Below are 72,089 nucleotides of genomic sequence, written 5' to 3' on the forward strand. Positions count from 1 at the left end.
TCATAGTATCTAGATTGGTGACTGATGGTCAGTCTAACATGTCCAATCCGGATAGGGGTGCAAACCTATTGTGCATCTTAAGGGGAAAAAAGGCTGGATGGAATTGTCTTTGTGGTGGTCTATAGAAATGGCTTAGAGGTAGTAGAGTTACAACGGTGGAGATGCCAGAACGAATGTTATTTCTGTTGAGCAAGAATCTTACTGTGCCTGGATTCTTAAAATTAAGGACTATACAGTCACCTTCGATGTCTTTAAATAAGGCCCCCACCCATGACACCCTACGAGCCGATAAAATCTCTCTGGAGATGTCATGACCAACACCTTTGTGCTTAGTTAGCCAATCAATGCATTTATTATGCAATTGAACCCACGATTCCCCCTGTCCCTCCCTCAATGGTGGTATGCCTGCTAAAACCAGAACGAAGGGACAGGCATCAGGGGGTAAGTGCAAAGCAGGCCCCTGATGTTTAATTGGCCTGCTGTCCCCAGGCTGACCCACGCCCCTGTTGTCAACAGAGGTGGACCCCACCGCTACAGTTGTCTGGATGGAGCCACTATTCTGATTGTCAGTACTAAGTCTGACAGTAAGTGGTACTGATGTATTTATCGGTGTGGGCTGGGGTTTGGGTGATAAATTAGCTACTGCCTTGTTATTCCCGGCATTATTACCACTGGGTTGGATGGTGGGTGGTGCAATGGGCGGTTGGGGTCCAGAAATACTAGGCCCCCCGGTCGATTTCAGACTACAACATAAAGCATCCGACCTCCCACATGATAAAATACTACTGACTGACTCAAGCTCTTTCAATAAGCGGTCACCCCTGATTTGGTCCAAGGTGACAGTCCCCTTTCTTTTTGCCTCTTCGTTTTTTACTAGATTTTCTAATCTGTCCATTCTTTTAAAAACATTATTAAATTGTTTTATCATTTGCTTCTCTAAACGATTAAAAATAGTGTCAACTATAGTCGCTATAAGATTCCCATTTTGTTTCGATATGGTATTATTTTCTCCCACTGAAACAGTCTGTGTCCATTTTGTGTTTTGATTATCAGTGGAGTTACTGGTAGTAGCAATAGAGACGCCATCCATATCCGCTAAGTCCTTGTCGCCGATGCAGATAGTATCAACCCCTGTTGGTTTTTGTTTTTGCTTATTCCACAGGCTCTGTGGTGTGGGTTGGCTCTTGTTGGTTAACGGTTGTTTCCTTTTATTAGCGCTAGGTTTAGATGCACCTCTTTTACGCTTTTCCCCTCCTGGTTTATTACTGCCTTCCAAAGGGCCAATGGCAATGGCATCCACTGAGAGTCAATTGTTATTACAGGATCATCCACCACCGACAGAGGCTCAGGAGGTATGGGTGCTAAAATGGATTTGGCAATTAGAACCGTAGGGGATATAGGAATATTGGGACCTATTTGCGAGGGTGTTGGCCGTGAGGAAATGTTTGAGCAACTCAAGGACATTCTCCTTTCCGTATCGGCAATTTCGTTAGATACTAGGTTAAGAGCATTTTCAAGTAAGGTCTCAAATGTAGGAGGGGGAAATGGAAAGTCATCCAGGGCATCTATCTTATCCATTGACTCCATAGTAACAAGTTCTTTACTCACCACAGTGGAGGCGTTAGAGGGGTGGCCCGCCCGACCACTATTGACCACTGATGGCCACAGACGGCCCGCCCTCTGCCCGGGCGCGTCCCGCGTGGCGGGAGGCATGCCCTTCTCTTAAAGCGCCGCCGGGCGCGTTGTTCACGTTGCTCCCGCCGCGCCTGCCGCGGTGCTGCTGGGAGTTGTAGTTCCCCGTGCCGGTGGTGCTGGTGGTAGTGGCTGAGCCGTTGCCCTCACGGCAGGGGGGACAAGCAAAATGCAGGTAGGGCTGTTAGAACTGCCGTTCCCCTCACAGCGTGGTATGCTGGTCAGGAAAGTGCCCCAGTTATGCTCGGCTCGCCCTTCTCTTAAAGCGCCACCGGGCGCGTTGTTCACGTTGCTCCCGCCGCGCCTGCCGCGGTGCTGCTGGGAGTTGTAGTTCCCGGTGCCGGTGGTGCCGGTGGTAGTGGCTGAGCCATTGCCCTCACGGCAGGGGGGACAAGCAAAATGCAGGTAGGGCTGTTAGAACTGCCGTTCCCCTCACGGCGTGGTATGCTGGTCAGGAAAGTGCCCCTAGACTTGTCCAACTGGCAGGATTTTATTTATCAACCTGGAACCTTAAAAAACATTCTAAAGAAACAAGTTAGATTGCTATCCAAGGAAGAGGACCTGAAGGAACTGGAGTCCTCCAGCAGCAACATCAGGCTACTAGCCAGTTCCTTTCACGATAAACTGAGCCAGCTATACCTTGACTCTGCCCTGAATAAGTCAATTTTAAAGCAAATTCTGTCAGTGAGATTGATGGTACTACCGATAAAAGACATCAACAGCCGTTGGAAAACATTAGAGGTTGTTACTACTTGCAGATTGTGTCACCAGTATGAGGAATCCATGGCCCACATGGTCTGGATATGTCACTGTTTCAATAATGCACGTCGCACTTTACTGAAACCCTTGTTTTTAAAATATGGGATACACACCTGTTTAGATGCCATGAAACTTCTCTTTAAGCTGGAAATCCCAATGGAACTAGCAAGATTAGCGAAATTTTCCCACAAGGTGAAAGAACTATTACATAATGACTCAGTCAAAGACTAGAGACAAACTGTAGTTTTAAACTTGCGGTTCCCTTTTTTTCATTTTTTCTTAAATTAGTAACTACCAGAATGTTTTAAAGAAATGATTATGGCTTATATATTACTAACAATTCCGTTAAATGAAATGATCATGTTTTATTTATGCTCAAAAAGTGTCCGGATGGAGTTTTCTCCAACCAGCCTTTTTTCTTTTGTTAACAATTTTAATTAATTGAAACAATAAACAAATACTAAATACAGTAGGCATAGTTTATATTTCTTACATGTTTCTGGATATTTGGAGTACCAGTAAATGAGTTGTAAGGCAGCTCCCATAAATACATCAATATATAAATAACACAAAGGGAAAACACCTATATACTTTGCTGCAATTTAATTATTTGATTAAAATGAGAATATAAGCTAAGCAGTTAGTAAGAATCTTAAAGGACATGATTTCTTATTAATATTTAATTTTTTTACCTGCAGATAGTTTCTAAATACAAAACATAATATTTTCAGGTTCTAAATCAATATGCTCCTGAGTCATACATTTCTACGCTCCTGGGTTATTTATTTCAATTATAAAGGCGACATCAGACAAGGGCCAACCAAGTAAGTTCATGTCATAGATCTGCTATTAGAAGGTCAAGGAAAGTTTTTTTTTTACCCATATGTGAAAGTCTACTTGTATTTGCTTTATAGAGTATTGCCTAAATCATAAAAGGATTGTCTCTCTGACAGAAGCTGGTAGGCCATTTGATCTCTTTTGGATCTGTAAAGAGCACCACAGACATTCTGTGGAATTAATTCTAACACAGGTATACGTATTTTAATATTTCTTGGTAAAAAATTATTGTTGGCTAGTATATATAAATGGGGGCGGAATCCCTATTTCCTGATAAAATTAGAATATCTTAATTGAATCTTTATTAGACCTTACTCAATAATGAGTTGGCCTTTACATTCTATTTGACATTGGATAAGAAATATGATTACTTACCTTGGACAATGTTTTAAATTGAATGGACTTTAGAAATTGCATTTTCTGCTGGATCTGTTTTGGGCCTTTTTTACAATCTAAAATGTATAGTAATAGCATGTATTTCTAAATAACTTTGTCCTCAAGAAGGTTGTGAAAAACTATTCTATTGTCCACCAAAATGCTGCGTCAACTGGTTTTATATTTTAAAATAGAATGTTTTTTTAATGTTGTAATTTTGCATAATATACAGTGATGACTTTCACAAATTAATAATAAATGAGAGAAGCAGGGGCAATTACCGATTCCACTTTTTTTGCTTTTGATTTTAAATGTATGTGAATTACCGCAAAAGGTTTTATCAATGGAAGGTAGTCCCCTCAAAAGTGGTTTTACCGGTAGTCGACAACTTTGTCAGGAACCCTTATTAAGTAAGAATCTCCGAAGTTTCCTGGCTTATGATCTTAGAGGACAGCAAACGGGCAAGCAAAGATATATGAACTATTCTTACATTATTTTGCCAATATTGCCAATATTGATATAGGGACCTCCCCACCTGAGCTGATACTAAAGGCACATGGAGATTTTCTTTGAGTCACTGAGACCTCTATTCTTATCAAAACCCCCTGAGAAGCATTCCACGGAAGGGAAATTACATGCATGGTTTAACAATGAGTGCAAACAGGCAAAATCTGAGTTGAGGCTAGCTATTCGAGAGGGTGCTCACCAAATTGTGGCTAAAGTACGTAACAGTTACAAATCAGTTCTTGTTATGGCCAAGAGGCACTGGGTCGACAAGAGTTGTCAGTACTTATTGGCCACAGCCAGGTGCAACAATAATCACTCATTCTGGTATATTTTAACACATGGGAGTCTAGACGGCATTACTACTCATGATTTTATCCAGCCCAAGAAGTGGGCTGACCACTTCACCATGCTCTATGGCAAAAGAGAAGTTATTCTTCCTAAGGATGTTATAGATAGCCAAACACTTTGCGAATATATTGAGACAGCATTATATGAAAACAGTGGAGGCCCCCTTTTTAGCCTGGAAGAGGCTATTGATAGATTAAAAACAGCAAAAACCCTTATGTAAATCTTTTGTCCAGTGCTGTAGCTGATGAGGGTTTTTTAAATTATAATTCTTTAGACAGACACAAACTTGACATTTCTACTTGCTCCCAATGAAAATGTATCACTTTTTAAATGTAATACGATAATTGATTGTTATCCTATGTGAGAGGTAGGCCTTGCAGTAGTGAAAAACAAATATAATAGTTTTTTACAATCAGTACATGTGAAAGTTAAAAGTATGTGACCAATGTTTTAAACATACTGACGTCTGCCTGCTGGGCTAAGTAGGGCCTACCCTAGGGATGTTGCACATGCATTAAAAAAGAAGGTTTAGGCCTGGCAAGGGGTTTATCTTGTCAGATTGAAATGACAGTTTAAAACTGCACACACAGGCTGCAAAGGCAGGACTGAGACATGACTAAATGGCTACTTAAGTGGATGGAACAAAAGGTGTTGCACACCCACTAGTAGCATTTAATTTAATTTATGTAGGGCCACTTTACTAGGGTCTTATGAGTCAATGAAAGGTGCCAATTAGGTTTAAGCCAATGTTACCATGTTTTAGGTAGAGAGGAAACACACTTTAGCACTGGTTAGCAGTGGTAAAATGCACAGAGTCCTAAGGCCAACTAAAATAAGATGAGAAAAAATGGAGGAGTAAGGCAAAACGTTTCTGGGAAGATTACCCTGATGATGACTGGTCTAACACTCTCCTTTAGATAAGATGGTACTAGCTACTTAAAAACACACTCAAAGTTGATTTATGGATAATACTTAGAGTCACTCTGAGATCTGGTGTTGAAAGCACACAAATCCTCGTTAAGATGAGTGGGTATTTGTTGTAATATTTATCACACCTTACAAAGAACAATATAACGGTGTTCAATATATATTGTGCAGCAAACAGCACTTATTACAGGTTTTATGCCTAGACTGGAGAATAAAAAGCGGATTTCTGCATGTCCCAGCACATACTAAAATTCAGCAGAATTGACATGCTGAAATTTACATGAAGATACATTATTTTAATCGCACTTGGTAATTTGATTTTGGAATTTAGAAAACCACTCTTAATGAAGACCACACATACAAACTAATACACCGTTCTACTAGCAATAACTATGCTAACTAAAATTAACCAGGGCTGAACTTGAAGTTTTGATAACGGTCAATGGGTTGTGTGAATCAGTAATACACATCTTGCAAATATAATTAGCATGATTGTTTTGAAAGTGGTATAATGTAAAAAGGAAGCAGCAAACACAAGTTTCTATAATTCTGCATGGAATGGAGAAGTAGGTGTACGACGTACTCTGATGCCAATAAGCTATCCGATATTATTGAGTACATTTTTCTCACCAATATGCTCCTATGATTGTCCCAATAATTCTGGTCCTTATGCATTTCAAAATATTACTAGGCAACTGTCTGTATTTTTCAGATCCTCCCAAGCTGGTGTGTGAGTTTCGCAATAATATCTAGTATAGTATAGTATTTTCCTTGTATTGTCTACTACGATCTTCTTTATCATTTCTAAAGAGCATCATTACCTTATTTGTAATATTTATCATTGTATGACTTGAATCTTAAAATGCAACAGTAGCACCTAGCAATTTTCCAACATCAACTCTGATCAGAGTGTAGGACTTGATAACCTAATGAAACTCTTCTGTAACCAAACACAACACAGCTCGCCATAGCATTATTCCAAGATACAAACACAATGCTCATGCCTTTCCCTATAGTGGGAACATTACAGAATGAACCGTAAGACAAACATCAGAGCTGAGCACATATGTATTGTGGGGCCAGTTCTGCTAAATGATGTGCATGTCGTAATATTATTGACAAAAGCATTGTATCAATATTGCACCCTAATTATTATTTTCTGAAATATTATCCTTTTGGATATAAACTGCAATCATGTGGTACTGTTGCAAATTGTATTTAGTGCACAATGTGTTTGTCAGATAATATAGTTTGCGAGAGTCTAGTGCAGTACTGACAAGTTCCCTCTTCTCAGGTTAGACTAATGCTTTCTGGGATTTTCTAATACATCACTGAAAGATCGTAGAATGTTTATTGAACTAACAGGGTGTGTTTCAAATGATGCATACTTCTTGAAGGGGGTTGAATGCTGTGACTTCGCAATTGCCCAGCAACCCCCAATGCCACAGTCTTGCAGACAGTTAGGAGTTTTGTTATGGCCAGGTGCTTTCCCAGATACTTTTGAGTGGCTGAGATTCTAATTAGACCCTTTCCAAATTAGCCCTCTCCCTCGGGCCTTAAGAATGGTACCTTTATTGAACCCTATGGAGACAGCGCCACAAGCCATGCTGCAAAGTGCACTCGCAGCCACCACAGACTGGCTATTTAAGATTAGATGAGCACACTGGCTTTCAAGCACAACCTCATATCATGTGATACTTCTATTTAATGAAAGCAACAGATGGGCCAGCTGGTGCTTTTAACACCGGCTAGTGTATCCTACCGCTATCTTTTGTGATTTCACAATGTATTCCGATCCTGGACACCTCGGTATTGATGTTTCTATTAGGGGTGGGCCGATTACATGGAATTCTGCAGGGTAACATAAAACTCTGTGAGATAATGAGGAGTTCCGAGATGAAGCAGAATTCAGCAAATATCGCCGATTGGTTTGATTTTTAATGATGGGAGCTTGTTCTGCTCTGTAAAATCAGCGCAAATGGCACCATGCGACAAGCCAGAGTGCGCTGCTTCTTTCTGCTGCTTGAGTAGATTTTCAACTGAAGCGGCAGCTTACATAACTGGAATGGGTGCAGCTGCTCTGAGAAATCTCGCTGGTTTTAGCACCCAAAAATCAAACTAGGGGATTCAAATTCTCACTTGCGCTCACCAATTTAATTCTGGTGAGCCATGCATGAGACAAAACCCTGCCAGCCTGGGGGAGTTTTGCCAGAACTCCATGTTGCAAGCAGAACGCAAAAATCTGCGAACTTCGCCTGCAGAGCAGAATTTTCTGCCTACCCCTACCTTTTGATAGTACAAAGAAGAGAAAAAAATAATAATGCCATTAACCTCTTCCATGCTCATGACGAGCTCAGCTCGTCATGAGGCACGGTTGAGCTGCACTTATGACGCGCTGCGCTCGTCACAGCCTTGGAACGTTCGCACACGGGGATAATTATCCCGCTGTGCTGAACGTTCGAAAAACGAGTGTGGTTGTGACGAGCTCCGCTCGTCATGAGTGCAGCTGCACTGTGCCTCATGACGAGTCGAGCTCGTCACAAGCACAGCGGCGCCGCGTGCGGCCCCCCTCCCTCCCACACAGGGGGTTAAGATTGTAGAATATTAGAAAAATAGCCCTTAATTTGTTAAACGTATTATATCTGTAGAAGAGAGCTTGTCAAGTCTGAACTCCTTTTACTGAGTACCAGGCCCCCATGCTGAACAATATCTCCATGCTCAGATTTTGCCCCTTGACCTCTGGTTTTCTTTAGATACAATTCTTCACAGTTTTGCCACTATAAAAACAGCATGTGTTCAGCCTACATGCAGGTCCATCCATAATGAGATGCTGTTTGTTATCATTGTGGAGGGAGGGACATCATAAACCATTTGAGGCTTCACTTGCAATGAGTCCATAGTTTTCACAGTGGCAGAAAATAACACATCAAACTGAAGACACTCCATACATACTTACTCTCATACACACTCACCCAATCACACAAAAAATATATTCTACTTCCTCTCTATTCTGAAGAAAATAGCATTGTTGGTATCTAAGCCGTACTGCGTATTGCACTCTTTAAAGTACAGATTCAGAAACACCATTATTTCAATTATGAAAATTAGAAATGTTTCTTCAAAGTGTTTTTGCTTACTGAAGTGTAATTGTGGATTTGCGCCAATCTTCTGGAGGTGTACCACCGCAAAACACTTAAACGAAATATTTTCGTTAATAATGTGGGAATCTACACAAAAGGGCTGTGACGTAATTATGTATGAAAGGATCCCCAAGGCGGTGAAAATGAAGGAACAATATGAAGATAGCAGTTACACCATCATGGTTCCCTGCATGAGTCCAATTTTCAGTGATGCCAAGACCATTGAAAAACACAGCAGGTTATGTAACGTTTTGCATGTTTAAAAGCAGTTTTGGAGCAAATGTGTATGTTTCATTATTAAAACACTTTCATGTTTTCTCTTCAAAGAAGTTATATTTCAAGGAGCATCAACACCAATAGGATGAAAAAATATGAAACAGACAATCCACATCAGAGGTAAAATGTGGCTTATCAGGGAGGTCTAACTTTTAAGAGCTCGCTTTGAAACAAAATGCAAGGGATTAGGAAAGCATAAAGGTGAAATATTATGCTTTTTAGGTTTTAGTCAGTTTTCTTAAATAGTGTGCCATTACCTATGATTTTGTAAATACAGAAGACCATTGTAAAATATGTCTGAACCCATTTGATGGACTAGTCGGAAAGGCTTTCAGCTTAGTTTCCCAGGTTATTTGAAAGATCAGTTTCACATCGAAGAAGGCAAATGGAAGGGAGGGAAGACCGGCAGGCTAGACTGATGTCCTGCTGGCGTGAGACAAGTTGCTCCTCCCCCTTCCTTCCACCTTTGGCTTCCGGGTATGCTTCGAAGGCATGGCTGGCCACGGCAGGACCGCGGTGAGGACGAGCGATATTTCCAGCGCATGGAGTGCTTCTTAGAGGAGCATGGAGGCAAGGACTGTTGGTGACGCTTGTTGGCGTCAGTGAGGAGTCACTGAGCCACACTGAGACACGGGGGATATGCGCAATGCAGCAGTGCAGCAAACTGTGGTTATCCAGGCATTACAACACCCAGCACTGAGGATTCAGAATCACAGTAGAAGATATATGTTAAATCGAGGCAAGGCAAAACTTGGATTGAGGTGGTGGCTACAATTTTCATCAGAATCCCTTGAGAGTCAGCATATGCCTACATTTCTCTGCTCACAGTATAGGCTTGCAGACAAGTTGTTTTATAGCTACCCTTTTGTTGCCTCTTGTGTGGTCTGGCTATAAGTGACTTGGCGACTTTGGGATTTACGCTGAGCTTGCGGAGACCAGGTGCTCAATGTGGCCGGATAGAGAAAACCCAGCTGTCCCCACCTACGACGGGGCATCCTATTTAGAATAGCGAGTCATAGCCTAGTGAAGAAAAGAAAACGAAGGGCTTGGACTGCAAGCTATGTGGCAGATGGTCTTGAGAGGGTCAACAACATGAGCAGGAGCTCCACCTGCAGCCCCCACCTCTCCATCGCTAACTCAGAAGGCTAGGCGTCAAGCAGCGCAGTCTTGTATTTTGGAAGTCAGGAGAGCGAGAACTAATCAGAAAGCAAGGGGAGAAACAAGTATTGCGAGCTCACAAGTGGATCTTTTTTCTCAGAAGTCTTCTCCCACGTTGTCCAGTTCCCCTGGAACTTCTTCACGTTCACTAGCATCCTCTCCAGAAAATAGGACTGAGGGCAAAGGCAGAGGCAGAGTGGAAGTGGAAGTAACACACTCTCGGTTTAATTTGGAATCGAAGCATGGCCTGGATAGCGTACTAGAGGAGGGAACATTACGCCATTCCAGTACTATGCAAGCTGCGAGTAGACAGTAACACTGAGAAGTTGGGAGGGCCACCTACGGCCATGTTAGATAATTGGAGCCTAGAGCTGGATTACCCTTGCAAGGAGTATCCTGTTTTTTAAAAAAAATTGCAAACCTAACTAAATTGCTAACAAGGCACCTGTAACAGAAATGGTATTTCCTGAAGAGGCTCCCCCAGTTAACTGGAAAAAGGTGCTACCGCCACTAATTGTGGCAAGGGTATGCTCAGACGTGAGTCCCTTGCTCACTTGGCCACTGGATTCAAGATAGCCTGGCTGATGAGGATTATGAATCCATCCGTCCATCATCCCCTTTTGTATCGCTACCGCCACTGTAGTTACTGTAGTTCCTCCAGGCACGGAGCGGGAGATTCCCCTTCAAAAAGGGGATCAAGTGCAATCTAGCCTATTGGTCGGGCCTCTCAAGAGGGGGTGCTGGAAAAAGAGAGGTGTATTTCCAAGAGGCAAGAAGACCGAGAGTCTCTACCCCCCTTACTACATCACAGTCTCTTTATGGAATCTGGGCTAGAGGAGACTATCATGCCTTCTCAGCAGGGAATTGACAACAAAGAGGTTAGTGCTTAAGGGGCTAATTCTACTACTATGGCCCAGTCTTCTTCTGTTCCAATGGACCAAATGCAACAGCTCTTTGAAACTATCTTAGGGGAAATTCAGGACTGCAAGTCCTCGCAAGCCCAGGAGCTCTCCTTAGTACACCTACGCTTAGATAAAATTGAATCTATGATGCAACAAATACCTGAGAGATTTAAAGAATTGGAGCAACGGGTATCTGATGTTGAAGACCGTTCTGCGTTATGGGACTCTGACATTAACTATCTCAAGCAGAAGCTACAGGCCTCCCAGATAAAGATGGATGAAATGGAAAACTATGCCAGACGTTCACATGAACATTTTACAGGGATTCCAGAAGACTGAACGCATAGACTGCTAGTCTAATCCGGTGGCTTACATCGAGTCAATAATCAGAGACTATGTGCTTGAGAAAGCACCTGAAGATCTTACTATGATGCGGGCCCACAGAGTCCCTTTCCAGAAAATTCCAGGGGCAAAGTATCCTAGGACAATAATTGTCAACTTTTCAGACTATTGCATTAGAGAGGCTGTATTAACTAAGGCGATCAAAAAAAGAGAGATTGCTCTTCCTAATGGGGGACGAGTATGAGTGTTTTCCGATATGTCGGCAGTAGCAGCACGAAGACCCAAAGATTTTGTTCGGTTGCTGAGCCAATTTAGGAATACAGGAGCACAGGCCTCCATTGCCCAGCAGTCCAAATTGAGAGTTCTGTGGAAAGGAAGGTTTAATCTGTGTCCTACTCTTGAAGAGGCCCAAGATCTACTACAAAAAATTGTTCAAACAAATGTAAAATAAGGGACTCAAGTAGTGATTTCCTGTCTATAACAATGGTTCATTGTCATTGTCACAATTGTAGACTTCTTCTGTCTTTTTTTTTTGCACTCAAGCGCTTTAGGTATCTTAAGTATTAAGTCCATTTTGACTGATGAACCCTCTCCCACGGTGCACTTTACTCTCCTTTGAGGGGGTAGATGTGTTGGAATGAGCCATTGCCTTTTTGATCTTTGCCGATATAGGCACTATTCTCTAAATGGCTTTCTTCTTTAGTCATGAATGAGGTGGTTCTGCACACCTTATTTCTCTAAAGTTAATCCAATGAATTATTACCAGTCTTGAACTTGCGTGCAAAACTGGGTAGTGCTATACCCTCAACGCACTTGACGTAATACATGAATATAGGGAGCGCAGAATCCACGCTCCACACCAGGCTGCACTGCGTAATAGGATATTAAATCCAACCAACTTATCATTGTTTCACATTATTCAAAGTTCGTCCTTTTATCCGCGTTTTATCAAAAATTGTCTGCATTTTCATGTACTTGGATCTTATTTTGGAAGAGGCCTGGATGGGCACGCTAAAATACGAGAAGTTTCCAAAGTACATTCTTGTCACGTATGTGGATTTGAAAATGCAGACAATTTTTGATAAAACGCGGATAAAAGGACGAACTTTGAATAATGTGAAACAATGATAAGTTGGTTGGATTTAATATCCTATTACGCAGTGCAGCTGGGTGTGGAGCGTGGATTCTGCGCTCCCTATATTCATGTATTTCTTCTTTAGTCGGCACACTTTTTCTGCATTGTAGTTTAAGGTTGAAAAACATGCGGGATTGCCTACCCTAGGGATGTTGCACATGTATTAAAAAAGAAGGTTTAGGCCTGGCAAGGGGTTAATCTTGTCACATCGAAATGACAGTTTAAAACTGCACACACAGGTTGCAATGGCAGGACTGAGACATGATTAAATGGCTACTTCAGTGGATGGAACAAAAGGTGCTGCACACCCACTAGAAGCATTTAATTTACAGGCCCTGGGTTTATGTAGTGCCACTTTACTAGGGTCTTATGAGTCAATGAAATGTGCCAATTAGGTTTAAGCCAATGTTACCATGTTTTCGGTAGAAAGGAAACACACTTTAGCACTGGATAGCAGTGGTAAAATGCACAGAGTCCTAAGGCCAACTAAAATAGGATGAGCAAAAATGGAGGAGTAAGGCAAAACGTTTCTGGGAAGATTACCCTGATGATGACAGGTCTAACACTCTCCTTTAGATAAGATGGTACTAGCTACTTAAAAACACACTCAAAATTGTTTTATGGATAATACTTAGAGTCACTCTGAGATCTGGTGTTAAAAACACACAAATCCTCGTTAAGATGAGTGGGTCTTTGTTGTAATATTTATCACACCTTACAAAGAACAATATCACGGTGTTCGCTATATATTGTGCAGCGAACAGCAATTATTACAAGTTTTATGCCTAGACTGGAGAATAAAAAGCGGATTTCTGCATGTCCCAGCACATACTAAAATCCAGCAGAATTGACATGCTGAAATTTACATGAAGATACATTATTTTAATCGCACTTGGTAATTTGATTTTGGAATTTAGAAAACCACTCTTAATGAAGACCGCACATACAAACCAATACACCGTTCTACTAGCAATAACTATGCTAACTAAAATTAACCAAGGCTGAACTTGCAGTTTTGATAACGGTCAATGAGTTGTGTGATTCAGCAATATACGCATCTTGCCAATATAATTAGCATGATTGTTTTGAAAGTGGTATAATGTAAAAAGGAAGCAGCAAACACAAGTTTCTATAATTATGCATGGAATGGAGAAGTAGGTGTACGACGTACTCTGATGCCAATAAGCTATCCGATATTATTGAGTACATTTTTCTCACTAATATGCTCCTATGATTGTCCCAATAATTCTGGTACTTATGCATTTCAAAATATTACTAGGCAACTGTCTGTATTTTTCAGATCCTCCCGAGCTGGTGTGTGATTTTCGCAATAATATCTAGTATAGTATAGTATTTTCCTTGTATTGTCTACTGCGATCTTCTTTATCATGTCTAAAGCGCATCATTACCTTATTTGTAATATTTATCATTGTATGACTTGAATCTTAAAATGCATCAGTAGCACCTAGCAATTTTCCAACATCAACTCTGATCAGAGTGTAGGACTTAATAACCTAATAAAACTCTTCTGTAACCAAACACAACACAGATCGCCATAGCATTATTCCAAGATGCAAACACAATGCTCATGTCTTTCCCTATAGTGGGAACATTACAGAATGAACAGTAAGAAAAGAATCAGAGCTGAGCACATATGTATTGTGGGGCCAGTTCTGCTAACTGGTGTGCATGTCGTAATATTATTGACAAAAGCATTGTATCAATATTGCACCCTAAATATTATTTTCAGAAATATTATCCTTTTGGATATAAACTGCAATCATGTGGTACTGTTGCAAATTGTATTTAGTGCACAATGTGTTTGTCAGATGATATAGTTTGCGAGAGTCTAGTGCAGTAATGACAAGTTCCCTCTTCTCAGGTTAGACTAATGCTTTCTGGGATTTTCTAATACATCACTGAAAGATCGTAGAATGTTTATTGAACTAACAGGGTGTGTTTCAAATGATGCATACTTCTTGAAGGGGGTTGAATGCTGTGACTTCGCAATTGCCCAGCAACCCCCAATGCCACAGTCTTGCAGACAGTTAGGAGTTTTGTTATGGCCAGGTGCTTTCCCAGATACTTTTGAGTGGCTGAGATTCTAATTAGACCCTTTCCAAATTAGCCCTCTCCCTCGGACCTTAAGAATGGTACCTTTATTGAACCCTATGGAGACAGCGCCACAAGCCATGCTGCAAAGTGCACTCGCAGCCACCACAGACTGGCTATTTAAGATTAGATGAGCACACTGGCTTTCAAGCACAACCTCATATCATGTGATACTTCTATTTAATGAAAGCAACAGATGGGCCAGCTGGTGCTTTTAACACCGGCTAGTGTATCCTACCGCTATCTTTTGTGATTTCACAATATATTCCGATCCTGGACACCTCGGTATTGATGTTTCTATTGGGGGGGGGCGATAACATGGAATTCTGCAGGGTAACATAAAAACTCTGCGAGATAATGAGGAGTTCCGAGATCAGGCGGAATTCAGCAAATATCGCTGATTGGTTTGATTTTTAATGATGGGAGCTTGTTCTGCTCTGTAAAATCAGCGCAAATGGCACCATGCGACATGCCAGAGTGCGCTGCTTCTTTCTGCTGCTCGAGTAGATTTTCAACTGAAGCGGCAGCTTACATAACTGGAATGGGTGCAGCTGCTCTGAGAAATCTCGCTGGTTTTACCACCCAAAAATCAAACTAGAGGATTCAAATTCTCACTTGCGCTCACCAATTTAATGCTGGTGAGCCATGCATGAGACAAAACTCTGCCAGCCTGGTGGAGTTTTGCCAGAACTCCATGTTGCACGCAGAACGCAGAGTGGGCAAAACTCTGCGAACTTCGCCTGCAGTTCAGAATTTTCTGCCTACCCCTACCTTTTGATAGTACAAAGAAGAGAAAAAAATAATTATGCCATTAACCTCTTCCATGGCACGGTTGAGCTGCACTCATGACGAGCTGAGCTTGTCACAGCCGTTGGAACGTTCGCACACGGGGAGAATTATCCCGCTGTGCTGAATGTTCGAAAAACGGGTGTGGTTGTGACGAGCTCCGCTCGTCATGAGTGCAGCTGCACCATGACGAGCCAAGCTCGTCACAAGCACAGCGGCGCCGCGCGCGGCCCCCCTCCCCCCCGCACATGGGGGGAAAACACCCCGCAGCGAAGGGGTTAAGATTGTGGAATATTAGAAAAATAGCCCTTAATTTGTTAAACGCATTATATCTGTAGAAGAGAGCTTGTCAAGTCTGAACTCCTTTACTGAGTACCAGGCCCCCATGCTGAACAATATCTCCATGCTCAGATTTTGCCCCTTGACCTCTGGTTTTCTTTAGATACAATTCTTCACAGTTTTGCCACTATAAAAACAGCATGTGTTCAGCCTACATGCCGGTCCATCCATAATGAGATGCTGTTTGTTATCATTGTGGAGGGAGGGACATCATAAACCATTTGAGGCTTCACTTGCATGGAGTCCATAGTTTTCACAGTGGCAGAAAATAGCTTATCAAACTGAAGACACTCCATAGATTCTTACTCTCATACACACTCACCCAATCACACAAAAAATAAATTCTACTTCCTCTCTATTCTGAAGAAAATAGCATTGTTGGTATCTAAGCCGTACTGCGTATTGCACTCTTTAAAGTACAGATTCAGAAACACCATTATTTCAATTATGAAAATTAGAAATGTTTCTTCAAAGTGTTTTTACTTACTGAAATGTAATTGTGGATTTGCGCCAATCTTCTGGAGGTGTACCACCGCAAAACACTTAAACGAAATATTTTCGTTAATAATGTGGGAATCTACACAAAAGGGCTGTGACGTAATTATGTATGAAAGGATCCCCAAGGCGGTGAAAATGAAGGAACAATATGGGGACAGCAGTTACACCATCATGGTTCCCTGCATGAGACCAATTTTCAGTGATGCCAAGACCATTGAAAAACACATCAGGTTATGTAACGTTTTGCATGTTTAAAAGCCGTTTTGGAGCAAATGTGTATGTTTCATTATTAAAACACTTTCATGTTTTCTCTTCAAAGAAGTTATATTTCAAGGAGCATCAACACCAATAGGATGAAAAAATATGAAACAGACAATCCACATCAGAGGTAAAATGTGGCTTATCAGGGAGGTCTAACTTTTAAGAGCTCGCTTTGAAACAAAATGCAAGGGATTAGGAAAGCATAAAGGTGAAATATTATGCTTTTTAGGTTTTAGTCAGTTTTCTTAAATAGTGTGCCATTACCTATGATTTTGTAAACACAGAAGACCATTGTAAAATATGTCTGAACCCATTTGATGGATTAGTCAGAAAGGCTTTCAGCTTAGTTTCCCAGGTTATTTGAAAGATCAGTTTCACATCGAAGAAGGCAAATGAAAGGGAGGGAAGACCGGCAGGCTAGACTGATGTCCTGCTGGCGTGAGACACGTTGCTCCTCCCCCTTCCTTCCACCTTTGGCTTCCGGGTATGCTTCGAAGGCATGGCTGGCCACGGCAGGGCCGCGGTGAGGACGAGCGATATTTCCAGCGCATGGAGTGCTTCTTAGAGGAGCATGGAGGCAAGGACTGTTGGTGACGCTGGTTGGCGTCAGTGAGGAGTCACTGAGCCACACTGAGACACGGGGGATATGCGCAATGCAGCAGTGCAGCAAACTGTGGTTATCCAGGCATTACAACACCCAGCACTGAGGATTCAGAATCACAGTAGAAGATAAATGTTAAATCGAGGCAAGGCAAAACTTGGATCGAGGTGGTGGCTACAATTTTCATCAGAATCCCTTGAGAGTCAGCATATGCCTACATTTCTCTGCTCACAGTATAGGCTTGCTGACAAGTTGTTTTATAGCTACCCTTTTGTTGCCTCTTGTATGGTCTGGCTATAAGTGACTTGGCGACTTTGGGATTTACGCTGAGCTTGCGGAGACCAGGTGCTCAATGTGGCCGGATAGAGAAAACCCAGCTGTCCCCACCTACAACGGGGCGTCCTATTTTGAATAGCGAGTCATCGCCTAGTGAAGAAAAGAAAACGAAGGGCTTGGACTGCAAGCTATGTGGCAGATGGTCTTGAGAGGGTCGACAACATGAGCAGGAGCTCCACCTGCAGCCCCCACCTCTCCATCGCTAACTCAGAAGGCTTGGCGTCAAGCAGCGCAGTCTTGTATCTTGGAAGCCAGGAGAGCGAGAACTAATCAGAAAGCAAGGGGAGAAACAAGTGTTGCGAGCTCACAAGTGGCTCTTTTTTCTCAGAAGTCTTCTCCCACGTTGTCCAGTTCCCCTGGAACCTCTTCACGTTCACTAGCATCCTCTCCAGAAAATAGGACTGAGGGCAAAGGCAGAGGCAGAGTGGAAGTGGAAGTAACACACTCTCGGTTTCATTTGGAATCGAAGCAAGGCCTGGATAGAGTACTAGAGGAGGCAACATTACGCCATTCTAGTACTATGCAAGCTGCGAGTAGACAGTAACACTGAGAAGTTGGGAGTGCCACCTACGGCCATGTTAGATAATTGGAGCCTAGAGCTGGATTACCCTTGCAAGGAGTATCCTGTTTTTTTCAAAAAATTGCAAACCTAACCACATTGCTAACAAGGCACCTGTAACAGAAATGGTATTTCCTGAAGAGGCTCCCCCAGTTAACTGGAAAAAGGTGCTACCGCCACTGTAGTTACTGTAGTACCTCCAGGCACGGAGCGGGAAATTCCCCTTCAAAAAGGGGATCAAGTGCAATCTAGCCTATTGGTCGGGCCTCTCAAGAGGGGGTGCTGGAAAAAGAGAGGTGTATTTCCAAGAGGCAAGAAGACCGAGAGTCTCTACCTCCCCTTACTACATCACAGTCTCTTTATGGAATCTGGGCTAGAGGAGACTATCATGCCTTCTCAGCAGGGAATTGACAACAAAGAGGTTAGTGCTTAAGGGGCTAATTCTACTACTATGGCCCAGCCTTCTTCTGTTCCAATGGACCAAATGCAACAGCTCTTTGAAACTATCTTAGGGGAAATTCAGGACTGCAAGTCCTCGCAAGTCCAGGAGCTCTCCTTAGTGCACCTACGCTTAGATAAAATTGAATCAATGATGCAGCAAATACCTGAGAGATTTAAAGAATTGGAGCAACGGGTATCTGATGCTGAAGACCGTTCTGTGTTATGGGACTCTGACATTAACTATCTCAAGCAGAAGCTACAGGCCTCCCAGATAAAGATGGATGAAATGGAAAACTATGCCAGACGTTCACATGTACATTTTACAGGGATTCCAGAAGACAGTGAACGCATAGACTGCTAGTCTAATCCGGTGGGTTACATCGAGTCAATAATCAGACACTACGTGCTTGAGAAAGCACCTGAAGATCTTACTATGATGCGGGCCCACAGAGTCCCTTTCCAGAAAATTCCAGGGGCAAAGTATCCTAGGACAATAATTGTCAACTTTTCGGACTATTGCATTAGAGAGGCTGTATTAACTAAGGCGATCAAAAAAAGAGAGATTGCGCTTCCTAATGGGGGACGAGTATGAGTGTTTTCCGATATGTCGGCAGTAGCAGCACGAAGACCCAAAAATGTTGTTGGGTTGCTGAGCCAATTTAGGAATACAGGAGCACAGGCCTCCATTGCCCAGCAGTCCAAATTGAGAGTTCTGTGGAAAGGAAGGTTTAATCTGTGTCCTACTCTTGAAGAGGCCCAAGATCTACTACAAAAAATTGTTCAAACAAATGTAAAATAAGGGACTCAAGAAGTGATTTCCTGTCTATAACAATGGTTCATTGTCATTCTCACAATTGTAGACTTCTTCTGTCTTTTTTTTTTGCACTCAAGCACTTTAGGTATCTTAAGTATTAAGTCCATTTTGACTGATGAACCCTCTCCCACGGTGCACTTTACTCTCCTTTGAGGGGGTAGATGTGTTGGAATGAGCCATTGCCTTTTTGATCTTTGCCGATATAGGCACTATTCTCTAAATGGCTTTCTTCTTTAGTCGGCGCACTTTTTCTGCATTGTATTTTAAGGTTGAAAAACATGCAGTTTTTTGCACTAATGAACTTTGCACGTCGCACTTTTACCAGTAAGACTACAGCTGAAATCTTCGGCTTTGCACCATTGCACACTGCACTTTACCTCTCCCCCTTTTACTGTGAGGAGGAGAGTTAGTATTTCTTGAGTATTTTACACTAAAAGCATTGGGGTAAATTCCTTCTTTCTTTAAAATTTTTTAAAGTATTGGGGGGAGGATGCAATAATCCAGAATATTGTTTTCTCCACGTAGACAAAATGTTCACGTTTTCATTAGTACTTTTGTACGGTGTCTTTGGCTAAAAATCTGCACTATTACACTATGGCACTTTGGCACCATTGCACTTTACTTTCCCTCCCCCTGTGGGTGAGGGGGAAGGATACTGTTTCTAGCATTTGGGAGAAAGCACTATGGCAGCTTCACCCTCCCTTTTATGTGCAGGGTAGGAAGGTTAAGCTTGTTAGGTTGTAGTACTTTATTCGATAAAAGCATTTATCATAAAAGTAAAAACCAATTTCAAGAACAAACAACCCTTAAAAGTTCATACGCAACAATATACAGATCTTATAATCAATTAAAAAAACATATATACAATAAAATTGAACGAACCAGGAGGGCCATTAAAAAACCGAATAGCAGCAGAATCAGACACAGTTAGCCCAAGTTATCTATTGGTACCCTCGTTTGAGATCATCTTTATCTGGTTTGATCGTATCTACCAGGCTCTTCCCAAATATTTCGCAACCCCACACACTAAAGCCAAAGATGTTACATCTGTTGTAAGAATGCATAGGGCGTTAAGATGCCGTCTGAAGCCCAACTCCCTACAAATCGGCCTAAGCCATCGTCTTCTTGCCCCCATATAGGCTCTACAAGCGAACATGAAATGGGCTAAAGACTCTTTGGGGTATGGGCAACAAGGGCATGAAGTATGGTCAGGCAGGGAAGATCTCCACTTCTCAGTAAATAAGTTTAGTGGTAAGCTTCCATACCTGAATTTTAGGAAGAGGGTTCTGTCTCTGGGTGTTTGGATAAAATCCAGTAATGGTTCGAGCTTTCTGACAGACTTATTGTTCAGAAATTGGTCGGTCAGGGGTCCCCGCCTTTGCCCCTCTAGTTCCTCCTTCTGGACCCAATCCCAATACATTTTCTTAACAACATTTTTTGGTGGGGGCGATTGAGTCCGCCAGAGCTCGCCCAAACCTAACTGCATGACCAACTCTTTCAGCTTGCTCAGACATCGGATCTTAACACAGTCGCCCAAGCTGATGAGTTCGTCAAATGCTGCGGCGTAATTTGCTAGATCTGTTGATCTTCGCAGACGCACCCAGAACAATAGTGGGCGCAGGCGGACTATATCCTTGATTGAGAGTCTGCCCAAATCAAGAAAAATTGGCTTTAGTGGGGTTGAGACTGGGAGCGAGACTAGATCTCGCAAAAACGTATTCTCTGCCCTTACCAAGGCTTGTTAGGTATAGAACCACTGGAAATTCTAGATATCTTAGGTACTAGGTTTTCACTGGTGGAAGCTGAATCAGGTGTAAGTGTTATTATGAGCTCATACGAGTGGTACCAGTGGCACTGTGCTTGTTGATGGAAGTAGATAACAGTGGGGGAACAGAGTGCACTAGGGCCTTTTGAAGGCGGCATTAGCAACTGTACAAACACTTCTTTCTGAAACAACTCTACAATATAGTCACTCTGGGACTTAATTACCAAAAATGGTTTCGTTTATAGGGGTGAAGGGTGGGAGGACATGCTCCCGGGTGCCAAGTCAAGGCACCTTGTTGTTGGAGGGAGTCTGTGGAGGTGAGGAAAGGGCTACCTCAGTCCACAGACAGTCAGGGGAGGGTAGGGGTGGGGGGAAATGGGGGTGAGCATAAAAAATGAGTGCTTATGTAGCAGACATATTTGGGATAATGGGCTGTTTGGCAACATGGCCAAATTCGGAGACCAATCTGGAGTTGGTAGTGTCTCTGAAAACAAGGGGTTACATCAAGAGGGTATCACGGGGTTATATGTAATTTTAGATAAAAGAGCTGGCTCTACTGGGAAGTAGACAGATGAGACAATATTGTAGACTTTCTGTAAAATGGCACAATCTGATTGAAGAATGGCGCAACTGCTGAAGGTAATTTCGTGTAATGGGAACGGCTTTTTGAATGCACAAAACAGGGGCGTGATGCTAATATGGTTAGAATTTTTCCCCTCAGGTGATCTTTTTGCAGGAGACACATCTTAAATATAACTCCCCCAACTTTGCTCTCCTCAAGAAATATACCCAAGCATATTTTGCCTCGGCCTATGCAGCAGTGCATGGAGTGGGTATTCTTTTATCTACAGAGTTGGATTGGGTGGTGGGAAAGGTTATCCGAGATGAGGGAGCCAGGTGGATTTGGATAGAAGTCCTAGTTAATGGGGTAGCCTTAGCCCTCCTTAATTATTATGGACCAATTGGGGATGATTGTGCGGCCCTGAAGCAGGTGTGTGATCTCCTGGTGAGTGCACATAGGTCTACAATTATGGGAGGAGATTTCAACTTAATACAAGATTTAGCCCTGGATACCTCTAATAAGGGAATAAAACATTTGAAACCTAAAATAGACTTTTAAAAACTATAAAAGAGGATTTTGCCTTATTAGACACATGGAGGGTAGACTATCCAGGTGCTACCGAATTCACGTGCTACTCAGCGAGATTTAAAACAGCATCTTGCCTGGACTTCTTTTTGATAAATAATAATCTCTTGAGGGGGGAAGCTTTGATTGTTTCTAATCCATTCTCAGATCACTCGCTAGTCTCCTTGACAATAAACTTGCCCACCTCTAAGAGAAAAAATACAGGTGCCACTTTGATAAAACATTGTAATTGGATCAAAAATGGATCGATGAAACCCGTGATTTTATAATATGTTTTTCTTAAAGAAAACGTGAACACGGCACCAGGTTTTATGGTGTGGTAAGCCTTCACGGCCACTTTTAGGGGACTGGTGGTGGCATATAAGGCCAATTTCTTAAATTGATAAAACTTAATATTGCTGGGTTCCAGAAGGAAGTGGAGCAGGCTAGATTTTGGAAAAAGGGGGTGGTGATGGACAGAGTTTCTGAATGATGCAGAATACTCTTACCAAGTCAAGAGATCATGGTTTTAATCCATTACCTGTTTTTTAGCTCATTGCACCATCCCAGCTCAGAACCCGGCTATATGCAAATTAGTCTGTTCCTGTCCCAGTGCATGATGGGAACAGGGCAAACCAAACTACCAAGCCAATTCTTATACTGGGAAGGAGACAAGCTTCCGGGGACCGGTTTCTGGCATCACAGCCTTCGTCGGCCCGGCTTGCTTGAATCATGGTGGTGCAATGAGCAAAGGACTCACGTCTGAGTATACCCTCCCACACATAGTGTGGATAAAATCGATTTTGGAAAAAGGGGGTGGTGATGGACAGAGTTTCTGAATGATGCAGAATACTCTTACCAAGTCAAGAGATCATGGTTTTAATCCATCACCTGTTTTTTAGCTCATTGCACCATCCCAGCTCAGAACCCGGCTATATGCAAATTAGTCTGTTCCTGTCCCAGTGCATGATGGGAACAGGGCAAACCAAACTACCAAGCCAATTCTTATACTGGGAAGGAGACAAGCTTCCGGGGACCGGTTTCTGGCATCACAGCCTTCGTCGGCCCGGCTTGCTTGAATCCTGGTGGTGCAATGAGCAAGGGACTCACGTCTGAGTATACCCTCCCACACTATGAGGCCGATTAGGATGGCGGACGGACTTGCGTCCGTCCGCCATCCCAGAGGTGGAGGGACCGTCCGCATGGGCTGCGGCGGTCCCTCCATGCAAATTAGGATGTGACCGCCACCCTGGCGGTCACATCCTGGATATTTAACATTGCAGCGGGTGCTGCTTCAAGCAGCACCCCCCGCAATGTTAAAAGTGCATGTTTTACATTTACATGCACAAAGCGGCAGGCACCGCGCGGTGCCTGCCGCTTTGTGCATGTAAATACTGGGGGGTAACATAGGTACCCCCCATGTGCACCCCCCACCCGCCTACACCCTGGGGACCCGCAACGGGCCCCCAAAATCAAAAGTACACATGCTTTTCCACGGCGGAAAAACCGCCGCGGAAAAGCATGTTTTCTAATGCATCCTAATTTGGCTGGCGGTGTCTGATAGACACTGCCAGCCAAATGAGAGCTCTTCCGCCGCGGTTGTAATCCGACCACGGCGGAAAAGCAGCGGACAGAAACCAAGACCCACCAGCCATCGTAATGCGGCGGTGGGTCTTTGGTGACTCCGCAGAGGATTTTCCACCTCCTCCGGGCCGGCGGTCGCTTCCGCCGGCCCGGAGGAGGCGGAAAATCCTCCATCCTAATCGGCCCCATAGTGTGGATAAAATCAATTTTGGAAAAAGGGGGTGGTGATGGACAGAGTTTCTGAATGATGCAGAATACTCTTACCAAGTCAAGAGATCATGGTTTTAATCCATCACCTGTTTTTTTAGCTCATTGCACCATCCCAGCTCAGAACCCGGCTATATGCAAATTAGTCTGTTCCTGTCCCAGTGCATGATGGGAACAGGGCAAACCAAACTACCAAGCCAATTCTTATACTGGGAAGGAGACAAGCTTCCGGGGACCGGTTTCTAGCATCTGGAGCAGGCTAGGCCAACTGAGGATCCGGAGATAGAGGCACTACAGCAGGAATTAGCAAGGGCAAAGGAGGAGCTGAAAAGTTTCTTTATACTCGAGGAAATTGCTGGAAGCAAAGCTTCTCAACAAAAGGTGTACGAAGAGAGCCAGCACATCGGCAAGTTCTTAGCCTGGTCCACAAAAACTCAACAGAGCAAGCAGTCTATTCCAAAAATTAGAGATCCCAGTACTAGGTGCCTTGTGAATAATAAGGATGAAATTGCTCACATTTTTGTGTCCCATGTTAGTAAGATATATGCGGAATTCCAGATAGTTAATCCTTGAGCTCTTGCTGTATATTTTATGTCACTCTAGTTACCTACAATTAGTGAGGAGTACCACATGCTCCTAAGTGAACCAATCCCAATTGAAGAATTAAGGCAAATCCTAAGAAATATGGCAAATGAGAAGGAAAGTGGCAAAAATGGATCCCTGTTGAACTGTATAAATTGATTTTAGACAAACTCGCCCTGTTCTTGATATCACTATACAATCAAATTGTGGCTGGAACAGCGGTTTTAAATAGATTTAAGGAGGCAGTCGTGATCTAAATTTTAAATAAGGATAAAGACCCCAAAGACCCAAGTTCTTATCTCCCAATAAGTCTACTAAACGCAGACTACAAGCTCTTTATGAAAATCTGGGCGAATAGAATCACAGGCTATGCCCAGTACCTGGTGCACGCAGATCAAACAGGGTTTCTGCCTGGGAGATCCATGTCTGCAAATTTTTTATCTGATCCAGGCCATCAACTACTGTTCTATTAGAAAGGAGGAGGCGCCCATCTTAATGATAGACGTGGAAATGGCATTCGACCTGGTGGATCGGAAGGCCCTTTTTTTTATCTTGGGAGAGTTTGGCTTTCCATGCCACCTGATTGAGAGGCTAGAGAGAAGTTATAGGGGAGCCACAGCAAAAATAATTATAAACTCAGAGGAGGCGGGAGAAGTAGTGACAAGGCGAGGTACTAGGCAGGGATGCCCTCTTTCCCCCCTTTTATTTTCATTTTTATTGAGCCACTAGTGATAAAATTTTGATCTAATGTGTCAATCCAAGCCCCCCTAGCAGGAATGGCCAAAATTAAGTTGTTTGCTGATGACTTAATCTTGTACCCGAGTCCAGAGAATTTAAACATCCAGAGAGTGCTCATAGAAATCCAGGCGTTTATAGAACTGGGGGGCTATAGGGTCAATCAGGCTACAACGGAGCTTCTCCTATTTAACGCACCAGGATTGGAGCTACTAGAACGGTTAACATTTCTGCCTCTTAAACCTATTAGATATCTGGGGCTGTATGTTACAGTGGACTTCCTCCAACTTTTTCATCTGAACTATGGTAGAACACTGGATAAAATACAAAGTCTGCTAGAAAGATGGACACTTTTACCCGTCGATAATAGGACAAGTCTCTTTGATAAAGATGTCGATTCTCCCCTTGTTGATATTTTTATTCCTAAATCTCCCTTTAAAGATTTCAATCTCGTACTTTAACGAAATGGACAAGGTGATCCGAGCGTTCATCCGGGCTAAGAAAAAACCTCAGATTAAGCTATCTATTGTACACTTGGATGTAGAACAGGGGGGTCTTGCACTACCTCCTTTGGCTACCTATTATCAAGCTGCACTACTTAGCTGAACAACTCAGCTTTTGGCCTCTATTTTGAACTTCAATCATTTTCTATTTCATCTTATGTTAATGGAGAGTGCGATGAAGTTACCAGCATTCTTGAGCACTTCAAAGCTATCAAAAAAGACAAGATACAAGACCATGAGCGCATTTTTTGCCGCATGCTGTGGCTCAATAAGAAGTACAACATCCCATCATGCCATGCATATTCCTCTCTACACAACTGTGAGATATGGGGCCTTAAGCTCTCCCAGAATGGGGTCCAGCCCTATAATATGCGTTTTTTTGTAAACTAGGGGACTTTTACAACTGGGCCAATTTGATGAGGTGGGATGTTTTTACAAAACAATTTCAAGCTCAGAGCCACAATCTTTGGCTAAATTTCAGGCAGATTACATGCTTTCTTTTAACCAACTACAGAGGAATCAGCAAGAGTGTTAGATTAATTTTAAAAGCAGCCTTTAAATTAAATTTAGCTGGTCTTGGCAATTGGTACAGGCTATTACATCAGGATACGAATAAGAATCTTATTGAAACAATTCTCCCAAAAATTGCCCAGGAATCCAATTGCTGGTTTAACAGACAGGAATGGCTACGAGTATGTGAGCTTGGCCACAGGGCGTTGATGGTGGCCAATTTCCAAAGAATGTCCTTCCTCTCCAGATGGGTGGCATATTACACCCCTTCCAGACTCCATAAATGGTTTCCAATGACACCAAATGATTGCTTTTGATGCAATCTGCCAGAGGCGGGGAATTGGACACATCTAGTTTTTACTTGCCCGATATTACAGTGCTTCTGGGAGGAGGTGTTCAGGTTTATTAGTAAATGTCTGTCAAGAGTTATCCTTCCATGTGCATCGCTGGCGTTGTTTGGTTTCTCCTATGTAGTTGTACAGCTCTCATTTTATAGGCATTGCTTTGTCTTTTTAGCCATAGCAGTAGCCAGATGATTACTATTACAGAACTGGAGATCTCAGAATTCCCTACAATAGCTCAATGGTTATTGAAGTTGGAGAGGACCTACAAATTTGAAGAGGCCTTCACGAAGAGGCTAGGGGTGGTGCGGAGATTTTTGAGGACATGGTAGGGCTTTGCTGCCACCACGCATACAAATAATACTGTATAATTTACTCTGATGATCTTTTGTATATATTTTAATTTCATCCGTAACTGACCTTGGGATGGTATTGTAATAGTTAAAAGGAGGATAGTTCCCAGGAGAGAGCTCAGGAGGTAGAATTAACTTGATCATACAGTGTCACTTTTCCAAAGGAAGGTATATAATAACTGAGGGCATCAAGGTAGGGAACACAGGTTATCACTGAGCTGCTTTTTAGAATGCTGGTACTGCACACCATCTAAAATGGGTTATAAATTTCCACTTTTTGTTACTGTACATTTTAAATATGCAAAGCAATGTTCGATAGGTTTTTTAACCATCATTTGTCTGTATATTTTGTGTACTACATTTATCATGTGCAAATGGATTATGAAACTCGTTTTACTTATTGTCTATTTATAATATGAGATTGAAGAATTTGTAAATTTGTCTGCTTTATGTAATGTGCTATGTTGTTGTATGCTCAAAGACAACAAGAAAAAAAGAAGGCAAAAGATGAAACTCCAACTGTAAATCATGCTTACTCCCTGCAATCCTGAAAATTAACCTATCCAAAATGGAAAAACAAAGCATTCTTCTGTGGAGCTCCAGACTCTGCAATCACATAACTGATGAGTTCCCTCGCTATACCATGTGAAGCGCCATATGGCAAATGTGGATGGTTATACATTATACAAAAATCTTACTAAATTAATTAGAAAAGGATTATTCATATTGAAGTAAAAATCAATGCTCGACACACTACGGGGGATATGTACAATAGAAGTGGCAGAGTGTGTTGTTAGATAATCTTTTTGAAGAAATATTCATTGGTAAAACTTTGTCTGACTCTTCAACGTGCGTCCTTTCTTGCTTGATTTTTCTTTGTTACTCGGTGAGTCTTGTGTGTTGACTTTGCTTGGAGGTGTCTATTTCCGGAGGATCGTTTGAGGCATGGCTTGTCTCTAAAAAAGTCGCCTTGGGACTTAAAAATGGTTTTTCGACTGTCAGGGCCACCTGTGAAAGTGGTGTGCGTGAAGGTGCAATATCATTATCTGTAGCCAAGCTTTCTTCTTAAGACTCCACATTCGTTTTTTTAAAAACTTTGCTGTTGAGTTAATAATGTTTGGGAAATGTTTCGAGAATGGACAGAAATTCGAACTCAGTGGGATGTAACATTATTGAATATCATGCATCAATTGGTTGAAGAAAAAAGTGCTGTTGCAAACATTTTATGTAGACTACTGTTTGAATTTGTACAGATGTCTTGGTGCACTAGGGAGGCAGATGTATAGTAACGGGGATGAGCAGGTTCTGTCAAGAAGCAGCACTCACACTCTGATTAACTTTAGATACATTTTTCAAAGTTGGATTACATTGGAGTGCAGGATAACTCCTTTACATTTTTCACTGTGTAACTGCCAGTGTCAGTGACAACAAATGCGAGACTTCTGGGGTTAAGCCATTCATAGAGCTTGGCATTAAACACTTCCAAGATGTTAATAGCTGTAAGCGATTTGTCCATATTAAACATCACAATTGTTGCATGCTGTTGAGTATTCTGAAAAGCATAATCCGCAGTGAGACCAGTAGCTAGCCTTTGCCTAACAACCCTGGAATGAGACCAAGTGTGCAGTGAGGCACATGTCATCTGGGGGGAACATCCTTTTCAACGCGGATGTTACCCCGCAGTGCTTTTACGACGCGTCCTTTACAACGCAAGTCGTAACCACGACTTGCGTTGGAGGGCGCTAAAGGATAAAGAATAGTATATTTACTATTCCAACACCTTCCCTACTATCCACGGGGACTGGTGTTAGAATAGTAAATTATACTATTCACTATCCGCGCCCAACAACGCAAGTCGTTGTAACGACTAGCGTTGTTAAAGACGCGTTGTAAAGGCACGCGTGGAAACGGTACGTGTTGTGCCGTCATACATCCGTCATCTGGTGCTTGACAACTGGTCCGCATGCCCATCATAAGGAGGATAGATTGAACAGAGCTCCGCTTCATAGCATTGCTAACCAATTGCATCACTTAATGATGCAGCACTGGCGCATCCACTGTGGCATAATGACTCAGGCTGGGAACATTCCATTTGTGACAAAGGTTCTCCACAAATTCCAGAAAGCGCACTCCTTCAATCAAAAAAAGGGAGGAACAATCCTGCCAATAGTTTTGCCAACTTCCCATTGCGGAAACAGGCTTTCTCATGGTTTCAGTGGTACTGCCCTTCCTGGGTAAACATAGTCTTAAGAGGCAGGTTTCCTTGTTGTATTACTGCCACAAATGACTTACGGGCGCCAACTAAGCATGGGCGGATTTTGCGGATTGGCAATCCGTGAACTTGCGTATTTACGGATTCGCAATCCGCAAAATCAGCGAACTCCCGCGAATTTGCGGATTTTTTTTTTTGTTCGCAAGGGTTTCTGCCAGTTCGCGAGGTTTGTGTACCAGTTCGCAATTGCGAACTTACTTGTCGGCTCGCAACGGCCGCGACTATGTTGTTTCTACGTCTGTTCATCATCACAGGTTTGCGAAGTTACCCTAGCGGTCGTACATGGGCGCGGCCATCTTGTTTGCGTGACGTAATTCCGTTTCCGGGCGCTATGTGTAATCTCGCAAAGTGTGCGGCTTGCTAGTACAATTTCACATGTGATCGCGAGGAAAATCTCGTGCGAACTTTCCCACGCGGTGGTAAACGGGCGCGGCCATCTTGTTTCTCATTCATTGCTATGGTTCTGGGCATGCTTTCTGTATCCTCTCTGAATCTCTGCCATCCTTTGCTTGTTTGAAGTTTTTTAAAATCTATTTTACTTATTATCTATCCCTCTATTTTGTAGCTCTGTATTTTTGTGTTTTCTGCTACTTTTTGTTAATTTTAAACTACTTTTTTAAACTCTTTTCTTTTCTTCTTCCCTATTCTATTTCTTCTTTATTATTTAGCTTCCTTTCTGCCCAGACCATGGTAAAGGGAGCCGGGAAGCATCCTGAGAAGGGGAAGGGTCCCGCACCCCATGCCCGGCTCCCGTGCGGGCGTTTGAGGGGGGAGAATGTCGCGCCCCGGGGGATCTTCAGCGTGGAGGAGGTGGCCGCACTAGTTTTTTATGTTCAGCGCCGCCTCCCCAGGACCATAATGGCAGGCGGCAAGATCGCTAGCGGCTACGGGCTCTGGGAGCGCCGGAAGCGGTGGGAGAAGGTGTGCCGGGCCATGTACCAAAAATCTCGGGTCCGGCGCACCTACAACCAAGTCACCCACCGTTGGAAGGATATCCTGGACCGAGAACGCGATCTGCTCGACCTGCTCGGCCTTGAGATCCCCGGGCTTGGTGAGTAGTAGTAGCTATTTCTTTACTACTCTGTTTTCTCCTGCTCTGTGTGTTATTATCTTGCAAATTTTTGTTTTTTACCAAGAGCAATAATGCTGCTGATTACATTGTAGGTAAATTATATTTCAAAATCTTCTGTGCATTTCAGGTGCACTGCTCTCCTTCTCAGTAGCGCTGCTACAATGCTTATTTGTTTTCGATTTTGTGTTCATTTCATTGCCTGTGAAATTATGCATGAGTGTAGTTTAAAGAACTGTGTAATGCTAGACACTAAGGGTCAGATATTTAATTACTGGCGCATCCCTGCAAAGTAGCAGGGATGCGCCAGTAATTGTGCGCCACGCCACCACCACCCATGGTGCACCGTATTTACAATGCGGCGCACCATGTGCCCAAAACGTCACCGAAGCGTTACGCTTCTGTGCCGTAAAGGCGGCGCATTGCTGGAGTTGCGTCGCAACGATGGTGCAGCTCCAGCAATGCTCTGGGGTGCTCTATCTCCCCAATGCTGCGTCAAGCCGTACGTCTGCTTCAAGCAGGCGCAGGGTTTGAGTCACGCATCATTGTCCTCAAAGTGACCGATTAAAATCTTGTAGATGTCCCTCAGCCACTTTTAGGATGCGTTCCTGCGCAGGAACGCCCTCCCTTGCACCGGAACGCCCCCTGATGGCGCAGGGCTTTACCACGTGATGCATCTCCCATATGCGTCACGTTGTTAATATACGCCCCACCATGGCGCCTCTTTTGTTCTGCCGCTGCGTCACAAAAGTCACGCAACAATTGAGCAAAAGAGCTGCAAGGGGCTTCTAAATCAGCCCCTACAGACTCAAGTCCAGTCCTTCCTTTGTACACATGGCGATAAGAAGAAATAGTGGTGGTGGATTGATAGTTTGAGTATTTTAATGACTGGTTAATGTAGTAGGAAACTTTTTGGTGTTGTCGCTGATCTGCAATCACGATGGACTTTGTCTGTCACTTTGCGTGCTGCGGACTGCTGCCTGCCAGTCCTAGGCAAAACTTTTTAGTAGTTTGTTTAGTGAGTTACATAAGAACTTTCCAAGTCGACGGTCCGCAAATCAAGCAATACTAATAACGCAGTAGACCACATGAGATCGGTCAATATATCCCGTGGAATAGTTGTCTATTTGCTATTTCGCCAAAATATTTTGTTATTGTTCTTTTGAAATGTTTGATTTGGTTGACAACAATCATCCATGTTTTCAGGTCTTTCTTTCTTTCATGTTGTACATCAGCTCCCCCCAGGGGCAAGAGGACAGAGGAGGAGGTGGTTGCTGCTGCTGTAGAAGGCCAGGATCGGCCAGGCGAGGGCTCCTTTGCTGGCCCCAGGAAGTTTTCATTTTAATATAGAGTACCTATTTTTTCCTAGCGTTCCTCATTCGATTTTTCCTAAATCGTCTTTGATCTTCTTGTAGACTGTATCTAAATTCTTATCCTGCCTCGACTATGACTCCCTGTGGTATTACTAGATTATTCTTATTAGTCTGTCTATGTAGCTAACTAAGATTGCACATTTGGCAATTCCATTGGACTCCCATTCTAGTCAGCAATAGCTCTATGCACTGAGCCTTCCCTGGAAAAAGGGAAATTTTTACTTTAGATTAGACAGTCACAAATTAATACATTGTTTTCTGTTTTTTTCACATTTCTTTATTCCTAGACCAAATATTATATAGTAGTGAGTGGTGTATTCTAACATTCTTAAATGTACTTTGTAGGTGGAACATCTGGTGGCGGGGCCAGCGCGGAGGTGGTGGTGTTGGATGAGGAGAACACTTCTGGGGAGGAGGCGGTGCAAGTGCCGGATGACACCAATGTGCCTGTGAGGGTTCACACAGTGGTGGCGGGCAGAGGTAAGCTATATATTCCTTACTTATTGAGATTGAAGACTGCAGAGTGTGCTTTCTGCACGGGTGTATTATAAATCAACCAGGTAGTAGCCTCCTCTAAATGTACTTCGACTTAGCTGTGAAGTTTTTGGCGAGAAGAATCCCAATCAGATCTGAGATGAACTTGATGGATGGGATGAACGAAAAGCAAAAGAAGGGTGTAAGTAAGTGTGGAAGGACGAGAAATTTAATGATGACTGGCAAAGAAGAATGATATGTGTTTGCTTGGTCCCCGAGGTGGCTGGGAAGGAAAGAATATGGTATGGTGCATGGCTGGGTGAATGATGAAGCAAGGATGGGTGGAAGGAGAACAGCCTGGGTGGGTGAAACAGAAACTGTATGTGTGCATATACTTTGAATGGATGGATGCCTGGATCATGGTACTACCTGACTCTTAGATAGCATATGTGTATCTAGAGAGAGTAGACGGTCACTGGATGAACTAAATGTTACTTTTCAGTAAATCCGCAATCCGCGAACTCTCGCGGATGTGGCGAAAATACGCAAATCCGCGCGCGGCGGATTTTTTGCTTGTGTTCGCACTGCTCGCGGGCCGCGGCGCGGGCAGCAACAATATCGCACTCGCGAAATTACAAAAATTACAATTGGGGAGGGGTGAAGGAAGTGACCCAGTCTCCAACTTCCTCTTCCTGTCCAGCAAGCTCCTCCCATTGCTTAGTCTATTTCCTGGCCACTTTGAATTCGATCTTGACTGGGAAGGATTACTTTTTGTGGATGCTGCTGGAGATTTGGCTTTGAGGCCTTTTGGATTACTTTTTGATTAGAAATTTGATTTACAAGTAAGTTGATAAGTTGATGTTGTTTGTTTTTGGTGATTTTTGTGTGTGTTTTTTGACTTTTTGGGGTGGGTTTGGGGGCTGGCTATGTGTGGGAGGCCATTTTGAGGCATGGTCCTGCAGGTCCTGGCCATGTGGATGGGGTCAATCAGCCATTTTGAAGTCAGGCAGTGTGTTTTGTGCCCTATGCCCACCCAGTCTGCTCTGATTGCTTTCATTATGCCCAGGGGGCCGCTAACTTACCCGAAAATCGGATTTTAAAAAAATGTTTTGCCTGTGTTCGCACTGCTCGCGTCCCGCGCAGCAACAATCTCGCACTCGCGAAATTGTAAAAATTACAATTCTGCACATGAATTAAAAACTACCAGGCTTAGTTATGGGTGCATGCATGATACAACTGTTTTCTTTAATTTTAACATTATTCTGGCCAGGGCATGGATGGCATTGGATTGTTGTGATTTTTGTGTGTTTTACGACTTTTTGGGGTGGTGTTGGGGGCTTGCTATGTGGGTGGGGGTGAGTTTATTGCCTGGTCCCGTGTGGGTGGGGGTCTAGGGGCCATTTTGAAGCCAGTTTGTGTGCTTTGTGCCATAGGCCTGCACCCAGTGTGCTGTGATTTTATCATGCCCAGGGGGCCCAGAATCCGTCTGTTTGCGGATTTTGCTGGTTATTCGCCACGTTCGCGTCGTGAAGCAACAATCTCGCACTCGCGAAATTGCAAAAATTGCAATTTCACACCAGAAAACCACCAGCAGGCAGCATAAACCTTTTGAAACTTGATGGATGGCATTGGATTGTGGTGATTTGATTGGTGTTGTGTTTTTTGACTTTTTGGAGTAGGGGTTGGGGGCTGGCTATGTTGGTGTGGGCCATTTTGAGGCATGGTCCTGGCCATGTGGATGGGGGTCAAGTGGCCATTTTGAAGGCAGGCAGTGAGCTTTGTGCCATAGGCCTGCACCCATTTTGCCTTGCTTTCACCCATTTAGCCCAGGGGGAGTCAGTGGTACATGAAACTATAACCCTCTCTGTGTGTGCTCTCTTGGATCAATGTTAAATTCCTGTTTCCCAAAAATTTAGCAAATCCTAATTTTGAAATTTCCATATTGTGTGGTGTGCATGTGTGTATTCATAAATGCCTACTTGCAAACTATTTATTGAAGCGCTACATATGCAACATATATTTACTGATGTTCCTCTGTCTTCGTTTGCTTTTAGGTGCACAAAGTCAATAACTCCGCATCATCGTTGAGCATCAGTGCCAGGAAGAAGTCCTGCTGCGGCCTGTTGTTCCGACATCTGAAGAAGATGGCTCCAAAAAGAGGTGCCCGTAGCTCCTCTTGCAAGAAAAATGTCTCTACTAAGGAGAAGAAGAAGCAAGTGGCACCACTTACCAAGGAGACTGGTGGCTCGACCACTACATTTTGGGGGAAAAAACAAAGTCCCACCATGAGTGCTGCACAGGTAGCCTGTTTAGTAGTTCAATCACCAACGACCAGTGATGTTGGCTCATCGCAAGAAAGTAGCAGCACACCATCAACACAGGTTGTAACTCATCTCACAAGTACTATTCAACAACCAAAGCCGCAACAACAACTGCATGGGCTACTAGTACAAGCACAAGTACATGCGCAAGGAGCTGTCCGAGAAGGAGCTGTCCGAGAAGGAGCTGTCCGAGAAGGAGCTGGCCGAGAAGGAGAAGGCCGAGAAGGAGAAGGCCGAGAAGGAGAAGGCCGAGAAGGAGAAGGCCGAGAAGGAGAAGGCCGAGAAGGAGAGGTCCATGGAGAGTTGCAAGTAGAGGTCAGTGAAGAGGCCCATGTAGCGGCGAATGGAGCGGTGCAAGTGCCCACAATGGTTGTTCTTCCAGAAGTAGGGGCACAGGAGGAAATTGACTTTGGAGCCGGGGTATCATGTCAGGAAGACGAAGGCATTCCTCCTGATGATTCATTTTCTCCCAGCTCCCCACCAAGGAAAAGATCAAGGAGTGTGTGTAGAAGTTCCTCTTCAAGCCCCGCTCCATCAGATGATGATCTGGATCTAGATTGGCAACCATCTCCGACGTCTGAGAGGGAGGCACACCATGAGCAGCGAAAGGTATCAAATGTTAAAAGGAAGGGCCCCGGAAAGCTCATACTTATGGATCCGAACGTCGGGCTTGATGAAGTGGTGCATTCTGATGTTGTTGAACAGGATGACAGCAATGACCTAGTCATCACACACGTCATTCCAGCCACACCGGCCATGCAGCAGACAGACATTTATACCCTATCCCGATGTCATGCTGAGCGTGACCCTGGCGACGTGGCACTGGTAGCACCACCAACGCAGTCAAGTAGTACAACAAGTTCAACAAAACCTACAGCTCCCATATTTTCTCCCCAGAGGGGGACTCCATCCAGCTTGACTCCCTCAAGTAGGGTTGCTGCAATAATTGCACAACCCAGTAGATGTCTGCAAGGCTCATCCACCACTGCTTCATCTGGCAGTGGCAGTATCATCTCGTGCGGCAAAACCAGACGTTTCCAGTCCCCAGTTTGGAACTTTTTTAGTGTCCATGCAAAGTATGATAACATAGCTGTTTGTTGCATTTGTAAGACTAGAGTTAGCCGTGGTAAGACTGGTACCAACTATGGAACCGGAGGCCAGATAGGTCATCTTCAAAGAAGGCACGCTATCGAATGGTTTGCGCACCTAGCAAACATCAAGGGAAAGCAATCCCAAAGGGCAAGTGGCCAAAATATACCCATACTAGGTGTTTCATCTGAAGATGACGGGGAGGTAGAAGAAGCGTCAGACATTTGTCCGGTTGCACCCAGTACCCCTGGCAGCACCACACCCTCCGGAACACATAGGAGGCACACTGAGAGTCTGGGAGACACACCAATGCGGAAAATGTCAACACTGAGCAGAAGTGGGTCGAAGAAGGCATCAGCATCATCCAGTAAATGTGTCCAGCGCACCATTTCAGCCATGTTCTCCTCAGATGTGCAATTTCAACGCAACCACACAATTGTACGCCTGTATAACACTAAGCTGGCTAAAATGCTAGCGGTGGACCTTCTCCCTTTTTCGTTTGTCGAAAATGTGGGTTTTCTTGAACTCGTGGCAACACTGGCCCCTAAATGGAAGGTTCCTAGCCGGTTCTATTTTGCCAGGGTTGCTGTTCCAGCACTACATAAAGAGGTGCTTGAGTTGGTTGGGGCAGCTTTGCAGAAGAGTGCTGTTCACACTATACACCTGACAACAGACATGTGGACCAGTTGCCAAGCCCTTGATTACATGTGCATCACTGCACACTGGGTCTCTTTTTCAGGGGTTGCAAAACAGATAAATGCAGGTGGTGACTTGGCCGAGATTTTTAAGGGTGCTCGTAAACATGCAACATTAGCCATGTTTGGCATGGAGAAAAGTCATACTGCAGTCAACATTTTGGATGACTTTAACAAAAAGGTCTCACAATGGCTGCCCCCAAGAAATTGCAAGGTTGGTTATGTTTCTACTGATAATGGCAGCAATGTAGTTAAGGCCATGGAGAACGGTTACTATTTCAGAGTGCCGTGTTTGGCGCACTGTATGAACCTTGTCGTGCAAAAGTTCATGAAAAAAGAACTTGCAGTCGACCAAATACTGACCATCTGCAGAAGAATATGCACACACTTCAACCATTCTTTTAAGGCCCGGAAGGAGCTGAGGCGCCAGCAAAATGTACGTAGAATGCCAGTGAAAGCAATTATCCAGGAGGTGGCAACACGTTGGAACTCAACCTTCTACATGCTTGAGCGTCTGCATGAGCTGTTTCCAGTAGTCAATGAGTATTTCTACAACCTGGGTGGTGATACGACAGAAATGATGCTAGCGGTGGAGCAATGGCAGCTAGTTAAAAGCCTAACAGACATGCTTCGTCCTTTTGAGGTCTTCACGCATGACGTCAGCAGGGAGGACTGTTCTTTGAGCAAAGCTATCCCATTGTTGCTGAAGCTCGAGCACCAAGTCAAGGTGGTGTCTTCAGAATTAAAAGATGCTGGAAAGAATGAAGCATATGAGTTGGCGCAGAGATTATTACATCGCCTAGTTAGCAATAAACGGCTTGTAAATATCAAGAAACAACAGCACTACATTTGTGCTACTATTCTGGATCCACGTTACAAAAAGCCATTGTTTGGCAAAGTAATAATTCCTTTTGAAACATCAAATGTTACAGAGTACAAAGGTTGGCTAGCTCAGTCAGCCATTCGTTTTGAAAGAGAGCGGAAGGAAACTGTAGGAGAACTTGAAGACAGTACTACTAGTGAATCAGCAGGCCATCAGGCGTCCCAAAAAAACACTTCTGCATCTGTGCCTGTGGCAGAAGTGAGTGACTTTTCCTCTGAGCCGTTAACCACACCAGCAACCGTATCATCTGCACCAGGCCCAGGCGATATGTCTGAAGCGGATTGGCTAAGTGAGCTAGGGTTTCCTTGTCCCAGAAAGGACACAGAAGTGCAAAGTACAGGAATCCGGGAGAACATTGTTTCTATGGTGCAGGCCTATCTGGATGACTCAACAGCGGTCAATATTACTGAGGACCCATTGGCATATTGGCATGGGAAAAGAAACATATGGCGAGAGCTCACCAACCTGGCTATCAATTACTTGTCTTGCCCACTCGCAAGCGTGTCTTCAGAACGTGTTTTTAGTTCTGCTGGTGGCATTGTGACTTGCTAAAGGTCCCGCCTCTTGCCTGCAAATGTGGAGCGGCTCACCATGATAAAGATGAACCAGCACTTCATACCACCAGATTACAAAGTACGAGAATGCACGCAGGAAGAAGACGAGGACACCGACCTACCTGAGGAAAGTTCTCCTCAGTTACCAGAAGTACTACCGACTCAATTTGCAGAGTTTGAGGACGAGCTCTGCTTCCCTGACAGCGAGTTCTGAAAATGAGTCAATAATTAATTAACTTTAACATTAGTCCTTATTCACTTTTATTCCTGTGTGTCTGTCTTTCTTTTTTTAGCAAGTGCTTGATCACATTCACAACAAAACTGTAATCACCCCATCACAAGCAACAACAAGCCCATCAGCAGAACTGTCTTGATTTTGATGCCGCAGCATTCCTCAGGTTCACAACAGTTAGTTGACAAGAACTCAGTCCTGGTCATCTATCCTCCTCCTCCAGACTCACCCTATCCATTTCCAGTAATGCTGATGCCTGGAATCTGCACAATGAAGAAACTTACGTTGACGAGTCCCCTAAAGAGGGACTGTCTGGAAGTAGTGAGTCCTCATTTAAATACATTTTGCTAAGTGTGACTTTTTTGCGTTTGGGTTTATGGGTCTTGGCTGGGCCATTGCTGGCAAGGTCTATTAAGGGATGAAATTGGTTAGGCATTTACTTTGGAAAACATTTGGCCTATTACACGTGAACGTTTAGGCGTTATTATTGCTCGCTTGCCTGTCTTAGGGGTGCTGTCTGTGGGGCTTCTAGGATTTTGGGGTCTGTGAGCACCGCTGCCATATTTCTAATGTTGATTGCTTTTGTTTTGCAGAAAATCCACGCCGGGAAACTCCAGTTGGGGCCCTGCTGCAGAACGCTTTAGGACACTGTGAATTCCAGGTGGAGCCAGCCCTCAAACACAAATTACAGGTAAGATAAGCGTTTGGATGGGAGGTAGTATAATGGAGTATTCGGAGAGGCGAGAGAGTGACAGTGGTACTAGTAGTAAAGTCCTAGGGCTCTTGAATTAACAAACTCTGTGACAGGCATTTACTTTGGAAAACATTTGGCCTATTACACGTCAACCAACACGATGACAGTGTTCAGTTAAATGAACTTACTGCAAAACCACCACCCACCAAGCTCAAAAGTAGTAAAAAAACAGGTATGCTCAGATAAAGTTTGAAAAAGTATATTTTTATATCCCTAACAAAATAATCTCCCGCAAGACCCTCCCTAACCCCAACAAATAAATAGTCATTCAAAAGTCCCCAAAAAACCTAACTCCCAATTCCCACCCCCCAAAAGTCTCTAAAAAAGGGGCAAGGGACACTCTAGGGATGCACAGTGTTGAGTTTGGCCTCCAGGGCATCATGCCTTAGGGCCAGGGCATCGTACTTCTCCTGGAGGGTGGCGTGATCTAAGCGGAGGCCCTCCACCACATTCTGATAGTCTTTCCATTTCTGGACCTCCGCCTCTAGGTCGGACACTCTGCGGAGTGCTCGGCGCAAGCGAGCCTTTACACTACTGTGAGGTGCAGCCTTTGCTGCTTGGCGGTGGCGTCTGCCAGCACGGCTCCGTTTGGCTGGAGCACTGCGCTTACCGGCAGAACGTGGGGTCACGGAGGAGGATGCAGATGTTACATTTGATGCACTGGACTGCGTGTCGTCCCCCTCCAGTTCCACCAGCCGCCGATATTGGGCAACAGTTGCTTCCAGCCTCCGTTGCCGGGCCAGTACAGCCAGCATACTCCTCGTCGGTTTTGAGGTTTTAGTATTACCAACTATATGAAGAAAGAAAGACATAATATGTAACCAATGCTCTTTAAGAATATGATTAACACAAAATAATTCAGCAGGAAGTTGTGTCACAGTACAACTAGCAACTAGCCAGCGCAGTACAAAACTATTCAGGCCAGTATCATGGGCGTCCGCAGGGAGGGGCAAGAGGGGGCGCTTGAATCACCATTTCCCTTCCCACAACTCACTTGTATCCTTGGTTTGATGCTCTTTCATATGAAAGAGATCTGGCAGAAGCCCAGGCGATATGTCTGTTTCCCTCTCTCTCTCTGTCTCCCTCTTTATGTCTCCCTGTGTCTCCCTCTACCTCGCTGTCTCTCTCTCTCTGTCTCCCTCCCTCACCCTCCCTCTGGCTCCCTCCCTCTCTCTCTCTCCTTCTGTCTTCCTCTCTCTCTGTCTCTGCCTCTATCTGTCTGTCGGTCCCAGCCTGCTGTAATTACCATATTGTAATTTGTCACTGGGCCACCACTGGATACACATCATATCCTATCTAAGAGTCAGATAGTACCATGATCCAGCTTACCTGTACTCGCCACCGCCACTGTCTCCTTCCTCACAGTCTGTACTTCTTGGTCCGACTCCTCTTGCGCCGCATTCTCCCCAGAGCTGCCCTCGGACTCAGAGTCAATGATCACCACCACATCCGAGCTGGCCCCGCCACCAGATGTTCCACCTACAAAGTAGATTTAAGAATGTTAGATTACACCACTCACTAGTATTTGGTCTATGAATGAAGAAATGTGAAAACAACAGAAAAATTAATTGACTGTCTACTCTAGTCTAAAGTAAAAATGTCCCTCCTTCCAGGGAAGGTTGTTGTCTTGCTGCATTTTTTTGTCATAATTGATGAATGCTTGATTAATTTTAACGCACATCATTTTTCTCTGAACAGACAGAAACTGGACTTCTAAGGACAAGAGCAACATCAACTTCAAACCAGGTGAAAGCTCGGCTCGACCACAAGAAATGTGTTCCATTACTCATCAACTCAGCACCAAGCACTTTTCCATTACCAACTAACTTTATTTTAATATATGTGTTTACTTAAACTTTTAATAAAGCTTTTAAACTTGAATAGACTCTGTGGTTTTTGGTCCTCCAGACTAGAGTGACTGAGCGAAAGGTTTTGCAATTTTTGCAAGGAGGAGTCCGTGCCGCTGACACTACCAGGTTTATACAGTGTGCCAAACACGCCACTCTGAAATATTATTACTCTGGTCTTTGGTGTCCATAGTTCGGTTTGTGGAGAATTGTCCCTGCAACAGTAGTATTATTGATTTTGCTCCTATCTAAACACTATTTCGAAAAAATTAAATTAGGAACGCTTGGACAACAATAGGTCCTCTATATTTAAATGAAAACTTACTGGGGCCAGCAAAGGAGCACTCGCCGCCCTGGCCTGCATCCTCCTCCTTTGGAGCCACTGCATCCGCTTTTTCTGTCCGCTTGCCCCTGGGCGGACCTGACGTACAACATGAAAGAATGAACAGAAAACATTGATGATTGCTGCTTGCCGATGTCCTTGTCAACCAAATCAAACATTTAGAAAGAACAAGAACCAACTATTTCAGCCAAAATGAGGGCTACAAAGGAAGGACTGCACCTGAGCCTCTACTCTAGGGGCAGATTTACAAGCCCCTTGCAGCTCTTTTGCTCCATTCTTGCGTCAATTTTGTGACGCAGCGCCACAACAAGAGAGGCGCCATGGTGTGGTGTATATTAACAACGTGACGCATATGGGAGATGCATCCCATTCTAAAGCCCTGCGCCATAAGGGAGCGTTCCAGCGCAAGGGAGGGCGTTCCTGCGCAGGAACGCATGCTAAAAGTGGCTATGGGGAATATATAAAATTTCAGTCAGTCATTTAGGACAATGATGCGTCACTGAAACCATGCGCCTGCATGAAGCAGACTTACGGCTTGACGCAGCATTGCTGGAGCTGCGCCATCGTTGCAACGCAACTCCATCAATGAGCCGCCTTTACGGCACCGATGCGTAACGCTTCGGTGACGTTTTGGGACCATGGTGTGCCGCATTGTAAATACGGCGCACCATGGGTGGTGCTGGCGTGCCGCACACTTTGCAGGGATGCGCAGGTAATTGATAATCTGACACTTAGGGGCATACTTACGAGTTCTGAGCTGGACACCTCCAGATGTGCACCAGAACAAATGCGTAACGCAAAACTAACCTTGCGTCACGGCAGATGCGCCGCAATTACAATGCGGCAAACCCTGGCACAAGGGTAGGCAGATGCGTGACGCATCTCGTGACGAAAGAGGGGCGCATCTCTAGAGTCGCGTCGCGGGCACGATGCAACTATAGCAATGCTCAGGGCTGCCCAATACTCAACATACCGCATCAGTCCTTACGCCTGCTTCAAGCAAGCAGGCATAAAGAATTGACGTAGCAGCGTCGCGGAAGTGCCTGCGTTAAATCTTGTAGATTTCACGCAGGCACTTTTGCGAGGCGCACAGCTGCCTGACCGCCACCCCCCACCCCCCACCCCCCCCCCTGCGTGGGAACGCACCCATTGTGGCTCAGGCCTAGGCCTTAACGTGGCGCATCTCCTTAGATGCATCACGTTGTACATGACTCGCAAGGATGCGCCACGTTTACGTCGCTGTGCGTCAGGTAAGGCAGCGTAAACGTGGCACAAGGGGCTTGTAAATCTGCCCCTTTGTGTCTAGCATTACGCAGTTCTGTAAAATACACTCATACATTACTCAGCCCAATTAAATGAACACAAAATAGAAAACAAATAAGCAGTGGCACCGCCACAGAGAAGGAGAACAGTGCACCTGAAATGCACAGAAGATTTTGAAATATTAATTTACCTCTCTTATCAATGTAATCAGCAGCATTATTGCTCTTTGTAAAAAAGTTAAAGCAAACATTTGCAATATAACACAGTCACACAGAGCAGGAGAAAAAACAGAGTAGTGAGTGATGAAAAAATTGCTACTACTACTCACCAAGCCCGGGGACCTCCACTCCCAGCACGTCTAGCAGGTCGCGCTCTCGGTCCAGGATATCGGTCCAGCGGTGGGTCACTTGATTGTAGGTGCGCTGGACCCCCGTGATGTTAAAAAGGGCCCGGCACACCTGCCCCCACTGCTTCCGTCGCTCCTGGCTGTTGGTATAACCAGCAGCGATCCTGCCGCCTGCCGCGATGGTCCTGGGGAGACGGCGCTGCACATAAAAAACGAGTGCGCCCACCTCCTCAGGGCTGAAGATATCCCGGGGCACCACCATTTCCGCCCTCAAGCGGCCACACGGGAGCCGGGCACGGGCTGCGGTGCCCGTCTTGGGCAGCTTGACAGCTGTCTTCACCATGTTCTGGGCAGGTGTTAGCAGTAAGGAGACAAAATGAAAAAGAATAAGAGTAGGGAAGAAGGAAATAAAAGTTTAAAAAAGTAGTTGAAAAGTAAACAAAAGTAGCCTAAAACACAAAAATATAGACCTAGAAAAATAGAGGGATAGAAAATAAGTTAAATAGATCAAAAAAATATTAAAACAAGCAAAGGATGGCAGAGATATACAGAGGATAGAAACACCATACCCAGACACATAGGAATGAATGAAAAACAAGATGGCGGCCCGATCACGTGCGCGTAAGTAAGTTCGCACGCGATTTCTCTCGCGAACTCGCTCGAACTTGCATTCGCAATGCGCTCATTGCGCGCGATTACACATAGAGGGCGGAAACGGAAATACGTCACGCAAACAAAATGGCGGCGCCCATACTCAACCTTGGGGTAACTCGCACAAGTTCGCGGCTTCCACGGTCGAGTTCGCACGACGCCTCGCGAATAGGGCGAAATTACCGAAAAACTAGTTTTGCAAAAGCAAAACCAACGAGCTGGTGCAAAAGTTCGAGCTCATCATTTGTAACCATTTACCTGTAGTGCTTCCTGAAGGGGCCCTCCAGAATCCGGTTGCCTACTTGCAACTATTGTGTGACCCTGCTCTGACAGTCACAGAATAGTTACAAGTATGCCATTGCATCCTGTTATTGCAACAAAAAGGAAAGGGAGCAGACAAGCAGGTGCCAGTCTTCATTAAGTCAGTTGGGGCAGGGCAGGTGTTGTTGTTTGCAAAACTTAGTGCAGGTGTGCTTGGCTTTGCCACAATAATGTACACTCACTAGTCAATCAGAGGGTGCTGTGATGACACCGAGGGTGGCATGGGTGTGCCAGCCAGAGGGTGGCATGGGTGAACCAGAGTGCCAGTGTTGACAGAGGATGGCAGTGCTTTGCCCCAATAATGTACACTGGTGAACCAGAGGGTGCTGTGATGACACAGAGGGTGACATGGGTGAGCCAGAGGGTGGCATGGGTGACCAAAGAGAGTGCCAGTGGTGACAGAGGGTGGCAGTGATGAAGAAAGCCTTGCAAACAGGCTGGGCACATAGAAACAACAAGTTTGCAAAACTGGCGACCCGACAAGTAAGTTCGCAATTTGCGAAATTGTACAAAACCCTCGCGAACTTGCAGAAACCCGTGCGAACACACACCCCAAAAAAAATACGCAAATCCACGAGAGTTCGCGGATTTTGCGGATTTTCGCAATCCGCAAATACTCAAATCCGCAAATTCGCGGATTGCGAATCCGCAAAATCCGCCCATGCTTAACTTTGAAGAGCATGCAACATCGCACCCGCACATCCGTTCCAGTGTAGGAAAGGCAAGGAAAAGAAGTTGTAATTTTGTCCAAATACTACCATGAATAGTAGCAGTAGTTTGTATTGCAACTGCAAGCACAGCATATATCCGGTTATTACGGTGGACACTCCCTACCTCACTTAATAAGTTTAGTTTAGTAGTAGTACGTCATTCATGTGTGGGTGTATCACTGTTCACTCAATAAAAAGCAAAGCACCTAAAGTCATCCCATATGTAATCAAATACATCCCATGTGAAGTGATAGATAATCAGATTATTTAGCTTCTTCATTTTCCTTTTCTAGTACTCATTTGCACTGTAGGGTGAAAGTTAAATTAATTAAGCAGTAGCCCTTTTAACAGAGTATTCTCAGTGCCGCCCGTAATAGAAAAGTAAGAGCTTCACCACCTGCATGTACTGGACCGGTACAGTAACGCAAGTCTGTCTCACTCATCATGGTGTGCGTCTGTTTTTCTCGGGTGCAAGTTCACTGCGCTGGCATTATGCCGGCTTGCAGAAGATAACGTACCAATTTTCCTAAACAAGAGAGAAGAAGAAGAATAAGACTGGTGTACTGTCATAGTCGACTGTAATGGAAGTCCATAGTGCTCGTAGAATTTGTTCCTTAAACTCCCACTAATGTTAGAGCAAGGATGAAGAAGGAGGAGGTTAGATAGATACTGGCCTCAATAGTTATGTACTGTGCTTTCAAGTTGCTAGTTGTACTGTGACACAACTTTCTGCTCAATCATTTTGTGTTAATCTTAAGGAGCATTGGTTACAGACTATGTCTTTCTTTCTTCATATAGTTGCTCCTTCCAAATCAAAAAAACCATCAAGGAAGGAGCAGGCTCGAATGGCCCGGCAACGGAGGCTGGATGCCACTGTCGCAGAATATCGGTGGCTGCTGGCCCTGGAGGAGGAGGACACGCAGTCTACAGATACATCCACTGCGACAGCTGTATCCTCCTCCGGGCCCACACGGGCTGCCAGCCAGCGCAGTGCTCCAGCGGTACGGAGCCGGGCTACCAAAGCCAACCGCCACCGCCGAGCAGCAAAGACAGCAGCTGCCCTCCACAGGAGTTGCAAGGCACGCCAGCGCCGCTTATGCCTCAGAGTGTCCTACCTGGAGCAGGAGGTCTTATCTTATAAGAACTTGGTGGAGGGCCTCCGCTCCGACCATGCCACCCTCCGCAAGGAGTATGATACCCTGGCCGCTAAAGTGAACAGCATCCTGCCGTAGTGTCCCTTGCCCCTTTTTTAGAGACTTTTGGGGGGTGGGAATTGGGAGTTGGGTTGTTTTTGGGACTTTTGAAGGACAATCGTTGGGGTTAGGGAGGGTCTTGCGGGAGATTATTTTGTTAGGGCTACACAAATATACTTTTTGAAACTTTATCCGAGCATACCTGTTTTTTACTGCTTTTGAGTCTGGTGGGTGGGGGTTTAACAGTAAGTTTTTTTTCCTGAAACTTAAGTCTGTGTCATTTTCTTCCTTTAAGTGTAAATGGCCAAATTGTTTTCAACACTAAGTGCCTCTCACAGAGTAAGTGATCCCCCCTTTCCCACCATGGATTTTCTTCAAATAACTTGCAACAAAAATTACACATTCCCACGAGTGCTGTAAGACCCCAGAACTCAGTTGCAAAAATCAAGAACACCCCGAAACACATGCAATGCTGCTGCTAGGGCTAACCCTAACGAACCCTAAGTTACAAAAAGTACCAAAAGGCTTTTCCGCATGGATGTTGTCCAAACCAGTTTTATCCGGTATTAGACCTTCCCAGCAATGGCCCCAGAGCCGTCAACCCAGGCGAAAACAAGTAGAAGACCCCCAAACAGCCAAAAAGCAAAAGTACAGGTGATTAAAGTTTTAAATATATTAACTGTGCAAAACAAAGAAAGACAGAAACACAGGAATAAAAGTGAATAAGTACGAAAAAGAAAATTTTTGATTCATTGGCTCATTTTCAGGGCTCGTGTCAGGGAAGAAGAGTTTGTCCTCATACTCTGCGAATTCAGGCAGGAGTAGGTCAGTGTCACCTAACACAGAAGAAATTCCCTCATCTAAGTTGCTGTCCTCCTCGTCTTCTTCCGTCGTGCAATCTGGTACTTTGTAATCTGGTGGTATGAGGTGCTCATTCATCTTGATCATTGTTAACCTCTCCACATTTTTGGGCGAGAGGCGGGTCCGTTTGCAAGTTACAATGCCACCAGCAGCACTGAAAACACGTTCAGAAGACACGCTTGCGAGTGGGCAAGACAAGTAATGTATAGCCAGGTTGGTGATCTATGGCCACAATTCTTTTTTCCCATGCTAATACGCCAATGGGTCAGCATTAACATAGACCTCTGTTGAGTCATTCAGATAGTCCTGCACCATCGACTCAAGGTTTTCCATGTTTCCTCCACTTTGCTTACTTTTTGCTTGGACCTTTTGAGAACCAAACCCAAGCTCAGCTAGCCAATCCTCTTCACTATCATCACCCGATATTTCTGTTGTGTCTGGTGCAGATGATCCGATTGCCGGTGTCTTTAACGGCTGAGAGGTCACTTCTGCCACAGCCACAGGTGCAGAAGTGGAGTCTTTTGGGGGGTATCTACTATCGTGCCCGTATTCAAGAAAGGAGACCGTAATAGTCCTCTTTGCTATAGACCAATATCTCTAATAAACTCCGTGGTTAAAGTCGTGGGAGGAGTAATTTTGAATAGATTGGTCAGGTGGTCGGAGGAAAACAAAATAATATCCTCAATCCAATACGGATTTAGGCCTGGGCATTCTACGATTTCTCAATGCTTAAATTTATACCTTATCATTGGGAAGTATACTCTGGCCCGGCAAGGAACGATCCACATGGCGTTCATGGATCTTTCCTCGGCTTTCGATTGTGTGAGTCGCGGGAAGCTCTGGGGCGCCATGGCAAAAATGGCCGTGGAAGTACTTGTATAAGTGCTTTACTGATTTAGGTCGTCCTGAACTTTTCTTATTTCCTGAATCCATTACTAAATCGGATGTTATTGCGGTCAAGAAGGCTTTTATTGATTCTAGATACCAGGATAGGGAGTCATGTGAATTAAAAAAAGATAGTGTACGAAATCACGTACTAATAAAAAGTACATTGCTTTTGGAACCGTACCTAACATGGCAAATAGCTAGTTATGACCGTTTTCTATTGACAAGGTTCAGGTTTAACCTGTTTCATTTACTGTTGGCTGTCCCTAGGGGATCTCATCGTGGGCAAGTGTTGCCGGCTTGCGGCTGCGACGATAAGTCTCCACAAGACCTGGCACACTTTTTGTTTTTTTGTCCCTATTATGTTATACCGAGGAAGTTATATTTAAAACCTTGCTTGAAAAAATTTGAATTTTCTACAATTTCGCCCTGCTCTACACTTCCTTCAGCTGCTAAGAAGTGAATACACCCTGTATATATGTAGTTTTTTAAAATTGGCAATGAAATTTAGAAACAGTATGGAAGGTTAAAAGTATTGATACATGAAATGATATTCCCTGTTTCTTTTAAGGACTTTTTTTTAAATATTCTGAATGCTTAATGTAGATCTGTCTTGTTTATGACTCTATTTTTAATTGATTTCTTCTTTTAATGATAAATTGTGTTAATAATTGTATAATGTAAATGCTTTTATGGTTGTCAATAAGAACAACCGAATAAAGTTTCTTGACTTGACTTGACTTGACTTGACTGGGGATGGCCTGCTGATGCTGATGTACTGCCTTTTCCTTGAATTTGCTGCCGTTCTCTTTCAAACCTCATGGCTGACATGGCTAGCCAAGTTTGTACTTTGTAACATCTTCATCACCAAAAGGAAATAATGCACTGCCTGCCAGCGCCTTTTTGTAGCGTGGATGCAGAATAGTAGCACAAATGTAATGCTGTTCTGAGTGGATCTTTTGAAGACATTCATCGCCAAGTAGGCGCTCTAATAATTTCTCCGCCAAAACAAAAGCTTCTTGCTTTTCTTCATCTTTTTGAAACTTAGAAGACACCGCCTTCAGTTTGTGCTCCAGCATGCGCAACAATGGGATAGCTTTTCCCAAATTACAGTCCTCCCTGCTGACTGCACGCGTGAAGACCTCAAAAGGACGAAGCATGTCTGTCAGGCTTTTAACTAGCTCCCATTCAACTGCATCTAGCCTCAGGTCCTTCTGAGCTGTACCCAGTGTTAAGAAATACTGATCGAGTACCGTAAACTGCTCATACAGACGCTCAAGCATGTAGAAGGTTGAGTTCCAACGTGTAGGCACCTCCTGGATGAGTGCTTTCACTGGCATTCGAAGTTCATGTAGCAGGCGCCTCAGATGCTTCCGGGCCTTAAAAGAATGGCTGAAATGGTTGCACATTTTTCGGCAGGTGACCACTAACTCGCATGCTGGACTGTCTTTATCCAAGAATTTTTTAACAACCAGGTTTATACAGTGCGCCAAACACGGCACTCTGAAATAGTTACCCAGATCCATGGCCTTAACTACAGTGGCGCCATTATCCGTAGAAACATAACCAATCTCGTGTTTTTTTGGGGACAGCCAGTGAAAGACCTTTGTGTTAAACTCATTCAAAATGTTTTCTGCTGTATAACGTTTCTCCAAGCCAAACATGGCTAGTGTTGCATGTTTCCGAGCAGCTTTAAAAACTTGGTCCAGGTCAACACCTGCGTTTAGCTTTGCTTTAACCCCTGAAAAAGAGACCCAGTGTGCAGTGATGCACATGTAATCAGTGCCTGCGCCACTGGTCCACATGTCTGTTGTCAGATGTATAGTGTGAACAGCACTCTTCTGCAAAGCTGCCCCAATCACCTCCAGCACATCTTCATGTAGTGCTGGAACCGCAACTCGGGCAAAATAGAACCGGCTAGGAACCTTCCATTTAGGGCAGAGCGCAGCCACTAATTCTAGAAAACCAACCCCTTCTACAAAAGAAAAGGGAGAAGATCCAGCGCTAGCATTTTAGCCAGCTTAGTGTTATACAGACGCGCCGTTGGGTGGTTGCGTTCATATGGCGCGTCTGAAAACAACATGGTTCTAATGTGGCCCTGGACCATTTTACGGGATGATGATGATGACTTCTTCCACCCAGTTACGCTCGCTGATGAACTTTTTCGCATTGGTGTCTCACTCTGTCCCACACTCTTAGTGTGGCTCACAGGGGGTGTGCTGACAGGGGTACTGGGTGTAAGTGAAGCGTGTAACGCTTGTTCCTCCTCGTCATCATCAGATGGAACATTAATGTTTTCTCAACTTGCAATTTGGGCTTCCTTGATCTCCTTTAGGTGCGCAAACCATTGGACAGTGTGCTGTCTCTCAAGATGACCTCTCTGGCCTCCAGTCCCATAGTTGGTACCAAGCTTACCACAACTAACTGCAAGCTTACAAATGCTACAAATGGCTCGGTTTTCCTTTTTTGTGCAAACACTAAAGAAGTCCCAAACTGCGGACTTGAAATATCTGTGGGGGCCGCAGGAGGCGATACTGGTGGTGGTCATGCTGCTAATGCCAGATGAAGTGGAGGATGTGTATTGCTGAACTTTACTATGTTGTGCACTTTGCCCACCACTAATTGAGGTCGAGGTGGATGGAGGTCCCTTCTGGCGAGGAAGAAATATGGAAGCGGAGGTGGTGGTGTACTAGTTAACTTCAATGATTGTGGTGTTCCCATTGCCTCTTCGTCGACTTCATCATAACACTCAGCAGCTTGTCGGGCTAGGGTCAAAATGTCTGTTTGCTGCATGCCCGCTGGGGCTTCAGTGACGTTAGTGATGACTGCGTCGTCGTCGTGAGAGTCTTCAGCAGCAGGAGTATACGCCACTTCTTGTTGAGCGTCATCACACTCCATAACTATGAGAGTTTCGACGACCTTCCTTTTACGCTTAGCTACCTTTGCCAGATCATGGTGTGCCTCAGCCTCACTCTCAGACGGCAGTGGTGCTGGTTCCCAAGTAAGATCCATATCATCAGAAGGAGGTGGGCTTGAAGAAGATGTAGACACCATCACCCTTGATCTTTTCCTTGCCTGGGATGTGGAAGACAATGAATGATCATCAGGAGGAGTAGCTTCCTCGAATGATACCTCGGCTTAATTGTCGATTTCCAGATGTGCCCCTACTTCTGGAGGAACAACTATTGTGGACACTTGTTGTGCCCCTCCATGCACCTCTGCTTGCTCCTCTCCTTGCGCCGCCTCTCCTTCCACATGTACTTGGGCTTGTACTTGCACATGTGGTTGTTGTTGCGGCTGTGGTTGTTCAACACTCGTCAGATGAGTTACAACAACCTGTGTTGATTCAGGGACATTGCTGCTACTTTCTTGCGATGAGCCAACATCACTGGTCGATGGTGATTGAACAAGTAGACTGGCTGCCTCTGCAGCACTCAAGGGCTTGGACTTAAGTTGGCGTGGGGGTGGTGGCACTGAGCCCAATGGAGCGGGGGTGCTGCTCCCAGCTTGGTCCCCAGCAGATCCCGCTGCTGCTGCAGGCGTACTTTTTTTTTTATTCCCAAAAAATGTGGCGGGCGGCACACCAGTCTGCTTGGTAACTTGCTTCTTCTGCTCCTTTCTGGCATCTTTCTTGCTAGAGGAGCTACGGGGAACTTTTTTGGGGGCCATCTTCTTCAGATGTCACTCAGAACAGCAGGCCGCAGTTGCACAAGTTGCAGAGTTGTCTGTGGCCACACGTGACGTTGTGCTGCACACACGGCAGCAGGACTTCTTCCTGGCACTGGTGGTTCTCTTGTGCACCTAAAAGCAATGGAAGACAGAGGAACATCAGTTATGCACCCCAAAAAATCGACAAAAACCACAAAATTCAGCACAATCCCAGCCCATCCATGCCCTCAATGATGTTTAGATTCAAGAAGACACCCCACAGAAAGACTAGGCCCATGCACCACTCACTACCCCTGGGCATAATGGATGAAAGCTATGCAAAATGGGTGCACCCCAAGCACATGTTGCCTGTATCAGCACTCAAGATGGCCACCACCACCCACATGGCCAGTCCACATCAATAGTACACCCCCAAAAAAACAAAAAACACACAAAAATCACCACAATCCAATGCCATCCAGGATGTTTACATTAAAGAGAGTGAGAGCCCACAGGCAGACTCAGTCCATGCACCACTCACTACCCCTGGGCAAAAGGCCCCACCAGCAGCCCCAAAAAATCGACAAAAACCACAACATTCTGCACAATCCCAGCACATCCATGGCCTCAATGATGTTTAAATTCAAGAAGAAACCCCACAGAAAGACTAGGCCCATGCACCACTCACTACCCCTGGGCATAATGGATGAAAGCTAGGCAAAATGGGTGCAGGCCTCAGACACTGCCTGTCTTCAAAATGGCCCCTTGCACCCCAAGCACATGTGGAGGGCCTGCCTGTACAAGCACTCAAAATGGCCACCACCACCCACATGGCCAGTCCACATCAACAGTACACCCCAAAAAAAAAGAAAAACACAAAAAAATCACCACAATCCAATGCCATCCAGGATGTTTACATTAAAGAGACCCCACAGGCAGACTCAGTCCATGCACCATTCACTACCCCTGGGCAAAAGGTCACAACAGCAGCCCCAAAAAAATTGACAAAAAACACAAAATTCAGCACAATCCCAGCCCATCCATGGCCTCAATGATGTTTAAATTCAACAAAACAGTTGTATCATGCACCCATAACTAACCCTGGTCCTACTGGATACTGTGGCTACCCACAATATATTTTATTTAATGTTCTGAAAAAGTTCCAAAATTGTAGTTGCAGCAACTGTAATGCCCCAAACAAACTTACTTGTGAAAGTTGATTTCTAATCCAAAAGTGATCCAAAGAAAGTCAAAAAGGCCTCAAATCCAAATATCCAGCAGCATCCACAAAGAGTAATCCTTCCAGGTCAAGGTCCAAATGAAAGTGACCAGCACATGAAGAAAGCACTGGGAGGAGCCTGCTGGACAGGAACAGGAAGTTGGAGACTGTGGGGCACTCCCCCCCCCCCCAAAATGGACTCCTTGCTAAAAAAAAGTGCAGGCAAATGTCAACCTGAGGAGTGATGATTCTGATAAAAATCATCATTTTCTGAAGGTTTATGCTGTTTGCTGGTGGATTTCTTGTGCAGAATTGCAAACTCTGTATTTCGCGAGTGCGAGATTGTTGCTGCCCGCCGCACCTATGTGTTCGCAATTGCGAACTCTCGCGATGCGTGCTGTGCAAGGTGGCAAGGCGCGATGACGTAATCGTGGTCGACAAACTCCCGTGGGATCCCGCAGCAAGATCCAAAATGGCGCAGCACTCGCAAAATATCGAGAAAAACAACTCTGCAAACGCTGAATGACGGTAAGTGAACGCCGCTCGCTGCAAAATTGTATCACCAAGAAAAAAAAATCTGCTGCGTGCGAATTTACGGATTTTCGGCAAATTCGCTAGAGTTCGCGGATTGCGAATTTGCCGAAAATCTGCAAATTCCGCGAGCGGAACGGATTTTACGCCCATGCTTAGCGCCAACAGCAGGTAGGCTGCCTGAGGGTTTTGCTATATTCTGCTGTGCTTTGTGCCATTCAGAGGTTCCTTCAGGTGAGGATTGTATATTATGGGGAGGGTTAGAGGGATGTTTTGCATAATGCTGCTGCTACCATCTTCTTCTCCTCCTGACTGCCTTATTCCATCACTGCAGCTGCTGGTTCTTTCTCACCACCACTAGCTATGTTTTTAAGGTACACTTGCAACATTACTGTGTGCTGCCTATTCAAATGAGACCGTTGGCTCCAGTACCGTAGTGCTCACCTGGCTTACCACAACAAAAGTTATTGTGACAAACTGAGCATATTGCAATGTTACCTTATGTGGAAAGGAGGGTAAAGAAGTCCCAAACTAGGATGGAGAGCTTGATTATTGTGCCAAATCCTGAAGAACTGGAGGTTAATATAGGTGCCTGTGCTTGTTTTTTTTGTGTGACATGGTGTGGCAATGATAGGGGTGGTGGTGATGGCTGCTGCAGGTTTTAGGGGTCTTGCAAATATGGGAGCCGGCGATATTGCTAGACCAACATGAATCTAAGCAGGTTGAATAGAGGTCAACTGTACGTCTTCAGTGCTCCTCTTCACATTGATGATCACTGGCTTGTTGTAATCATCACCACCTTCTTCACTTGCAAGGCTTTGAGGTAGCTTCCTTTCTCTAGTCTCTCAGCCGGTGTCCAATCCTTGTCCAGATCAGCAAAAGGGGGCTTGGAGAAGATGGGGAAGTTCATCTTGCTTGAGATTATAAAGCTGATGAGGGAAGAGAAGCCTTCTCAACAACATCTTGCACAACATCAACTTCATTCTCTTGTTCTGTTCCTACGTACAGAAAATATGTTGCTACCCGGTCTTCTTGTCCACTTTCCTGAAATAATGCAGTTTGTGGCTGAGACAATTCCAATTCAAATTCCCTGCTCTACATAATTGCAGTACTGAGGGCATGGTGTTAGGTTTTGGTGGTGGTGGTGCCATGGATGCAGGAATCTCAGCTTCTTTCTGCCTAGAAGAGACTGCAGCAGGTATTTAATGTTTCCTGGAAAAAATGAAGTTGTGAAGCAGTGGTAACTTTCTTCTTCTCCTCTTCTTTTCCTTTCCAATGGCCACTTTCTTGACAGGAATATCCTTCTTTGGGGCCATCTTCTTAGCACTAGCATCAGGAGCAGGAGCAGAAGCGCTTACCAGTGGAGGACTCCAATGTCACTGTCAGCTGATTCCTTCTGGAACTTAAGTACAGCGTGTTATGTCATCAGTAGCACCTGCCATCAAAGCACCAACAACAAAAAATCAGTGAAGCATGGGATATAAGAAGAGTCTAGCCAATGTAAGAGAAGTGAAGTAGTTATTACCATCACCATCGTCCCACATGCTTAACAATAATGTAGTCAAAAACATGCAAACTATTTTTTTCCACCAGGCAAATTACAGAGAAAGTGTTGGTGTCCCACCAGAGCCATGGCAGGATTTGGAACCCTCTAGAAGACAGGTGCTGCAGGTAACAAAATGCATTAAATAATTGCTGGTGAATGACCCACCAGGCCCTAGGGACCACTGGGACTCTATGAGAGGCAGGCAAAAATCTAAAAAATATAATTACTTAATTGCTGGTGACCTAACAGGTCCTTGGGCCGATAGTGGCTCAATAGGAGGCAGGGGGAGGGAGGAAAAACAATAATTAAATAACAACAACAGACTGCATTACCATCAGCCACAAGCACAAATAAATATATCAAAAGGAAAAGTGAACACAAGTGTCATAGGCCTTTTCAAGCAATGGTTTTAGGGAACGCTTTTTAGGTTTCGTAACCTGGCGAGGGGCGAAGCCACTCCCAGATCGAAATCTGTTGTTTCTAATAGTGAGGTTAGGACAGCCTCTGTTTCCAATTGGCTAGCTCCATAAATGGAGGCTAGCCATTGGGAGGCAGAGGCTGTCAATCGCGTTTTCTCTCGAAAACGCGATTCGGGGGCGTTTCTGGTGCTTTTTTTAAGCCCCGCCCCTTTGTCCCGGGCCGCGCTGCGATTGGCTGCCGGCCCGGGACACCCCCGTGACGTCATTCCCGGGCCGTGCTGTGATTGGCTGCCGGCGGGAAACCCCCGTGACGTCAGCCAATCACAGCGCGGCCCGGGACCTGACTTGTTTTCCATCTCCCCGACAGTCTCCAATACCTCTACACTGGTATCGTCACCCTCTGCCCCTTCTTACCTGAACCATCCTGACAACTTCCGCAGCAGATTAAACTTGGGAGGTTTGTATTGATTGATAAAGGTAACATCTTAGCAGAGAGCGCCTGCCCCCCTCCTGCCCCTGTGCAGTGCGCCCTCTATAGCACACCACCCTGTTCCCGGCAGGGTTCCTATATTCGAAGCTGCTGTACAGTCAGTCACACTCTGCCCATGTCTGTGCTGCCGACAAAGAAAAGGGACGAAACACAACACTTGGCAAAAGACAGGGAAGCACAACGAGTGTATTTCCGTGTTAATAAGTGTTCATGACCGAGATGGAGTATTACGTTCCCGCCCCCCCCCCCCTCCCGCTGTCCGTGTGTAAATAATAGTTGGCGTGTTCTGTCACTAGTCGGCACATGATTGATTTTTGTCTGGTATTTCCTCACCCACCGGAAGTGTAGCGCTCTGAAGCCCTGCTGGGGGACGTCAGCGCTTTATCACTTAATAAATAAGCCCTGGTCGTGGAATGTGGATTCAGATGACTTAATGTTTTAGGAGAGTACAGAGGGGTTTCTCGGGAAGCATTGGGCTCAAGTCCCTACCCCTGTCTTTATACCTGCTCACTCATTGAAGAACTCGAGACCCCGCCTTTCTCTCTCTGGGACCGGACAGTCCCTAGTAAGGCCCCCCTATGACTGTTCAGACAGAGACGGGTTCTGTGCCCCGCCCCCTCCAAGGTCCCGCTGTGCTTCGTAGCCTCACAGGGTGCAACAGATCTCAAAGCTGGCAGGTCTGGATGTCCTAATCCGTGGGTGGGCATTTGTGATTGTTTTTAAGAAGGCCCGGGCTGCTTTTTCGGCGTAAAAAGTGACCCATCTTCCTCGTCTTCATTCATCCCTCTTGACCTCAGTGTGCATTTTGAATGTTGGTAAAACTCGTATTTATCCCCCGTATATTTTAATCTGGGGAACTGATGAGTAGTTTCCTGGCGATAATAGCAGTATGAGCAAAACCCAGTGTTTTATCGGCTGTTTTTGCCAGGATTTCAGAGTTATTTGCATGACATACATGCAGTGTAAGTGGGCAGTGCTTCGCAAGAGGTGGGAAGGCGCTATACAAATAGTTCCGAAATGGTGTCTGTCACTGTTCTGATCTGTGGTGACTGGACTTTCGGGAAGGAAGGTTTAGCTTCCCAGAAACGCGTGAGGAGGGTTTGTGGTCTGCTTGCACACACATAAGTGGGAGGTTCTGCCAATCGCATGGGAAGAAAGGACATGACGCACTAGATGGAGAGTTTGATTTATGTCCGGAGGTGCTTTGGGGGCTGGTGACATTAAACACCGTCTCTGAGGGGGGGGGGGGGGGGCATTCAGTCTTGATGGCACTGCTGTGACTGGGGCAGGGCTTGTTCAAAGGGCAAACAATGCATGCATTGCAGACGGGTCACTCGCCTAGGTAAAGCTGGGAGGGCACTTTGTCCCTTACCACAGTCAATTCTAATGCGTCACTTACTCTCAACAATGGCAGGCAACTGGGCGAGAAGTGAGATTAATGGCGCTTTGTATTTACTTGGGGTAGTCCAGACACATTTATTGCCGAAGTCTCTCTCTCCCGTGGACTTGCAAGTGCGCCCAACTGTTTACCTGCATCAACTGAGTCTGCGCCCTGCCCTTCCGCATAGATTATGTACATTTTGCAGCTGTTTTTAGAGGCAAATAAATGCATGACAAACAACGGGATTTTAGTATAAAATATGTGATCAAGCAATTCAAATCAACAGCCAAGTGCTTACTATCGCCGACCCCCGCGTATAATGGTAGCAAGGTGGTTGGTGAATGTGGGGGTGGGGGGGTACGCGTTTCATTTGTTCACCGGCGTGTACTTACTCGTCCAAAAGTGTTTGGGGGTCAATGTCACGTTGCTCGAATTACGAAGGGAAACAAGAAAAATAAAACAGTTATATGGGGATTCTCGGTTGTAGATTTCTCATTAACCATAGTTGGTCTGATCGCTCAGTTAACACTCGGGCCTTGATTTAAATTTACCAAAGCAGTGTTTAAATTGTATATAGTGCTTTATAAAAATGCATTAAATAAATAAATAAAAACAAGGCGCCAACGAGCTTTACAATGCTATAGCATGCTACTCCGAGACTCGAAGTTTGTGGTCGGTCTAACCACTAACGGGCGCAGAGTGCGCAGAGTGCAGATTGTGAAGTAGTGAGTGCAGAGTGTGCAGAGTAGTGAGTGCACAGTAGTGAGTGTGCAGACTAGTGAGTGCAGAGTGTGAGTGCAGAGTGCAAAGTGAGTGTGCAGAGTATTGAGTGCAGAGTAGTGAGTGCAGAGTAGTGAGTGCAGAGTAGAGAGTGCAGAGTAGAGAGTGCAGAGTAGAGAGTGCAGAGTAGAGAGTGCAGAGTAGAGAGTGCAGAGTAGTAGTGAGTGCACAGTAGTGAGTGTGCAGAGTAGTGAGTGCAGAGTGCAAAGTGAGTGTGCAGAGTAGTGAGTGCAGAGTGCAAAGTGAGTGTGCAGAGTAGTGAGTGCAGAGTAGAGAGTGGAGAGAGGTGAGTGGAGAGTCGTGAGTGGTGAGTAGAGAGTGCAGATTAGAGAGTGCAGAGTAGAGAGTGCAGAGTAGAGAGTGCAGAGTAGTAGTGAGTGCACAGTAGTGAGTGCGCAGACTAGTGAGTGCCGAGTGCAAAGTGAGTGTGCAGAGTGCAAAGTGAGTGTACAGAGTTCAGAGTGGAGAGTGGAGAGTGCAGAGTGCAGAGTGGAGAGTGCAGATTGGAGAGTGGAGAGTGGTGAGTGCAGAGTGCAGAGTGACTAGGGAGTGCAGAGTTCTAGGGAGTGCAGAGTGACTAGGGAGTGCAGAGTGACTAGGGAGTGCAGAGTGCTAGGGAGTGCTAGGGAGTGCAGAGTGACTAGGGAGTGCAGAGTGACTAGGGAGTGCTAGGGAGTGCAGAGTGCTAGGGAGTGCTAGGGAGTGCAGAGTGACTGCAGAGTGCTAGGGAGTGCAGAGTGACTGCAGAGTGCTAGGGAGTGCAGAGTGCTAGGGAGTGCAGAGTGACTGCAGAGTGCTAGGGAGTGCAGAGTGACTGCAGAGTGCTAGGGAGTGCTAGGGAGTGCAGAGTGACTGCAGAGTGCTAGGGAGTGCAGAGTGACTGCAGAGTGCTAGGGAGTGCAGAGTGTTAGAGAGCGCTAGGGAGTGCTGAGTGACTAGGGAGAGCTCGGGAGTGCCAGGGAGTGCTAGGGAGTGCTGAGTGACTAGGGAGAGCTCGGGAGTGCTAGGGAGTGAAGAGTGACTAGGGAGTGCTATGGAGTGCAGAGTGCTAGGGAGTGCAGAGTGACTAGGGAGTGCAGAGTGGCTAGGGAGTGCTAGGGAGTGCAGAGTGACTGCAGAGATTAAGCTAATGGCAATGTAAATGACAATGCCATTTATTTATCTGTTTTCAAAACCAACACATAAATACAAATTTTGTCATTTACAATGCCAATAGCTCTAACTTTTCCAAAGGCGAAACCATTGCATTGTAAATGCTTGTTTAAATGTGTAATAAAGAAATAAAAGCACACACTGGCTGCACAAATGGTGCACACTACATCATCCAGCACATGGCCACTTATAAATAAGGCATGGAGAGCAAAGACAAAATAGCCCCCAAACACAATACATTAATTGGCTCCACAAAATGGTGGTTGACCAATGGCTAGCAAATAAGGATGCATACAGAACAAAGACAAAATGGCCACAATGACCTCTTCCCCCAGCACACGCACACACGCAAATAACTCTAGTTACATTTAAAATCTCTGATTTTGTTATGTGCATGTTTCAAAACGAACTAGTAAGCAATATTCAAAGTTTAAACAACATTGGTGTTTCCCAAGAATAGTCTTATCTGGGAGTTTAATTTGACACCTGAATGACATGAAAGTTAAAAAAATCAAAATAGCTCACATGTTCTGCAATGAAATATTTAAATTTAAAACGTGGCAACCAATCAATTGAGTCTATAGTGATAGTGTATGATCTATAAGTGTGGTAATAATGTTTTGTGGCACAGAACACTATTTTAACCAGGTCTCTAAGTGTATGCACATGACTAGGACGGCTTTCTGCAATTTTTACTGGCTACCTTTCTTAATTTATTTTAAATTGAGGTAATGTGCATCAATATAAAGTAAAAAAGGTCATTAATGCTAGCCGCACTAAAGGCTTAGGGAAGACCCCATATATTCCTATATACAAAGACCAGAAACAGCAAGAACATAAAAAGACAGCACAGCGTTAGGGCTGACACACTTCTAAGGGAAACTAAAAGCAGCTAATTGTCAGGATGCAGCCCATATGTTATTTCTATTATTATGGTATTTATAAGGAAAACAAATGCGTGTCCTTTGACAATGTTGCGTGTTGTTGGTAAGAATTTGAAGGGTTTGCACACTTGAGCTTTGAATCCATTACTGAGCTCAAATATACACCTCATGAAAAAGATCATCAACAACACACACTGGTCAAAAGTAAAGAGGTTTCCTATTAGATTAATAAAAAATGATGTGACAAGTCAAAATAAATGAATCAACAGCTTTATTTGGAAGTATATTAACATCCATAAAAGCACATACAATTTTACATACAAAAATTCATAATAAGAGGTCAAGCAAAAGTTAAAAAGTTAAGACATGACAATATATGTTGTAAGACAACATAGACCAATGAGTTTGAACAGCAGATCTTAAAAAAGCCTGACATACAAGACAATTTCAGCATTAGGTAAGGCCATTTGGTAAGTTCAACCCCTTTACCAAAGAACTTGGACCCAGCAGCCTACCGACAGCCAGTCATCATTGTGTGTGATCTGGTGTAGTTAGTTGACAAATCTAAAAAGTCCATGAAATCTATAAGGCATTCAAAAGATGCTGGAGGCCCACGGCGGTTTGTGCAATAAGAACCACATCATCTGCATAAAGCAGCGTGGGAATTAGTTTGGAACCCAATCTAGGACTATCCCTCCAGGCAGCTGTCAAAACCTCCCCCAACTTAGTAATATATAGGGTGAATGTAAAAAAGCCCCTAACTCGGGTTTATTGCCCAGATCCAGGAGAATATACCAAAGTTTGGATCTATTAGGTCGATTAAAAGCCCATGTAAGGTCAAAAAATCAAGTGCAGGGAACCCCTCTTGGCCACAGTGTATTTACCTATGATCAACTGCAGATAAACACACTGGTCCTACGTCCCTCTCTCCCGCCTAAAACTGTATTGCAACTCAGATATTACATAAGTATTGTCCAGCCAGGAAGTTAGAAGCCCCAGAACAACCTTCCCCATAATTTTTTGGCCTGAATCTAAGAGGGAAATGGCCCGGTAACAAAGAGGATCACCCCTCACCCCTTTTTTTTATAAATAGGGAAGATAATAGTACTGGACCAAATTTTGAGGTAAACCACATTTACATGCAGCATTAAAAACAGGGGACACTATCTTGGCCCAGGTTTGGCAGTCAGCTTTGTAAAGATCTGGGGGAACCCCATCTAGACCTGGCGCTTTCCCTCTGGCCACAACAGAAATGGCTTTACATACCTCATCTAAGCTACACCTCAGAGGTGAAATGTCTCCTCCCGGCACCAATAGGATCTCAGAGCTCTCCACATCCTGCCCACTGTACATCCCTTCAAAGTGGGTAACCCACTTGTCAGGAGCAATTGTGCAGGTAACACTGGTGTTTGCTGAACCTGGACAGAGGGTCTGTTTACAATCTCCCAAAATCTGATGCTATTTTTTAACACACGAGTTCGCAAGAACTCCTCCCAGGCCTGCTCCTTAATTTCCTTTACCTTCCACAGTGTTGCTAGTTTCCTGCCAGCCCTAATAGAGCCTCATCTCTGGACCACTGTTTCAAGGCATCCATTAAATTCCTGAGTCCCGGAGCAGCTCCCATCAAACCACCTTTCCTTCTTAGTGTTATATAGGCAGTCGAAGGACTGCTGGAAATGTTTCTGTCATTATGAGTAAGAAATATCCCAATAGATTATCTATTCGCCTCTTTTTCCTATAAAGGCAGCATCCTTCTAAGTAATGATATTATTGCCCTGAAGTGAGCACTTATCTGGCCCTGAAAGATAGCAAATACAGATTCAAATTATTCTACTAACGGCGTCTTCTCCACATAATCGCATGATTGTTTTGATGCTTTTCTTACAAACGTTTTTTTAACTTGACTGACACAATATTCCCCACAATTACAATTTTCTGATTTACTGATTTGATAATAGTCATGATCTTTGGATTAATTTATGCACATACTGATTTTTTATGTTTGTAGTTATAAAAATATTTGTAACACATAATGAGCTCAAATGAAAAGAACACTAATTAAATTCGGCGCAGGCATGTTTAATGATTCATGTTTCCTAGGCAACAACTGACATATGAATTTATACAGCTCCTATTTTCAGATAATATTATTGGTCATGATTCCCTGACATATACAGTTGCACAATTACAGTAAACGATTTGTTACAACAGTGTTTAATACAATGTTAAGTCACCTATGTGGCATAAGATTGCAGACGTCTTGAAGTTGAAGAGATATTTTTAGAATTCCTAGAGACTGTCAAAGTTAGTAAATGTCAATCTCAATATATTTAGCCTTCATCTAAATATTTGTAGCTGTTGAACGACCAATGTATATTCATTCCAACTGCATTCACAACTTATACTGTTGAATGGGTACTTTCTATACATGCACCAAGCATAGTAGTTGCATACACAGTTTACCCATGTCCAGGTGATCATCTCCAAAGGCAAAACTCCGGTCACTGAAAACGAAACACCGATCACTGCAGGTATTAGATCAATCAAGGACTGTATGGTACCAATTAACAGATAATCATAAGGCATCTTACATGTTTTGCATTCTGCTGAAAAATGTGAAAGATCCTGTGGACACAATCTATTTTGGATTTTATTTACCTTATCATATTTCACCAACGTTATTTTGTCCAAGTCCAAATAATGCATACAGCTGAGGGTGTCAGAAGGATCCAAGCAAACCAGCTATGAATGTCAGAACATGGCAATAAAAAGGTGTTCTACTTATGAAACATCTCACGTGGTTAACCTAGATTCCATGTCTGGGCACTCACTACTTGTTGTTTCCCCAACCACCACAATACATCAGCAGCTGTAACATATTTCAGCTATGCTTTCAAGAACTGTGATAGCTCTCACAACAAACCTTTCCTTGATGCTCTTGAGGGCCGTACTCCAAAGATCTATAAATCATGATTAAATCTTTAAAATTGAATTAGTCGAGCAACAGATACAAGTTGAGCTTTTAGAAAATCAAGGGGTAGCATTACTATTACAGGAACTCCAACAACAACTTTTCTGTAGCCTAGCCAATGTTTTCGTAGGTGCCCCTAAAAGCAAGGAATTGCAGACATCTAAGTGGGAGCTGCCAATGATGCTCACAAATGCAGCTTTATGTGCTTCTCCCAATAATGGTCATAAGTTACTTACACCCACATGCATCATTGTTCGATTTTGCGATTCCTTAATTGCGAAAATTAAGGAATCGCAATTAAGGAATTGAAAATGCAATTCATTAAGAAATTCGCAAAAAAATTGCGATTTCTTAAAATTCCTTAATTGCGATTCTCTAATTGAGAATCGCAATTAAGGAATTTCTACACATTCATTCCTATGGGCCTAGAGGCCCATAGGAATGAATGGGAGGGCATTCTCAATTTGCAATTCATCATTGTGAATTCGCAAATTGAGAATGCAATTTCAAGGGTGCAGGGGTGTCCAAATGACACCCTGTTGCACCCCTGAAATTTGCTTTTGGATACATCTTACACACACACATGCCCCAAGGGCACGTGTGTGTGTAACATGTAACAAAGAAAAAAGCATTTAAAAGCATTTTTCTAGATTTTCGCAAATTACCAGGAAGGTCAACTTCATGGTAATTTGCATTTCTAATTTGCAAATTCGCAATTTCTAAAAGTATGATGAATTGCATTTAAGGAATCTCAAATTGAGATTCCTTAAATGCATTTGCAATTTAAGAAATCGCAATTGTGCAATTTCTTAAATTGAGAATTTCTGAAAAAGGTTGGTGCATCCCAAATCAGGAAATTGCATTCGCAAACGGCCGAAAAATGTGATTCGCACCGTTTGCGAATGCAATTTACCTTGATGCATGTGGGCATTAGAGTACCATTAGGTATAACGTAGTTGATAGAAGGTTACAGTGGTTACATTGTACATTTGGATTTAGATACTAATTTGTTTAAAACATTTATTCTTACTAAAGGATCAAAAAGCAAAAGGCATTTTTCTTTTTAATAGAAACAAGTTATTGAGCATGTCAGAACTTTCTTATGTTTAGGACTCCCATTTGAAATTGGGAGTGGCTGGTTTCAGCTTTTGAAAGAAAGCAGACATTTTGTGGGGCTTTCCATACCGTTGCAACAAAAATGGGTCGTTTACCTCTGACTCATTTGTAAAGGTAAGTGAATCTTTATGGTGTCCTATGTTGCAGGATTACAGAAACACGTTGATGTGACATTCCTACATCTGAAATAAAATCAATCCCGTGAGTGACTTTTGGGAGTTCCTTTCTCCTGCTACAAAGAGTTGAGTTTAGGTTATCTGTTGCAAAGAGTTTCGTTAAAGTTATTTAAAGGAATTGTAAATATAATTTGTTGCTGCGGATATCAATATGGTCCAACACAGCCACTTTCCTAAATCGTGAAATCATAACAAACAGTTTGAATATGGAACGCTACTTTACATTAGAAGAGTAATGAGTTGTGGTGCCTTGTTTATTTGACTACCACCAAACATTGTTATGGTCATATAAGGCCACGGTTAGGAGAAAACTTTTAGAGATCAATTGTCTCTCATTATGCGAGGCATTTGCACCTGTGAATTTGGTTTCAAATGATTCTTCAGATGCTCTATTTCCCAAGGTTGGAGGGTACATTCTGATGCATTTCACAATTTTCCTTCTGATGATACTTCCATTCACCTAGCATTTCCAGTTGTATGTGCTTACTGTATGTTTAAGTGATGTAAAAGTATTAAACCTGTTAGTTTTAGAAATTGGGGGGCATATTTACAAGCCCCTATCGGCACCACAACGTCACTTTTCACAACGTTATGTTGGCAATAGGGGCTGCGCCTTATTTACAAGGCAGCGTTAAGCCACTTAATGTGGGTTAACGCTGCTTTGTAAATAAGGCACCTTTCAAGCAATACTTAGCGTTAAAGGGGAGGGCAATGGGTGTTGCGGTAGGCGTGCCAGTGCAACATCCATTGATTTTAACGGGATCACTGAAATAATATCGAGGGACAGAATATCGACCAACAAAAATATCGTTGACAAAATATCGAGAGACAAAATATCGAGTTTCTATCTACAAACAGGTAAGTCAAAAATATCGAGTTAAAAATATCGTTTACAAAAATATAGTTGTAAAAAATATCGACTTTAATAAAAACAATGTTTAATTACATTATTATAAAAAATTAATTACTAAAATATACTTAACAATACTTAAAATAACTTTTAATAATTAAATAATTAATGAAAGTAAAAAAATAATATTTTTTTAATCATATTTCTTAAAACATATATATATATAGTAACCAAATTTAATTAAATAATAGCCAATATTATTAACGTACAAATACAATAGAGTAAAAATTACTATTCCCACTCCAGTGGGTGCAACAGTAGGGAAAGCGTTGGATAGCGTAGGGGTTAAAATTACTATTCCCACTCCAAGGAGTGCAACAGTGGATATATGACGTTACAACGCAACTTTTACAACGCACTACCATTACAACGTAAGTATTGGTAAGTATATAATAATTTTTATAATTTAAATTATTTAAAATTAATTTAATATAATTTAATTTCATTTAATTTCATTAAATTAAATTAATGTAAATTTAATTTTACTTTATTTTTACACTGTACCCCTGTACCCCAAAAACCCAAAACTGACCCTGAACCCTAAAAAAAACCCTTTACCCAAAACCCCAAAACTGACCCTGAACCCTAAAAATACCCCTTTACCCAAAAACTAAAAACTGACCCTGAACCCTAAAAATACCCCTTTACCCAAAAACCCAAAACTGACCCTGAACCCTAAAAATACCCCTAACCCAAAAACTAAAAACTGACCCTGAACCCTAAAAATACCCCTTTACCCAAAAACTAAAAACTGACCCTGAACCCTAAAAATACCCCTTTACCCAAAAACTAAAAACTGACCCTGAACCCTGAAAATACCCCTTTACCCAAAAACTAAAAACTGACCCTGAACCCTAAAAATACCCCTTTACCCAAAAACTAAAAACTGACCCTGAACCCAAAAAATACCCCTTTACCCAAAAACTAAAAACTGACCCTGAACCCTAAAAATACCCCTTTACCCAAAAACCAAAAACTTACCCTGAACCCTAAAAATACCCCTTTAATTTAACATAATTAGCAATTAATCAATTAAATTAAATTAATTACCAATTACATTTTAAATAATTAACAAATATTATTTAATTACCAATTAATTAAATATTACTACCAATTAATACATTTACATATTTAATTAATTATAATTAAATTACTTCCCACCCTATTCCCCTATAAACCCACAACCCGCTACAGGAAATAAATTATTTTAATTTACATAATTAGCAATTAAGCAATTTAAATTAAATTAATTACCAATTAAATTTTAAATAATTAACAAATATTATTTAATTACAAATTAATTAATTATTACTACCAATTAATAAATTTACATATTTAATTAATTATAATTAAATTACTTCCCACCCTATTCCCCTATAAACCAACAACCCGCTACAGAATAAAATTACACAATAATTTAAAAAAATCATTAATTAAAAATAATTATAACATAAAATGACACTTTTCACACATATTATAACATAAAAACACTATAAATAATTAAATATTATTTAAAAAACGATATTTTTTACTATCTAGATTATATACTTGGATATTTTCACTTTCTATATTATTTACAGTCGATATTACTTCACTTACCTTAAAAACGATATTTTGACTGTCGATATTCTGTCCTGTCGATATTTTGTCCAAACGATATTTAAAACTCGATATTCTGTCCAAACGATATTTTGGAGTCGATATTATGTCTGTGCACCATTTTAACGCTGCCCCATAATTACAATATGCCAAAATTAACACCAGGAAACACCTGGTCTTTCCTGGAACAACTAGAATAATTCTTTTATTTCTCCTAGTTTTTGCTGTTTCCATGTGTGTTGCGTTGTGCAGGACACATAGAAACAGCAAAACGCCTTTGATTTTTTTTATGTGCATGAAGGTGTTTCTTCCTGTACTTAAACAATCCTGAAAAAGTTACAAAACACCATTTATAGATTGTTTATGTGCAAGAAGGGACGCCTTCCTGCACATAAGCAATCTTCCCCTGCAACGCAGACACCCTTGCACTATGGTGCAAGGGTGCCTGCATTGGCGCTTGGCAGCTAACTTAGTGCCAGTGCAGGGGGAAATGCAAGGCTGCACTGTATCCTTGTAAATATGAGGCAGCCCTGCATTTCAGAAGTGGCAGAGCACAGCATTAAGGCAAGGAGGCGGACGCCTTGTTCCACCACTTCCTGGTAAATATGTCCCTTGGTCTCTAGTTTGCAGAGGTTAGCACTTTGTCCAAGTAAGGACCACAATCCTAGTTAGGGTAACCTAAGTACACAATAAAAGATAACAAGTGCTCACCCTCTCGTATCTTGGCACATTGAAGTCAGGCTTATATGAAGAGGTAATGTGTAAAGTATTTGGGCAACACACAGACACAAAGTAACACAATGAATACACCACAAAAGTAATCCATATAGGCTTAGGAAAATAGAGCACATGTATCTGAGTAAAAAGACCAAAACGACAAACATCCAATCTGTAAAAGTCGGTATATGAATTGTTAAATAACAAACAAAAATAGTGCTTAGCAGTCACTAGCAGTCAAAAGGTTACTTAAGGTCGCAGGGACCAGTACAATTCCAAGGTTCAGGCTGACCATGATGGAGTGCAGGCCGGCCACAGGGCCCAGACAGGTCCTGCTGAATACCTTACTGGTACTGCTAAATACCTTGGGCGACATCCAGAACCTGGAGCGTCGTTGTTGAGCTGGGTAAAGGCTCCTGCACCACATTGGCAAGCTTTGTTTAAGTGAATGTAATGCACTGTCGTCAAGCAGCATTGAGTGTTGTCATTGAGCCATGCAGGCTGTGGATTCACTGTCATTGAGCCGCCTCTTTGTTGAAGGACTATGCTGCGGCATGTCTAACGCAGTCTGGGAGATGCTTTGGTTTTTGCAGAAATCAGCTGCAGAACCCACTTCTGAGGCCCAGGACTGAAGGGGGGACCTCTGGCAGGGGTAGGACTCAAAGATGGCAGAGTCCAGTACTACCAGCAGGATTGCAGGAAGTCTTTTGTATCCCTGAGACTTCAGAAAGCAGGAGAGAAGCCAGCAAGCCCTTGGAGTCACCAAGGAATGAAGTGAGAAGTTTTCTGTCCTTGCCCTCAGCAGGGCAGAGATCAGAAGGCATCAGGGCCTCTCAGCAAAACAGAGAAGTAGTTTCTTCAAAAGTCTGTTGTGGCAAAGTGGCACTCTTTACAGCACAACAGTCTTTACTCAAGCAGGGTTCTTCCCAGGTCCAGTAGTGTATTGATTTGGACGGGTCAGAGCCCCTGTAATTATACCCAAAAGTGCCTCTAATGTATGGGGTGACTTCAAAGCAGCTCTCTGAAGGGCACACATATCCCTTTCAATCTAGCCCTAACTGCCAGGATAACTGTGAGGGTGAATCAGTGTTTTGTGTATGGACATGGCACTACCTATTTAAGTGTGTCAGCCCCTCCCATTCCTCCCTGCTCAGTAAGACCTATGAGAAGGCAGATGAATGCAGAAAAGTGCTTGGAATGCAGATGAGCATCCCCTTCCTGTGTTTGTGGCTGTCTAAAGGGACTGCACAAAGAGGAGTTATCATTACCATTCCAATGATATGGAAGATGATTTAGCTACTCCTTACTAATCAGGAATTATAGCTTGAACGTGTTGTAAAGAATTCCTAATGCTAGCCTATGAGAGGAGTAGGTTTCACAGTACTGAAAAATGAATTTAGTGGTTTGTCACTGCCAGGAGGTGTAAAACTTAAAAATACATGTCCAACTGTTTAGTTACCCAGCACCCTGCCCATAGGACTATCTAGGGCCTACCTTAGGGGTGACCTATGTGTAATAAAAGGGGAGTTTAAGGCATGGCAAGTGGTTTTAAATCTTCGCAACAATGGAGAGAGAGAGGGATAATAATAATAATGACAGGCACTATGTGAGGTGGGAACTCCTGGTCCCCCAATTAATATGAAAAAACAATAGAGGAGTAACCCCTCGTGGGTAGAGAGAGATAGCTCTCTAACAATGAGCACAGATGCTCTGGTCAGCACATTTTGCCCCAACCTGTTGCTGGATAATGCATATCCTTATAGAAGACCCCTCACTCACCAACCTAGTTGGTGACATGCTTCATCATCGGGGTCCCACCCCATAGGCCGAGTGCCTACAGGGTGTGCTGCGACACCTGATTACAGTGGAGCTGGTTTCGTTTTTATGTGTAAAAGACTATCAAAATTGTGTTTAAAAAGGGCCAACACTACTCACTTCAAGTATTTTATTCTTGAGTGCTTGAACCCTTAGTAAAATTAAAGTGTGGCACCTTTGCCTAGTTAGGAAGGCTTTGGTGTCAAAAGTCGTATTAAAATATATAAAAATAGAGTTGTATCCTGGAGTCGAGAGACACCGCGACAAACTCATCCTTGACGGACTGCTGGCGCTGCCACAGCCCTGCCTTGTGAACTATTGTCCTGCCTGCTGGTGCTGCCGCGGCCCTCTGCAACCTTCATCCTCGTGGGACCTGCTGGCGCTGCCGCGGCCCTCTGCAACCTTCATCCTCGTGGGACCTGCTGGCGCTGCCGCGGCCCTCTGCAACCTTCATCCTCGTGGGACCTGCTGGCGCTGCCGCGGCCCGTCGTGACCTTCATCCTCGCTGGGACCTGCTGGCGCTGCCGCTGCCCGTTGCCACCTACGACCTCTTCGGGACCTGCTGGCGCTGCCGCGGTCTGACCCGTCCGAACACCGAGCTCGAGGATTGTGAGCTACCGCCATTACCCCTCAGTACCTGTGGGTACCAAGACTGTCCCGCTACCCCCTTCCCCTACTAGAGACTAGAATTGAGAGGATCATCGTGTCCTGATCGCCTTGTATCGTACCACCCTACTCCAAGAATTGCCTATAAAAGGTGTTACCCTGATCTTCGTGTGGTGTCCATCTGTGGGGGGGAAGTTACCTGTCTGTGCGATCGCTAGAGACGGTCCTCACTGGAGGCCTCTCCCTTGTGCTCGGCCGACCCTCCAGGTCCCCGTCTAACATTGGGGAATTCTTCGAGGCCCGCCAATACCTGGTTCACCAGTCTTTGAAAAGTAGCTGGAGCGTTCTTCATGCCGAAGGGCATCACTCTGAAATGGTAGTGCCCGTCCGGGGTGGAGAAAGCGGAACGTTCTTGGGCCCTGGGGGTGAGGCCGATCTGCCAGTAGCCCGCTGTCAGGTCGAAGATGCTTAGGTAGCGGGCTGCCCCCATGCGGTCGACTAGTTCATCTGCGCGGGGGATGGGGTGAGCGTCGGTTCGGGTGACCGCGTTCAGACCCCGATAGTCGATGCAGAATCGGAGCTCCGGTGTAGTGCCCGGGGCCGCGGCCTTGGGGACCAGGACGACCGGGCTGGCCCAGGGACTGTCCGAAGGTTCGATGACCCCGAGGGCGAGCATCTTGGAGACTTCTTCTTGGATGCATGTACGTACCCGATCCGGTACTCGGTACGCCCGGTGTCGGACAGGAGGACTGTCCCCCGTGTCCACGTCGTGCAGGCACCAGGAGGTGACTCCGGGTACGAGGGAGAACAGGTTTGCGAACGGCAGCAGGAGGGCCCGGCAATCTTGACGCTGCTCTGGGGTCAGGGCCTCGGAGAGTCGGACCCCGTCCACCGAACCATCTCTTTCCCGGGTCCTCAGTAGGTCAGGGAGGGGCTCGGAGTCTCCTTCTGTGCCACTGTCGGTAGCCATCAGCAGGCTGAGCTCTGAGCGCACGAAGTGGGGTTTGAGTCTGTTGGCGTGGAGGACCCGGAGGGGGTTCCGGGGGGACTCCAGGTCGATGAGATAGGTGACGGGACTCTTGCGCTCGATCACCTTGAAGGGCCCCGTCCATTTGTCCTGCAAGGCACACGGTTCGATGGGGGACATCACCCATACCTGCTGACCCGGTTCAAACTCGATGGAGGAGGCATGTTGGTCGTACCACTTCTTCATGTCCTCTTGACTGGCCTCCAGATTGGCTTTAGCGATCTCCCTGAATTTCCGGGTCTGATTGCGGAGGGTCAGGAGGTATTTGTAGACGTCTGGAGGGGTTTTTAGGGGGGCCATTTCCCATTCCTCCTTCACTAGGCTGAGAGGCCCACGAACGGGGTGTCCGTACAGGAGTTCGAAGGGGCTGAAGCCGAGGGACTTCTGGGGGACTTCTCGGTAGGCGAAGAGGAGGCACGGTAGTAGCACGTCCCACTGGCGGCGTAGGGGTTCTTCCAGCCCCATGATCATCCCCTTGAGGGTGCGGTTGAACCGCTCGACCAGTCCGTTCCCCTGGGGGTGATAGGGTGTTGTGAATCGGTAAGTGACCCCGCACTGCTGCCAGAGGGATTTCATATACTTTGAAATAAAGTTCGTACCCCTGTCGCTGACGACTTCCCGGGGGAAGCCCACTCGAGAGAAGATCCCCATTAAGGCTCGACCCACTACTGGGGCTGTTATAGTACGAAGGGGGACCGCCTCAGGATAGCGGGTAGCGTGGTCCACCAGGACCAGGATGAAGCGATGCCCCTGTGCTGTTCGGGGGTCCCACAATGTCTATCCTCACCCTTTCGAATGGGGTGGTCACCACGGGGAAGGGTTGCAGGGGTGCCTTGAGTTTGCGGCCGCTCTTCCCGCTGGCCTGGCAGGTCGGGCAGGACCGGCAGTGGTTGGAGACGTCATTTCTCATTTTGGGCCAAAAAAAGTGAGTCACCAGGCGGTGGTAGGTCTTGTCTTGCCCCAGGTGCCCAGCCAGGGGGACATCATGGGCCAGGTTCAACAGGAAGTCTCTGAAGTGGAGGGGTACCACCAGCACTCGCCTGGCCCCCAGTTCTGCGATTCTCTGCTCGCTGTACAAGAGATCATTGTCCCAATAAACCCAGTGGGCCCCGGTGGTGTCTCCTTGGCCCTGGGCGAGCGCTTGCTGTCGCAATCCCTCGAGGGAGGGGCAGGTCTTTTGCTCCTGCCGGAATTGTTCTTGGGTGGGCCCCCCTTCTTGACGCCACTGAGCCAGGTCGGGAAGCTCGGGGGGCTGGGTGGACCCCTCTGTGGTGGGGTCCGGGTGGTCGGTCTGGAGGAAGTCTTCTTCTGGAGCGATCGAGGGCGGAGGTGCTGCCCATTCGGGTTCTTCTGGTCTAGGGATGGTGCGGGTGGCCATGGACCGGGTGGTCACGCACGCCCAGTCCGGGAGACCCAACATCCCCAGATGCTCTCTTCTTTCAACAGCTGCCCACGGGGAGCTCTCGAGATCGTTCCCCAGGAGGCAGTCCACGGGGGCATCGTCGCGGACAGTTACTTTCAGCATGCCGGACACTCCTCCCCATTCGAAGGGGACGCAGGCCATCCGACACAGGCTCTCTGAGTTATCTGCCGATCGGACGGGGCAAAGCACGTTTGGCAGGATTTGTTCTGGGGTCACCAGGTGACAACGGACGGCCGTCACACTGGCCCCGGTGTCACGCAGGGCCTCGGCCTTGCGCCCATTTATGCTCACCCATTGGCTGTACTTCCGAGTGTTGGCGGGCAGGGGAGTCCGCAGGACCATGTCTCTTCCTCCTAGGCATGCCAGGGTCATGGCGGCGGGTTCCCACTCGAACGGCTCCGACTCGTAGGCCTCAGAGTCTTCGGAGACTTGTTCTTCTCCTAGGGCGGCGGCCGCCACCTGGCGGGGCCCGGGAACCTGGTTCTTCGGGCAGGTCGGGTCACTGGCATAGTGGCCGACTCGCTGGCATCGATGGCACGTCACGTTGGCTCGGAACCCGGGCGCATCGGGGGGTTTCCCCGGCCTGCTGGGGGCGGGGTGGCGTTAGCGGGAGCGGCTGGGACCGCGTCTCTGCCCCGGCCCTGTCCTCCACCTCCTCCCCGGGGGCGATGATGACCGTGGTTGGTTCTGTT

Source organism: Lissotriton helveticus, chromosome 6, assembly GCF_964261635.1.
Source record: "Lissotriton helveticus chromosome 6, aLisHel1.1, whole genome shotgun sequence".
Classification (NCBI taxonomy): Eukaryota; Metazoa; Chordata; class Amphibia; order Caudata; family Salamandridae; genus Lissotriton; species Lissotriton helveticus.